Source organism: Melopsittacus undulatus, chromosome Z (genome assembly GCF_012275295.1).
Source record: "Melopsittacus undulatus isolate bMelUnd1 chromosome Z, bMelUnd1.mat.Z, whole genome shotgun sequence".
In the NCBI taxonomy this organism is placed as follows: Eukaryota; Metazoa; Chordata; class Aves; order Psittaciformes; family Psittaculidae; genus Melopsittacus; species Melopsittacus undulatus.
The window spans coordinates 95,939,790-96,011,878 of record NC_047557.1 but is presented as its reverse complement, the minus strand read 5'-3'; the positions used below and the strand labels follow the sequence as shown (position 1 = coordinate 96,011,878).

At 39.6% G+C, this 72,089-nt stretch overlaps 1 protein-coding gene across 1 annotated transcript; it reads right to left on the bottom strand.

The window, feature by feature from the left end:
- Window positions 1–13,426: 13,426 nt before the first annotated feature.
- On the bottom strand, window positions 13,427–70,991 carry VAT1L (vesicle amine transport 1 like). The gene is made up of 9 exons (XM_005152161.3): window positions 70,654–70,991; window positions 64,140–64,269; window positions 57,964–58,179; window positions 47,360–47,502; window positions 44,843–44,946; window positions 43,574–43,629; window positions 41,690–41,884; window positions 18,453–18,536; window positions 13,427–16,464 (listed from the first exon to the last, which is right to left on the bottom strand). Exons 1-9 carry the CDS (start codon window positions 70,881–70,883, stop codon window positions 16,366–16,368), a joined length of 1,257 nt encoding a protein of 418 aa, XP_005152218.1. The 5' UTR covers window positions 70,884–70,991; the 3' UTR covers window positions 13,427–16,365.
- Between the last annotated feature and the right edge of the window lie 1,098 nt (window positions 70,992–72,089).

Sequence of the window (72,089 nt, the reverse complement as noted above, 5' to 3'; positions counted from 1 at the left end):
AGCTTTCTGCATCCAGACTAGGAAGAGATTGCACTTTTTTTTATTTACACTAGTATAGTAGAAATTCTCCATACAGATGAAATCATAATCTCTCTTGAGATTCTTTGTTCACTTCAAAGCCATCTTGAAGTACTCTTTCTGTTAAGAAACATCTTGCAAAAGACACAGATGCTGTACTACACAAGCACCTGAGGTTTTGGCTTCTGTCTCCCCAGCTCATTCTGTTCACTTTCAGACAACTAAACCATTCAGAGCTTAAGCATCCTTTGGTAAAAGGTTTATTTCAGTTTCTCCACAGAGGTTCTTCAAGGTAAAAAGTCTGTTCCCCTCAGAGACAGTTATACCTTTATATGCTTCAGCAAACTGGCTCAGAAAAACTCTTCATACAGCTGTTTTTTCCTCTCCATTCTCAGCCATCACTAGGTTTGTGGAAAGAACATGCAATTGGGCACAGAATATGAGAAGTTGGTGTGAGATGAGGACTGGATGCTGGGCTAGGGTCCTGAAATAGGTCTGGCTGCAGAAGCCATTTCCTGTTGTGTGAAGTAAGATTCTATGTATAGGGATCTTGGTCCTTTACTTATGTCCTGAGTCAGTAGAGCTACAATTATAATGCTACTCATAAAATATAACTTTAAAGAAAATTCATGCTTCAAGATGTTGAAAAATGAAGTGCTCACATATTGCTGGTAAACTGGCTTTATTTTACTGAGATCTAAAGCCCCCTCCATGCTTCAGAGCTAATTATGTTGTGGCATGTTTGGGAAATTGATGTGCTGTATCTGTTGAAATCATAGCAAACTTTGTTTTTTTCAGCATTTCAGGTCCGGAAAATTCAGCTTAGCACAGGATGATGGAGCTAGGCTTTTTTCAGTGATATCCAGTGATAGGACAAGGGGTAATGGGTGTAAACTGGAGCATAGGAGGCTCCATGTTAATATCAGGAAGAACTTCTTTACTGTGAGTGACAGAGCACTGGAACAGGTTGCCCAGGGGGGTTGTGGAGTCTCCTACGTTGGAGATATTCAAGGCCTGCCTGGACAAGTTACTGTGTGATGTACTCTAGGTTACCCTGCTCTTGCAGGGAGGTTGGACTAGATGATCTTTTGAGGTCCCTTCCAACCCTTGGGATTCTGTGATTTGGGGGGTGGGTAAGAAGCTTGTACGGAGGCAATTATTTGCCCCTTCTACTCAGAGTATGAAGGGAAATTGAAAACTGACCAGGGTTGTTGCCAGGCTAAGGAATTTCAAGTAGGGCAATGCAAAGAGTCAGTATAGACAACAAAAATCACTGACAGGTTTATCACCTCCCATGGCAGTTTACGTCTGTCTCAGTGGTAAATGGGATCCACTGGTTGATTTTCATTTGTTTCAATTTAATGTAACAAATATTTCAAATACTGCTGGTCATGGATAATGTCGTGTTTCGAAAATTACTGTATGCTTGGTTCCTTTGGCCTTGCAAGCCCTTTCTTAAAGATTTGATCTCCATCCAGCCAGGAATGAGGCAGGATTATGGTTGACATCCCAAACCCAAGTTATTTTCAGGAGATCTGTACAGACACACTGTGCATTTAGAAAAGGGAAAGGCTAACTGTATGGTATGAAGTTTTGTGGAACTTTTTAATGATATTTTGGACTCTTGCAATCAGTTCAAGTTTTTTTCTTGTCACACTAATTTGCTGTTTTGAAAGGAAATGTTCTGGCTACAAGTGATCTGTTCTCTCTATTAGAATTAAATGAGGTTTCAGGCTTACTGCAAAGCCAGGACACCCACTAATGACCTGCACTGAATGTCAAGAAGTGTTCAGATGAGGACATTCACGTCCATTTTCTCCATGTGATGCTGCTATCATCATGCCTTACTTTGGCACTGTGACACTGCTAAGGGGATCAATAAATAGGCTTCTCGCTGTGGTATTTTCTAGTTCCAAAGCTAGCTGTTCCTACCTACAGGTCTGCTGCTTTTCAATTTCCTATGCTGCAAATGAAAGCTTCAAAAAATTAAGACACTTGAGATGTAAATAATGTGTGTATAATGAAAGGATGAATCAGGGCAGTATTTTGAGCTTCCAGAATGAGTGCATTTTGTATCCCTTATTTGGGGTCTTTGTCACAAAGCATCTCACAGCTGGGTCTTTGCAAGCAGAGAGGAGGGTAAACAACTTGCAAGAGGAAGCAGAAAGACTTGTTTTCCGTCTGTTTTTCATATTTAAGGCAAATATCATTATCTTGTCAATGTGACCAAACTATCTCACCTGCACTCCTTTCATTCTCTTGTAATGCAGTCAATATAGTTGATAGGTTGTAAAGCTGAGAAAATACTAATTATCAAAGTCAGAACAGGTTCAGAATTCAGAAGAGATTCACCAAATCTATAGGAAGCAATGTTTTCAAGGCCATTGCACCCTCTTCATGGTTATCTATCGGATGCTACTCTTCACTGATAACAGTTGCTTTCTTACAGTGTTCAGATATCAACAAAGGGTGGCAGTTGCCAAATCCTTTTTACTTTCGGGCCTTTAGATGCAAAAATAAGTAAGTGCTGAGTGTTTTGATAGCTGTCATTGCCTATTTCTTTAGGGAAAAAGGACCCCAAAGAAATGGCTGATTGTTTAGAGATGAATGTTTTGATGGCTATGTAAAATGTGCAAAGAGAGCAAACAATAATCGCCCTCAAAACAGAGACTTTTTACAGAGTGACAGATTCTGTGTCATCTCTGATAAGCAACTTCAGGAGAAAATCTAAAGCCAAGAAACTGCAAGGTTTCTGTGCAGTCTGGATGCAAATAGAGTTGAATGGGGTCTTTTAAAAGGCTACTCCTGTGTACTTGGCAAACATTCCATGTTGGGAATTACTGGCAGCAGCTCAGCTTGTTTAACCCTCGGGATGTGTGTGAGAATGTGTTTCTCTTTCTCTTTTGCAAACACAAATTACCTGTTGTGTTAATTTTTCTCCTGTCATGTGTGCTGCCTTTTTTCCTCCCTGGAAATGATCTGAAAACATCCTGAGCATTTAATTTCTCCTTTTAAATATTTTATTTTTTATCATCACGGTTTCCCTAATATGAGGTTTTCCATCTTCATATTAACATGAACTTAATAGGTTCTGCTCATCTTTATGTGTGTCAGACAAAACAATTTGGACAAAGCCTTGGTTTAGCTCTCCAGACAGCCTTAGACATTCACAGGTTCATAGCAGGTTACCAACAGAGCAGCTTTGCACACTGCCAGTAGGGCCAGTCAGAGTGAGGATTATGTTTTGGCTTGTGTAGATGTTTGTAGGATTTTCCTAGACCAGATGGAAAATCAAACCTTCTCAGGAGTGTGCTCATGTCTCTCTATGGTGTCTGCTTCACCGAGGACTTCAAGTTTCTGCTCAAGGGCTGAAGCCATCTGCTTTGACAACCCAGGAACTTGAGCTCCCACCTTATGTGGGGCCATATGACTTTTGAGGTCCCTAAATCCTATACCACTGCCCTTCTACAGACGTGCTCTCAGAGGCAGTCCATGTGCTGCTGCTCCCACTCATGCAGTGTGGCTGTCCATTGACAAAGGGATGTTTCAGTTGGGGGCTGCCAGCCTGGCTCGAGGCAAGAAGCCAAACCACAGCTCTGCAGTTCAAGGCTGTCACAGGATCTGTAAACAGCTGACCCTGCTTTACTGTGCCTTAGAAGCAGCACGACCCCATGCACAGGCATAATCAGCTCATGCACCAGGCCCTGGGGTTGGAAAACATGTGATGTACTCCAAATAAAACACCGTTCTTTAAAATGGAAGCTTTTAGCTGCCTGGTCAGGAAGGAAAAATAATACCTAAATATAAATGCTTGGGAGAGGTCTGTTCATCTCTGCAGGCACACTGCAGCAGGGAGGAGTGAGCCTTGATGGAGGCTGGGGAAGGGGCTGTAGGGGGCAAATATATGCTGCAATAAGCCTTACACTGTAAGGTATGGATGTCCCTGCCCCCATGATGGGATGGAAGTGCAAACCACCCATCACCAGCTGGGAGATCCTCACATAGGGATGCCGAGAGCAGAAAAGAAAACATAACCTATTTCAGTGCAATTTTCACTAACAGCCCAACATGTCGATTGAGAAACAACGTTAGTTTCCGGGCATGCTGCCCTCTTGTGAAGGGTCGGTGGTATAACATCCCCTCCCACCAGCTCTCCTACCCTTAAGGCTGTGCGTTGACGATACACAGGTGAGTTTAGTGCTGTTACTGTATTAGACGTTGCTTCAAAAGCTCTCCCCAGAATTTTCCCGATTACAACACAGGAATCTGAGAGGGCTTTTTGGAACTCTTGGTCCCTTTTCCCTGCTGAATTCTAGCTTTGGCAGAAGAGCCATGGAAGGTAGCAGAGCATCTGCCTTTCTGCATAGCTGCTATCTGTAAGGATTTGAAATCCTCCTACACATAATGGGTGAGTGCCGTAGCCAGACTAGTATGGCCTCCAGTGCAGAGCACCAAAATATACACTCACCTATGTTTTCTGATATGCTCTGTAGTTTGTTTGCTGTTAGCTCTCAAGCTATCTAGTATAAATACAACTTGTCATTGTCTATCACTGTCTACAGTGCAGAGAGACCCTGGCTGAGATCCTGGCAATATTTAATGAGCAGGATTAGTCCATTTCAGAAACTACAGATTGTTCCAGCTCCTGCTCTACATGTGTGAGAAAACCCCAGAAGTTTTAAATGAAAAACTGAAGGAGTGAGGTGGGCTGATGCCAACCTCATGAAGTTTAACCATGCCAAGTGCAAGGTCCTACACCTGGGTCAGAGCAATCCCAGGCACAGCTACAGGTTGGGCAAAAAGGAAATTCATGGTAGTCCTGCGGAGAAGGACTTGGGGGTGTTAGTCAATGAGAAAATGAACATGAGCCAGCTTCAGTGTGCACTCACAGCCCAAAAAGCAACCGTATCCTGGGCTGCATTAAGAGGAGCGTGACCAGCAGGTCAAAGGAGGTGATCCTGCCCCTCTACTCTGCTGTCGTGAGACCTCACTTGGAGCATTGTGTGCAGTTCTGGTGTCCTCAACATAAAAAGGACATGGAACTGTTGGAACAAGTCCAGAGGAGGCCACGAGGATGATCAGGGGACTGGAGCACCTCCCATATGAAGACAGGCTGAGAAAGTTGGTGCTGTTCAGCCTGGAGAAGAGAAGGCTGCATGGAGACCTCATAGCAGCCTTCCAGTATCTGAAGGGGGCCTACAGGGATGCTGGGGAGGGACTATTCATTAGGGACTGTAGTGACAGGACCAGGGGTAACGGGTTGAAACTTAAGCAGCAGAGGTTTAGACTGGATCTAAGGAAGAAATTCTTTACTGTGAGGGTGGTGAGGTACTGGAATGGGTTGCCCAGGGAGGTTGTGAATGCTCCATCCCTGGCAGTGTTCAAGACCAGGTTGGATGAAGCCTTGAGTGATATGGTTTAGTGTGAGGTGTCCCTACCCATGGCAGGGGGGTTGGAACTAGATGATCTTGAGGTCCTATCCAATCCTAACTATTCTATGATTCTATGATTCTATGAAAGTGGCTGAAGTTAAATCTGAGACAGTGGGCTTATCTGCGTTTTAGGGAGACTTCAGAAGTAGGGATTATGGGTCTGGACGTAGCAGCCTTCAGAACTGGAGGAATTCATGTTGTAACATTCTAATAGCTAAAAGTAGCTGTCTGTCATGAAAAGGGGGATATAAATCCCCAATTTACATCTTCTTTTCTTCCTGAAAGATTGGATTCCTCTGGTACAGTTAGGGGATATGCTTGTATGTTGCACCTCTCTGTGCAGTGCTTGGGCTATGTGTGAACCTAATGTCAAACTCTTTGATCACTGTCCATACGTTCCATGTGTTTCCAGCCCAGTGCAGCATCTTATCCCTGTGCCACAACCCCATTAACCAGGTGCAGTCAGAGAACCTGAGCCATGGGTTTATAGTGTGGGATTAAGCAGCTGGGGAATTGCAAGTGTCAGGGCCACATGCAGTGACAAAATACAGTGTTCTGGTAAGGTCTTTTTGGAGGACAGAGAGCCACAATGTGGTTTGTAAGCAAGACATTTGTAAACAAGATTTGTAAGGGAAGGAGGGAGAGGTTTGTGTGATCCCCTGTAGCCAGTTACAAAGGCAGCTGGTGCTTACATTCATGTAAACCCTGAAACCTGTCCCAGCATATGATGCTACATATTGTGCATGTATGTGTGTTGCGTGACATTACACACCGGGGGAAGAGAGTTCAAAGGCTGCATTCAGGCTTGAAGTGTTCTTGAGACTCAAATTTAATTCCTGGTGATTAGACCATCAGGAATAAACAGGCTATTTATTCAAATATTTTCAAATAATACTTTCAAATGGAAAATATTCTGGCATTTGCCAAGTAATTTAGACACTGTAAACATAAATTTCAGAGGGTCTTTATTTCATTATTCATTCTGTCATGTACGTTCTTACTGCAGTTTATTCTCATTTCCAGCAGATGTCTTAAGTGCCCTAGGAATGATTAGGAGAGCTTTGATTTTATATTGTTTATCCACCAAAGTAAAAGTGAAAAGACAAGGCTCTCTGCTTAATACTTGGAGTAAATTTTCTTGCATTCCCAGTTTCTATACTGGGCATGACGTGCTGTGGTATGGAATACCTCTTTGGCTAGTTTGGGTCAGGGGTCCTGTCTCTGCTTCCTCCCAGCTTCCCCTCCTCTGTGGCAGAGCATGAGGCTCAGAAAGTCCTTGATTGGGGTAAACATTACTTAGCAACAACTAAAAACATTGGTGTTATCAGTGTTATTCTCAGGCTGAAAGTCAAAACCACAGCACTGCACCAGCTACTAAGAAGCAGAAAAAGGACTTCTGCTGCTGAACCTAGCACAGTAAATGCACTCTACTGTATGGCCTTACATCAGTGTTACCCAGTAGAGTATCAGGTTCAGTCTGATTATGCATTTTCTAGATGCTTCATTACTGTAGGAAAAACAGTTGCAGATGGACATCCACCAGGTCAAACATTTTTGTACAAGTCAGGTTTCAAAAGAAATGGGAGATTATATTGTCCTGGTTTTGTCATTTTTGTGCCCTAAAACAATGCTACGGGCTCTGCCTGGATTACATCAGTTTCATATAACAAGCTGACATGTTTTCACAAGTTCAATGCGCATCTGACTAATTAGATTGGCTGATTAATCTTCCAAAGATCTTTAAATCTCATAAGCACATATGCTTGGTACCACCTTACTGAAGTTGGAGAATGACAGGTTTAGGTTTGCCTGGATTTGACATTTACTGCCTATGTTCATATTTGGTGTCTCTGCAGTCACAGGACAAATCTTGTTTGCAGCTGTCATACCCGTTACTGCAGGGCCAAGTTCCACACTGACGTGGAGGCTGGTAGCTAATGTGGACCTGCCAGGTCTTAGGCTTTACTTTGCTCCTTGCTCCGTGCTGCTCCTCCGTAGCTGCAGTGCAGCGCAGTACTGGCAAGCTCAGGCTGTTTGCAGCCATGTGCCATGGTTTCTGCCCTCTCACAAATGCTGAGCAATCAAATGGAGAGAGCTGCTTTTTTACAGCTTTATCAAACCCTGTGATCTCCTTTCCTCAACTGACTTGCATGTTTCTGAAGTCTCTCAGCCCACAAATGTGGGGAAGGGGAAGTTCCTGTGAGTTAAATCCTTGCCTAAAGGCAACAGACTTTTGCCTGCAGAAAGCAAAGAGCCTTTGTTCTTTCTTGGATAACTAATGACAAAACAGCCTGGGACTGTCTCCCCATGCAGAAGAAAACTGGTACCAGGTCACCAAAGCTGGGCATACTCAAGTGAGCCAGTAATACTTGTGCAGCAGTGGATCTGAGGTCAGCCTGATGAGGTGGCATGACTGCTTCCCAATAGGAGCTGTCAGGTTTGCACAGTGCCTCATGCTGTTAGAGAGACTTAACAGCATGGGTCTCCATTAGTTTGAGGAATTAGATGATGCACACTGATTCTTGAGATAGTTGCTCCCCAGGTTGCAAGCAATGAATAGGCAGTCCGTTTGCAAGGGATCTAATATGACCAGGAAACAAAGCAGCTGTTTTAAAGAAAAGCTGCCAAATTCATATGTCAATGCCAAACCTGTAAGACAAGTGCTTGTTTTGCAGATCCAAGGTTATACAATCTGTCACTCAGTGCAGGAGTTTGGCTGACCTTTGCGTGCTGCCACTGGCAGCATCCCCTGCAGCATCAGAAGCAGCACGGCTGCAAATGCAGAGGAGTAGGTGTATTCTTTGTGCAAGGATTTCCCATTTTGTACTTCATTTGCGTGCTCCAGTAGCTCCATAAAACCAGCACAATCCAATACTGCACCTGATAATTGTGTTTGGCAATGTATACAGTGCATCTTAACACTGAGAAATGAGTAAAGATGAAAAAAATAAGAATCCTGTGTGTTTTTCCCCACCAAATAAGTTACTCCATGGAAATAAATATTACTGTCTGAATTTTTAATACTGTAGCTGAGATTAGTTTCATTTAGAGGACCAATCAGTTTCATGCTGTCCCTATCAAAGCCAGTGGTAAACATCCTGTGAGATTCCAGTTTGAGTTGAGTTTTACCATCTTAATGGGAATCAGGAAGGAAGCTTGCAACAATTATCCTTTTATTATCCTGTTTTGCTTGATGATTAGCAAACAGAACACAGTGTAGTAACTTCAGACATCTCTGACGTGTTGAACAAAATGCAGATCAAAAATCTCATATGAATCATATTATGTATGCTTTATTAAATTAACCTACAATGCCAGGGAATGTGCTGCAAGAAAGTCAATACTGAAATGAGACTAACATGTAATATGTGAACAGTGAGAATCGGTTAGGCCAGGCACCTCACAGCACAGCCAGTTGTGTCTCATATGTTTAGGTGTGCTGTTGCAGACTTATCAGTCAAGTGAGACATTAAGTCCCTCTGCAAATCCCATCACATGCCTGTTCTGAGTCCCTGATACTGCCTCTCTCTCGTGACACACTGCATGAACACAGTGCTGATGTATGGATCTAACACCACTTGGCAATCAGACATTATCATGGCCTTTATTTTTACAGCCTAGTTTGCAAACTCTTTCCCATCTGATCCTCAGATAGAGCAACCCCACTTCCATCCATGAGGCGAGGATGCACCAGAGCAGCAGTCTCATTTGAATCCAGGCACTGCTTGCTGGAAAAGGCTGGGTTTGGGGATCCAGGTTGCTCCTGTTCCTGTGATGCCCTATGTCCTGGGCTCAGCAGTAGCAGTCATTTTTCCCCGTAGTAGCTGCTGCAGTGCTGTGCTTTTGACTTTCAGCCTGGGAATAGCTTTGAGTCAATTACTCAAATATGCATGGAGAGAGTAATCAAGAAAATGTAGAAAATGCTTATAATGGCCACATTCAATGTTGGTTCAGGCTCTGAGCTACCCTATCTGATGAGAAAGCAAGGAAAGCTCCAGACTGTTGTCTCTCAACTACATGTATTTCTATGGGGCTTTGCTGACAGGGTCTCTGCTGAGGCCATAAGGCTCTGTGCACCTCCTTTGCTTTAGAGCAGATTTGAGAGACAGAACTTCCAGCTCAGCTGCTGAGTTTAATCAGGATTCCTTCAGTAAGTGGAGAATTAAATGCCAGGGAACTGTTAGTCCTTAAACCAATTGGCAGTGTTATGGCAAGTCACTCAATTCCACTTTCCCTGTCTGCAATAGAAATGGTCCAGGAACTCAAAGGGATGTGTTTATGCAACCAATGAGATATTGTGTAGGTCACAGGAGACTTTGTTATTTTTTTTTTTATTTTTTAAATTTTTTTTTACTATGGGAAAATAATCGTAATCTGAAATGCAAACACAAGAAGGGAAAAAAACACAGCAGAGAAAGGGAAAAAGAATCTGCCAAGGAAAACCAACTTAGAGAAGAAAAACACTTTACTTGTCATCATCTTTCTTCTGTGCTGGCAACAAAATAAATGTTTTCTCCTAGAAGCATTGGGAAAGCATCACTTACCTGACACGTCCCTCAGGCCACATGATGCCTGTATCACACGCAGCTAACTTCAGCCACCGGCCTTTACAAGTATTGTTTGGGTATTAGCTTATCACTTGGCCAGCCCAAGGGCTAGCTGTTTCAGGGAAAGTACAGCAATCCTTATAAATAATGCATCTAACGTATTTGCTGTCTCACTCTGCTCTTTTAGGGCAGCTAAGGTGCTGCATCATTTACTGCTGCACTATATAGTGAAATACATCTCCCCCCATGTGGGAAATGCATTTACAAAGATTACCCAGCAGAAGAGCACAAAATGATTTGTAAAGGAACCTGCGGCTTATCAGGAAAATGATGTTTGGCAGGGACACAGCTAATGTCTGGCAGAACATAGCACATTTCCAGTTCTGGCACTTGGAGAGGCAGAGCTGCTTCCAGCATGGCTGCAGGTAGCAGGAGGCTGATTGATGACAGCCAGGGCTTGGACCCAGGACCAGCAGAGAGTCCCTGTGCCTGGTGGGCACAGCCGCTTGTGGGAGCTGTGGGTATGGATGGCACAAATACTTCACAGCTGCAGCTGTAAGAGCAAACCTGCCCCCAGAGAAGCACTCGACTCCTATTCCCCAGCCCCTCAGCAGAACAGGTTTTCCTTCACTGTTTTAACTAGATCTTTTGTGCTAATTCTAGTACTTCAGCATGGTCACTAAGCAAGCGGAGCTTTTCTGGACAGATCAAATCTGTTCTAATCAGAGAAGAAAAAACCCCTTCAGCACACCCTCAGTCACAGACCTCATCCACCCAAACCTCCACCCTCTTCCCCCTTTGGATAGTTGGCAGCTGCTATTCCTAAACTTTGAACTTTGCCTATGAAAGCATGCAAACACAATCTTTGTGTTAATTTATTTTTTAAAAGTGCAAGTTATATTAATAGTTTTATATGGAACTGACTTTAAGTATCATATAGCCTGTCTTGTGCCCTGGTTTCAGTTGGGGTGGAGTTAATTTTCTTGCTAGTAGCTGGTGCAGCTTGAGAACAATGCTGATAACACATCAATGTTTTAGTTGTTGCTAAGTAATGCTTACCTTGATCAAGGACTTTTCAGTCTCTCATACTCTGCCAGTGAGGAGGGGCACAAGAAGCCAGGAGGGAGCACAGCTGACCCAAACTAGCCAAAGGGGTATTCTATACCACAGCATGTCATGTCCTGTATAGAAACTGGGGGAAACTTGGCTTGGGGGGCGATGCTCACTCCTTGGGGGTGGGCATTGGTCAGTGGGTGTTGAGCAGTTGTACTGTGCATCACTTAGGTGATCTCTTTCCTATAATAATAAAAGGAGTTTGTTTCCTATTATAATATAGGAAAGGTATCTATTTCTAATAATAATAATAATTATAATAGTAATAATAATATATTTTACTTTTATTTCAATTATTGAAGTGTTCTTATCTCAACCCATGGGTTTTTGCCTTTTTTCTGAGTCTCCTCCTCATCCCCCTAGAGGACAATGAGTGAGGGGCTGTGTGGTACATAGCTGCCAGCTGGGCTCAGACTCTGACAGGCTGTCACACAAGAGTGCAACAGACTGGGCAGTGACTAAACCCCAAACCACCCCACACCTTCCCCTTCAAGCATAGAAATAAATCAACAGATAACATGCTGTGCATTCTACTCACTTGTTTCTCTTGGGCAGAGACACGAATCATTTCTTTTCATACATTCGTCCTCCAGCTGCTCATCATCTGCACTGTTCTCACACCAGTTTCTAGCTCCTGCACAGCATACTGGTGGTGCAGTGCCCAATACGGCACTGTTACAAACAGCAAAGACTAAGGCAATGTATAGAAAACCATGCCATTTGCTGTCAGGGTATCTGACAGACATAGGCCAGGTAAACATGAAAGGAATGGCTTAGTTAGGATCAATCGAGCATAATCAATCAGCACAACAACTCAGTCTGAGGAGATAAAGCTACATTTGCATTTATACTCTAACCTGTTCTCTTGAAGAAGAACATCAGGCTGTTTGCCTAGATGTTACAAATTACTTTGAGAAAAGGTGCTTTGATTCAGGCAGTAATTAGTGTGCTGATTGCTTTGGCTCTTTCTGCGGTGAAACAGAACACTAGCTCCCACTAAGGGACTTGGGTGCTGTCAGGGGGATAAACTCCTGCATGGTTCTCCAGGAGCTGGAGGTTTGAAGCATGCTGTGTGCTGGCAGTCATGGACATACTAGAAGAATCTTTCCTGACAAAAAACAACTAGGATTAATCACTAAGCTCATAGAAAGTGAGAGGGGAAGCACTAAATGGAGGGTGAGATGAAACTCGAGTTTACTTTCAATCCTAGGATGATTCTTGTATTTTGTCTGGTCAGGTGCCACACGAATGGATCCTGCAGCACCCCTGCTTGCCTGGTAGCAGTCTCTGTGTGTTAGATGGTATGACAGTAGAGTGTAAATGGCCCAGAGGGAAAGCTGGTAAAAAGGCAAAGCTTTACTTGTAATCACAGGGAGTTTGCAAAAGGCTATGGCTGTTTCCTTTCAGCCTTATCCTGACATTGTGATTAGCAATGCATTGATCGTTATTTGCTTATTAAGACTTGAAAACAGAGGGCAGAAATTTACTCTTCTCCTCTTCACAATCAGCCAAGTGTTCATATGAGCTTTTAGATTACAGAGCAGATGCTCTGACTACTGAAGTGACATTTTCCAGGGACATTACAGGCTTTAGCAGAAGTCCCGCTTAACTGGAATGAACCAAAACAAACATTTCCTCTTTGTTTAGATATTAAACTGAAGTGCCTTGAATCACTTCTTCCTTCATGCAGGGAGACCACTAAAGCCATGTACTCAAATACAGGCTTGAGATGAACTGTAAGGTTCGGTAGCTGTAAGCAGTTGTTTGACAGAAAAGGTGTAAGCCTCCTTGCATCCTTGAGTTAAGATCAAGGGCAAGGGAAAGTGGGATTTTATTCAGTCATGTCCTCCTGCTTTCCATTATTACCTAATTTGATGGTGGCTGTTTTGAATCCTATTTTAAGATTATTCCCTTAAAGTATCTTCATTTCTGCAAGGAACTGCCTCTCAGAGGGTAACTTATGAGTCAACTCATCTCCCAGCACAATCTGAGTGCTTGGATTCTGGAAAACCATTTCTATCTAAAAAAATGCATCTCCCTGAACACTTCATGAGTGGTGCTTATATAATGTTTTCAATTTCTTAGACTGTAACATCCAACATTTTATATCATTTTAGATCGATAATGTTCTGTAAAGTAGCACACTCAGCCATTTTATTAACCTTGATGTACTCTGCAACAAAAACAACTAAAAATGTGTATATTCCTCAATGACAAAAATGGGAAATAAGACCTCAAATTTTCCTCTCAATGAATTCCAAGTCAGTTCCCTAATGTGACCATAATATTAGAATAAAACATATAAGACAAGGGTAATCCTATGCTCCATATTTTATTTTATATTTTTATGTAAACATAATTTGCTTTGTAGGCACAATATAACAGAAGCTCTAAAGCAACAAATACAATTAAACAGTGTTTCAGTTCACTTCAATCAGGCTTAAGTTAAAGAAAAGCTTTCACAGTTCCTTTAAGGCAAATTGAGAAATAATTTGTTTCACTTGAAGAAACGATCCAATTGTCTTAAGAGTTGTTGAAAACCATTGTCAGTAGTAAGCACAAACCTTCATTTGCTCTCAGTAACAAGTCTCAGCATTGTCATTTTGGATAGTGTGCCCTCTATCACTTCAGATGCGATACTACTGTTTATGGTATTCTAAAATGTACTTAGGACTTGTGGGCCAAATTCTGCTAGCACAAATCCTGCTTCCAGAACAGATACCTGGAAAATTTCCATTCATTTCAGTAGTAACCTCCACATATGCCATGTTTATACCAGTAAAAGACAGAATAGAGTTTAGGTTGATGGTGGTAGTGCTTATCTGTGTTGCACTTGGGTAGATCCAGAAGTGTTCCTTTGTACTCACTGCAATTACCTGACATTCTACTGATCAGAAAATGGCCCTAACATTGGTCTGGAACAGCATGAAGAGTATTCTTGCCTTGCTAACAAAACCAGAAAGAACTAGCAAAAATGATTTCACTTGATTGTTGTCTCTATGGTGTCTGTGGCCATGTCCAAGATCACCCATCTTTATTTCTCTCAAAGGGTAATTTAAGTGTAGAGCCAACTATAACACAGTTTACAACAGAAGAATGGATTTGCTATTCTGCTTGCCCTACTAATTTAAGGCCTTGAGAATGCCACTTTACTGCCAGCTCTAAGGTCACCAGCAATATTGTTCACTTTGACATCAAATCAAAATTTCTAGTTATGTTAAGGTTTGTTGCAGGACATCATTACACTAGCTGCAAAACAAAATTGGCCATGTTTCCTACTGTTGTTAGCTTATGAGTCGTGAAAACTTAATGGTCTTTCTTAAAAGCCCAATTGTCAAGCCCAATACATGGAAACTCTCACTGAATATACATTTTTTTTCTGTGAATAAAGTCCTGTTTGGGCCTCATGTGGCACTGGAAGTGCAAGCAAATTCAAGTTGAAAAGAAATTAATTATACTGAAGTTCTGTATCAACATGTAGAGAAAACTAAAGTTCTGGTTCAGTTAATATTTCAAAAGCTCTTTTGGCATTTTTCTCCACAGTTATTTCTTCTCAATATTTCTGAGTTTAACCCAAGGGAAAATCCTTCTGGATGAACATTCTGCACAATTACCTGGTATTAGAACAGCAACTTCATGAGTACAGTGTAAGGAGGTGGACATTAATACTCAGGAAGATGAAACAAACAGAAAAATCAAGAGCCTTCTTAAACCACACATAAAAGTCATCCAGACCCACAAGTCTTTTCACTTTAAGAAAAGCCTCAGGTATCCACCCTGCTCCACGTTTCTCTATTAGTTTTTAGCTTCTATCACTGCAGGACACTTGTAGATTTAGGTGAACAACTAACTGTGCCAGGGAAAATACTTTCTTTTGAAAAAAGAAGAAGAAAACAAACAATTCAAAGAAAGATACATGGCATTAAATAAGATCTCTTACATTCCTGTTTCTACTGTAGGTGACTACAGTAATTTCAGAATAATTGTTTTAACAAAACAATTGAGGACCTAATTGAGGATCTGCTGCTTTGATAGGTGAAAGACATGGAAAAAAGATTTACTTTTATCATTATTAGATATAGTTTCCACTAGTGGGAGGTAGATAAGACTAGCTGGTCTTTGAATACTTGATCCTGCAAATAATTACAAACATAACTTACATATGGAGCAGAGCTTTTGATAGAACTACTTATATAGACAAGATTATCCCCGTGCATAATTTCTGATGGGATTAAGGCCTAAAACTCATTTTTAACAGCTCCTAATTCTGTAGGAGCTCAGCTCCAGCTTGATAGTTAATCAACACATTAGCAATTTCAGAGCAGTTCTTTCCCCATACTGATGAGTAATCCTTACCAATATGATTTAAAAATGAGATTTAAAATTGATTTATATTTTGGACACAGAAGAGTCAGCGTGCCCTTGGCAGAAGATGTTGATCTGTCAATAACAATACCAACTGCTACAAGCAATTAAGTTCTGGGTCTAAAGATAGTGCCTCACTGTCCTTTTTCTTTGCCTGTAACGTATGGGGTGATAGCTCAGATCAACAGGAAAGCATGACAAGTTGGCACTCAGAATGAAGTATTTAATTACTAGTGCTGATGACTAACGTGATTATACAATACAAATTAAAGTCTCCCAATTAATGGTTTCTTGCTCAATTTCAGATTCCACAATTCTAAATGAGATATTTCTGAAAATGAAGATAGGATTGCTTAAGAAATGATAAAGCACAGCTGAGGAAAATGAAACCTCTTTTTCGCAACTTTCATCTGTGGCTCATAAAAGGAAAACTATTTTAACACTGAAAATCCTCAAACATAAAATCCTCTCTTCAGTCACTATAATCTTCCAGACAGCAAGTGGGTAATTTCTTTTTGTTACTTTTTCCAACTTGCGGAAAAAAAAGCCCAAACTTCCCAAATAACCTTAAGCAAAACATTGGAATTTGCATGAGAAGGATGCCCATCTAAAATTACACATTAAGTTAATAAGACTTTTAAACCAGAACAGAAAAATCCATGGGACTCCTACAGGGAAATTGGTATTACACAGGAATGTCATAATACTGCACTGGATGAGAATGGCACTTGAGTTCAAAACAACAATGATCAACAGCTCATAGCTCAGCTGACTGCAGACAAATACAACACACACTGTACTACAGCATTTGTTCACTGATGCACAGAATAATTTCCCAGACTTGTTCCCTTCTACTTCCCCAATCTGTCTGCTTCCACCATCTCTGGCTGTTACTGGATGAATGGCATGCGCTCTTTGTTCTCATTATCCCCTTCATGGTCTTCTTCTTCTTCTCCAGCCTCGCTTGTCTCTGTGCTGTCATTGGCCATCTGTAGGATGAAAGATGAAGGACATCTGAGCACTTTTCACACTCTTATTTCAGTTGGATTAATTTGAAAGACTGACTTTAAAAATGAAAGAAGATATGGCTGCAACACGAAAATAAACATTCTGTCTGTGTAAAACTTCTGTTTGCCACTACACCACTTCCAGCTAAAATTGTAAGCTATTCCCTCACTGCTCACAGCTGAATTTACGTAACAGAAAGGTGCTCTGAAGGACAATTGCACAAGTAGATCTGTGCACTTGTACTGATATTGAGGCTCTGGCATAGAAAATACGACTGTGTAGGAATTTCACAGCATGTGTCAGACTTCTGGTTTCAATGCCTGTATCTGCTCTTCCAATAACAATGTTCTTTAATGCCAGCCAATGGATGGGATCTAGCCCCACATGAAGGTGCAGTGTCATGAAAACTCAGAGCAGTGGATCTGTAGATGCTGGCACAATATACCCATGGCAGTGTAAATTTTGGATTGTATGGGAGTGGGGAGAAACTGCATGTCTGTGGTTTTATTGAAGATGCCTGTAGAGGTACTAGGCAGTTGCAGAAATTCCTAGTTCCTGACAGTATTTAAGGAGAACGTTGCGTTTTTTCACATGTGAATATTTATTATAAGCTGTGTAAAGGTGCAAGATTCTCCTGTAACTTCATGCTCTCTCTGGAGGCACAACCAGAGTGTAAGCTGGACAGTTGGTAATGTTTAACAGCATAGATTAATTAGTATGACCGAATTCTCTTATACACCAACATTACCTCTTTTAGGACACAAGAAGATTCCTGTATTAGCTTATAACAGTTTCAAAACCAACTAAGCAAATGGCCCATTTACGTTTTAAAGAGAAATGCAGTGACATTGTATGTTTCCTGTTTGCTTACTAGGCCCTGATGGCAATAAACACAACCTGATTTTAATGGAGAAAAGCAATGGTCTGAAGTTACTCACATTTTTGAATCAACACACTTTCATGAAAGTGCATCAAATTTGTCCTCATCTTTTAACCAATGGCTATCGCGAATATACAGTATCAAGAAAACAGGTGGAACACATGTGTTAATGTTGTGTTATGGATTCTTGTTTACAGTTTCCGGATACAATTCAGCTGCAAAATAATGCCCAGTTTCCGCATGTGAGGTCCCAGAAACTTTCTTTTTCCTTGCAATGACTTTGTATGATTTCTGGGGTGAGTTTCAAAGCAAGCACAACTGAGAGCTTAACTGCAATTCCAGGCTCTTTTCTGTTCTTTTGAAACAGAAGCTATCTGAAGTCTGAAAGCAAACTTCAGACATCAGTATTGATCTGAAGTCAGATTTTCATTATCTTCTTTACTGTTCTTCCCTACATCATCAGTGAACATGTAGGCATGAGTGTGACTTCCTTTTACTACTGCTCTCCAATGATTCAGTGCCATGCCAAGTGCTCCAAATGCAGTGGATCAGAGATCCATCACAACTATCTTCCTTCAGAACATTTCTACAAGGGAGTATTTAGATATTGTCCTTCTTCATATATTATAAAAAATTACAAGACATTCCTACCAAAGCTAAACTCTGACTTATGTAAGGGAATCAGAAAGCACTTCTGCATTTGTACACTGCAGTAATATTGACTGTGTCCTTTTCTGTTCAATTCACTTATTAATACAGGAATTTTGCATTATGTGAAATGTCTATGTGTTTCCCATCAAGGGACAGAAATAGATGTAGCAGTTTTATCCTGATCTAACACTTGTTGACATGTTTCACAGAGGCAGATAACCATTCAGTATAGAAAATTGACTTCTGAGACTCTAGGAATTACAGTTGTATTTCACTTTGTGTTAAGTACATGAATTATTATTATTGGTTATATTTAGGTGCTGTGGATTTAGAAGAAAACAGTATACAACCAAAATCATATAAGACATGTCTCCAAACATCCCTACCATGTTTTAACCTCTGTGACTGTACACCATGTACATAGTGCTTTGCACTCACCAGAGGAGTGGGTGTTTTCTCCACATCCAGAATTAGTTTCCCTATGTTTCCTCGGTCATGGATTCTCTGCATGGCTTCCTTCACCTGAAAGACAGATAAGTTATTGATAATTTTCAGGCACAGACTAAGAGAATCCTGAACTCCTTCCTTCAAAAAACAGCAATATTTAAGGCATGTTATGTGCAAGGTCATCCCAACAGCTGCTTGAAACAAAATTAATAGTTACACATTTTTCAGACAATTTGTAAATCCTGATTTTTGCATTGTATTTGTCAAAATGGGATATGAGTCTTGATGACAGTTTCTGAATAGCATAATACGTATATAATGTTAATGGTGTACAAAAGTAATGGTTAGCTGAGGTGAAGAAAGAAATACAGATTCAGGGAGTTAATCCTTAGAGGTTGCTCATTAGATTTTCTCTTTGCAGAGTACTTATCCACAAACACTACTTTCACTGAAAGTATGAAATGTTTCTCTAATCGATCTTTCATATTTTCTCATTCATTACTTTCTCATTCCTATAGAGGGAATGCCATATTCAGGCAGTGGCTGTGATTAATGCAGTGCAAGGGTGTATTTCTTTCCTTCTTTTTTCCACCTTTTTTTTTTCATTTTAAATAAGTAGTGTCCTACAGATACCGCTAAAACTAGACGTTTAACAGCTGGCTGCAATTAACACATGTGAGAAAGAAACAAAAACTTCTTACTAGTGCACTGGAGAGGAGTTTATTTTGATGTACGACATTTCAAAACTCATGAGAGTTCAGTGTTGATGAATTGGAATAGTGTGAGCATTGCACTGAACGTTCAATGTGCAGCATGTAGACCACCATTAAATCACTGAAAACTGGAAGATGTCAAGAGTTCCCTCACTTTCATGGTGGGAAACTTCAGGAACTGAAAAAGTACTGTCTCATATCACTATTTTTTGCTGGCATAATAGGATATGTTGAGACAAGAAACAGTTTTATGTTAACAGGATCTACCATCTGTGACATAGTTTTATTGAATATTTTAAGAATAATGGTATAGAAGTTTGAAACGATAGGCTGACTTGGGAACAAGTGGGTCCCACAATATATTTAAAAGCCTGAATTGGGGTCCAGACACCTTAGACAATTACTGAATGTCTAACGCAGAAGGAGGTATGAGATTTTTAAAGATACTAAGTAAACACAGATTTCAACTTCCAATTAAATTTAATGGATGCTGTGCACAAAATGTCTTTACCATCTGTTAGCCTTATTTTGAAAGCTGACTGCAGTGAACTCAGTATTACAACCTTAATTTTGCAAAGTGGTTCTTTCAATTAGTAAACACCAGACTTGACTTCAAACAAAAAAACGTTAGAACAGAACCAAAAATGGATTGGAAACCACAGTGACTATCTAAGTTAGGGCATTACTGTAAATTACCTCAGAAAACACAGACACTGGATAGAGTGCTGACCTCTAATTTATGAAGTTCTCTTACAGTATAAACAACACCTAACTATTCTGTAAGACTTGCTCTGCACAATGGACAATATTCTTTTAAGAATATCCAAAAAAGACTCTGAAGAAGCAGTAGCTCTATTACTTTTTATTACTCTTATAAGCCAAAATCAAGGTTTTAGGAGTCCACAGCACAGCATAAATAACCAGCATGTATGTGACATAATTGGAGAAATCAGAGAACACTTGTCTGTCCACTGAAAGTTATTACCAGAACTTCATGTGGAAGGCAGGGGATGCAACTTTTATTTTAATTTGCATCATATCACATTAAGCAACGCACATTTGAAACAATGTGCTTTCCCTACATTTTTAGATGCACAGTATCAAATGTAAGACTCTAGAGAAAGGAGTTGTTTCCAAGACACTTGTAAGTAGCTTGTAAATGCAAACAGCAGGCAGAGGCAAAGGGAACAATAAAACTTGCAACAATAATAGTGGCTACGGAATCCAGAAGGAGCTATTAGAATATATTAAAATTCTGAAAAAAGGTTTGAAGAGCTGATAAAACATCTTGTCGTGGTTTAAGCCCAGCCGGTAACTCAGCACAATGCAGCTGCTCACCCACTCCCCCAACCCCTTCCTTCTCCCCCTCCCAGAGGGATGGGGAGGAGAGTAGAAAGAATCTAGCTCCCATGGGTTGAGATAAGAACAGTCCAGTAACTAAGGTATAACACAAACCACTACTGCTACCACCAATAATAATAATGATAAGGGAAATAACAAGGGAATAGAATAAAAGCTCTCACCACCCGCCGACCGATACCCAGCCCAACTGAGCCGTGATCTAGCCCTTCCAGGTAACTGCCCCCAGTTTATATAGTGGGCATGACGTGCTGTGGTATGGAATACCTCTTCGGCTAGTTTGGGTCAGGGGTCCTGTCTCTGCCTCTTCCCCGGTTTCCCCTCCTCCCTGGCAGAGCATGAGACTCCGAAAGTCCTTGGTCGGACTAAACATGACTGAGCAACATCTAAAAACATCGGTGTTATCAGTGCTATTCCCAGGCTGAAAGTCAAAACCACAGCACTGCACCAGCTACTAAGAAGGAGAAAAATGACTGCTACTGCTGAACCCAGGACACAGCTGTATGTTTTAGTGTTATCTGAAATGTACCTAACCAGTTTGTCAAATTCTGTACTAGTGGAATGCCATTCTGAGTTAAGAGACCATTTCATAAATGAGTAATTTTTATGTTTATGTCTATGCCTGCTAACAGTCCACTTATTCAACCAAGACTGCAGCTACTTGTTTTCCAAGGTACCTGAATATTAAAAACATTTCCTCTTCTTCTATAGAGAGCAGAGAGCACTAAAAACCTTCTTTGCTATGCAAGTATGGTTAAGGCTTAAGTTGTCCTATGCAGATTACATAAAATTATTTCCTTTTCATGTGAACATTTAAGTGCTGCATATGTTCTGCTCTCAGTGAGTGTGGTATGGAGCTTCTGCTAAGTCTGTGCCCAAGTGTTTGCACGTTATCAATGAAGACAGTGAATCACTGTGCACTTGGTTAAAATCAGAACCAGGCTTAACTGGTAGTACAGTGAGATTTGGGGGTTCTCATAACTAGTTGAAGTTTGGTTCAAAATAAATATCCTTTCCAGTAGCAAGGATCAAAAGGGTTTCCCTCTTATTACAGAATAGTGCTTTTCCCCAATTATTCTATATTGGTTGCTTTTTGCATTTGTCAGCTCAAATCCAAGAAAATGGACTCTATGTACTTTTGTTTATATGAACGAGTTAACTGAATTTCATATTCAGCAGTATCACAGCAGAAAGTTCTTGCACTGTAAATAGTGTTTACTTATATAGTTTCCACTGGAATAAAGTGCAAAAAATTTGTTGGCCTTTGCTTGCTTTTAGTATAGCTTAGCCCTTAGAGGGTTTGTGTCTAAATTAACACTGAACTGCAGATTTTAGCCTTGAGAGGCCCAGAATTAGCACAATTATGTACCACAGAGCCCTGCACTGGAGTCAGATTTTTATACATCAGTGAACAATTGGAAAATTCTTCCACTTTCCATGTTATTCCATGTTATTTATGCAAGGAAATTTGGCAGACCAGTTACGGAAAAACAAGATTGACCCAGAATGCTGTCTGATGAATCCAACATAGGCACTCCTAGGCAGCAGTTGAGGAAAACAATTGATAGTAAAGGAGAAAGAAAAGGAATCCCAAGCTTGCCCTTTCCCTCAAGCCCACTTACATTAATTTCTATTTTAGTGTGACATATTGCTTTTAATTGTACTCTAGAGCAGAATCATCTTCCCTATCTGCTCAGCCTAGCGGAAAATGTTAACAAACACAGACAAAGGACCTTTCTAACTCAGTTTGAAAGAATTTGTGTTTACTCTAGGGAATATGCTTTTATAACTGAAGATTTTGAACAAGTATATTTCTCCCATCCCTTTCAGCTCTGCAAACTGTATAGTCAAGGATATTTTATCACATATCCTCATTCAAATGTTTTTCGGCAGTTGACAGTGAAATCTGGAAATTAAGATGACCTATGCAATAATGAGGTCATCTGTAAAACAAAACCATATGATCTTAGAAAAAGCAATGAATCTCTAGGTCCTTTATGCGTCATGTTTACCTTGTCAGAAATAGTCAAATACTTATTTTTCATCATAACTTCCCAAGTACTGCAGGTTTTCTGAGCCTCCAATGAGCTCTTTCCTCACACCACTCTGCTGGACCCAAGCAGAGAAGCAAGGAACATAAAATACACAGAGCTCATTTGGGAATGAAAAGAACCATCGCACTGTGTTAGTATTATAAGCATAATTTAGCAGCTTTAGCCTTTCTAGGAAAATTTTAGTCTATTAACACACATTTGCATGTTTAGAAAGGTGTTATGCTACCAATGCTACCAACAGAATTCTTTGCAGAAGCCTTATTACAAACACAGGATAAAAAAAAAAAATCACAAAGCTGGCCTGTTGTAAAAAGACCTATTTAAGCGTATTTTCCTAAGGGGATGTTATGGTTGAGATTTCGGAGCTTCCCTTGGATCCAAGCCATTTCTGTCCATCTGTATCGTGTATCACACTGGGAAGAGCAACAATTACTGTCAATAGACCTTGGTAGGAGTGTAAGGGCAAAAATGCCTCATGTTACCAGTCAGAGAATGTTCTAAAAGAGGTTTCACAACAGCTGTGTTCTCTGAACGTATAAATTTTGACAGCTGTACCGAATCCTCTCCAACACTGCCATAGTGTCTCTCTTGAGGTACTCCCCAAAAGCATCAGGAAGTTTGGCTATTTTACCCGCTTTTAAGATTCATTAAAATTGCAAGTGCAAGCTTGTATAAAAGAAAAAAAGAGAGAAGCAAAAATTATTTTGTTTTCTTACTAGCATTTCTAAAATAGTAAAGAACCAATAATAGCAAAGTAGCATTAGTAATGTACTAATGCCGCAACTAAGAAACGGCCTTTTAGGAATTACATTATATTATATTAAATTACTTAATAAATTTAACAAAGTGCTCTGTCAGCACTCCCGACTAATTTGCAATATATTTCTATATGAGAAAACTATGTAAAAAGGCTCAAAATTAAGCATGCTATTACCTGTAACCACTCAGACCAGGAAAATTATCTTCATACTGAAATTAAAAATTGCAGCCACAACACATTTTTTTACTCAAATGGTTTCTGCAAATCTAAAATTATGAAAGCCAGCTATATTCCAAACACAGCAAGTAACATAATATGCTATCAGATTATGCCATTATATTTGAATTATCTGTAGCTAGTTTATGATTACATTGGTTTTCCACAGCTTTTGATGGAAGCGTGTAAAACCAAACCAGACCATTTTAAATTGACTAAAACACTTCTTTTTTTTCCCCTGAAATGCACCTTGTACTCATGCCTTAGTACTAGGGTTTTTCCTCCATTCTTTGATTTTTCTTGTTTGTTTTTAGCCCTCTCTTTTCCCCAGGTGAAATGAGTAACTGGGACAGATTTCTTGTCTGGCTTTTCATCTGAAGTAATTAATTTCAGGTCCCCACCTCTAGTGTCCTACTAGTGCTGGCACGGATCCTTCAATTGGAGACAAAGGTGGAGAACAGTGCCTTAAAGAAGATACCTTACGATTTAACCTTGGATTGCCATTACAGAACAATCCTGAACAGGAACAAGGAAGGCCTCTGAACAGAGATGTTTTTCTGGACAGAAGTCTGACCCTTTATAAATAATGTATGCCTGAAACAATTACGCTCCAACTTTGTATTAATATAGTCAAGCTTCCAATTGTTTTACTCATTTTGCTTCAAACTAATTTGTTGGCTGTTCTGCATTTGAAACCAAGAGTCAAGAGTAATCTCTACTGAGGCATTCCTAAATGCTTGCTGACATTCAGTTGTTTCTGGAAGTTCATTCTGTTGTTAGAATACAGCAAAAGCAGTCTACTGCTTCATAAATACAGTAAAATTTAAATGCAAAATTATCTCTTGCACCATTCCACAGTGTGAAAGATAAACACAGCCTGCCTAAGAAATGGATGCTATTTTCAAGCCTTTGGATATTATTTTAAACATAATGATCCATTTCTGTATTTGGCTCTTATAAGGAGCCCACCTCAGGAGGAAAATAAAGAGACTGTGAAGTTGGAACACTAAACCGCTTGCTAAGCCAATATAACACATTAGGGGTTTTAGGCCCATGTTAGCAATATGAATGTTTAGTAGAGGGAAACAATGAAGGCAACATGCCATGGAAAAACATCCTAGTAGAAATGTCAAATCCTAATGCTTTCATCATCGTACATGAAGCTGTTCAGCTCAGTAATGCAATGAATTTTATCTTTTGGTTTTAGTAAAATCATACATTTATTTCAGAAAAAAAATAATTAAAAGACACTGGTGCACTAGAAGAGTAGCTGTTCTTTTAATTTCATGACATTGAATGCAGCTTATTGCACAAAGTGCCATCTACAGAGTAGAGGTTCATTTTTGTAGATGACTTCTTTACTCCCCCACTGTCAGCTAAGGCAGGTTTATTGAACAGTGGCAGAGGACTTTGTACTTTCTTTTCTTGGGTCCTTCTGGTGATAATGAGGTTTATCTTCAGTTCCCTGAGGTATATGAAAAGTTTTGTCTCTACAATAAAGGTATCTCATTCTCCTGTCTGGTGAATTAGGCTGTAGTATGAGAGGCTGAAGAATCTTATGACAAGTTACAAATTTATTCCAAGCCAGAAGCGAAATTAGTTCAATTATCTCGGTGTAATATGTCAAACTCACCCATTGTTCTAATGATGTATCATCATGCGTTGTCAAAAAGGTGATCAGTACCCAAACAAAGCAGGCATTCCTCACCTCCAGATGGTCACAGTGAAACAGAGCACCAATTTAGTTTATGATCTACAATCATAATTTCCCCCCCCCACATTAGTTCTACACTTTCAAGTTCAATATTGCTGTTTATTTTTACACCTCATCTCAAAGAATCCCCTTTTGTCCCGTTTACACACTGAGAATGTCCAAGTCCACCAACATGTCACGACTGTTCCCCTCTAGCCATGAAATGATCCCCTCATCCATCATAACCTGCACTGCAAAGATCACCCCAAAGTCTTACTTTTACAGCTATGTCCCTTCTAGTATGTGCTAGAACTTAAAGTTAGAAGCCTTGGTTCACAAATAGGTTGGAAAAGAAAAAAAAGAATAAATAAGATTATCTCATGGGATCTAACAGCGTCATATTTTGTTTGTGCTGTGCAAAACAGATCCAAACTCTATGTCATAGTGCTATTGTGAGGTTCAGTAGAGGCTGGAAAGGAAAGCACACTGCATGACAGCTACTTATGGAGGAGAATCTGAAATATTCTGTGTATACGAACAAATGTCACTCTCTGTTCCACGGCTGTAACTTCCCTGACATCACTAGGTTGCATGTGAATGACAGAAACAGGTACTGGGAAAGGATAAAAATCTCAGTGATAAAGGAATAATGATAGTGCTCAACAGGCTTCAATTACTTGAATACATGTTCTGTAATGGAATATTATTCTTCAAACATGGTTTTCAGGCAGGTCAGCACTTTGAGTACTCCTCCAGTCTTGGCAGAGCATGAACTTTCCATTAGCAGAACTCAGTATTTTACTTCTGAAAGCCGAGAGAGCTTCCTTCTATTACCCCGGTGCTAGTCCTCTATATTCAGGTATAAAAAAGAACTTCAGCTCTGGCATTACTTCCAGAGGCTCTCTCTGACATAAAGAAGAGCTATCTGCAAAAGAATTCCTTACCAATAATTAATTCTTCTCTTGCTCACTGTCGTGTGTCTGAGAAGCCTGCAACTGCATCATGTCTGCAAAATCACATGGACAGGATCTCCATGGTGATAATGTCATGCGGTATGCAAACATCAGCTGGCTAGTCAATGTTACTTTGGCAACCCAAGTGCCACAGGTAATGATCCAAATCTTGTTCAGGTTTATGAAGGAATACTATGATTGAAAATCTTGACCATTTTCCATTGTAGGGCTGGTTCTGTTCTGTTGCTGCTCATACCAGACGCTATTTCAGTGAGCCCAAAGCCATCCCTATTAGGATTACAAACACTAATATAAATCATATTTAAGCATCATTTGTATGCAGTAATGAAGAAAAAGATGCATACTGCAGTCTATTCTAGCTGACATACTGCATAAGCAAAGCTTTAATACTAAAGCTGTCATTAGCACTAAAAGGCAACATGATTTTTACTATCAGACTCACTGCTGTGGTCTATTACAAAGCTATGTAATAGGACTTGTGAGCTGCATTGTAATTCTCAGACCACAAGAAGAGTTTTCTTTCATGTCATTGGCATATGCAGCTTTTAAAACTGAAGACAGAATGCTATACAAAGGAAAATCACGTAGTCTGTCTTCTGGATTCTGTCTATTTAGCTTTGGTCTGTGGAAGGGGGGAAACTCAAGAAACCAAGGATAACAGTTTCTTAACTTGCTGGCAGTTCTGAGGGAAGTTGGCTGGTGAACGATTCTGTGCGGATTTTGCCAAGGCTTTAGGGCACGAGAAGTACAGAGTATGTAGCAGACTTGCCTGTGATCAACAACATAAGGGGTCATGGAGTCCCCTTGCTGGGAAGCTAACCTGTCATGTCATCCTGCTCGTACCCATCTGAAATCAAACCAGTTTAATCCAGCTCACCTGTTTAATGCTCTCTTACACAACTTTTGCACCAACTGTTTTGCCTGCATACATGTAAATATAAAGTACTTTCAAATCCCTTTCATTCCTCCAGTGCTATTCACAGCTGCAAACAGCAGCTCTGGCCTCTATTCCCTTCTGCTGCCTGTCAGTGAAGAGAGACCTTTTCTCTGGAATACCTTTTAGCCTCACTGTATGTTGCCATAGCAGCAAGACTAAAACCAGACCCTGGATGAGAAAAATGTCAAAGGAATAAAAACTGACGCCAAAAGCGAATTCTGACTCCGAGTCCCCCCTCGGCTACTGAAGACATCTATTAAGTTATACATCTTCTAGATGGAGAGCTACAGCTGCAGCACTGTGCTGTTTTCACTCTTTCCTTATTCCTATAAGCTCCTGCTGACGTCAATGTGTACTTGTTTTGCCTCAACAAATTCAAAGAAAAAAAAGAGATTTAAAGCCTTGTAATTACAGAGTAACTGAGGCAAATCTTGGCAGCTTTTACTTGAGAAGTCAACATGGGTAAAGCAGAAAAAGGGCAGAACCAACATCAAATTAAATATTTAGAAGCACTAAACAGCAGTGCCTTGATTACCAGTTTGGTGGGAGCTTTCCAACACGGTAAAAGAGAAGAGGCCTTCAAAACTGATCCATCAACCCAGAGAATTCCAGCAAGTTAGGACAGCTCAGGGGGATTCAGCACTTTCACAGTTAAAGACTAGTGTTTTGGGTGCAAAGAAGTGCTATAGAAAGAACATCTCTATAAAGACTATGTGTATTATCTCAGAAAAAACCTTCACGGGGTGAGAGGCAAAGCTATTTTTGATCTTCACTGGTACAGCACAGCTTTTCCCATTATCATTTGTTATTAACATAAGCTTAAAGAAAAAGGGGAAGTTTTTCTTCTGTATTAAAGCCATGAGTAGAGGAGGTCAGAACATTCACAGCACTTTTCTCCATTCTAAGCAATAATGCATCTTATAGTGAGTTGCAGCCCACTGCACACACAGGGATACCCAAACACTCCAGAACCTTAGGGTATTCAAAAGTGTAGTGGTTCAGTCACTCTAGTGAGTCTGGTTTAATCCACACCAGCAGCGCATACACTGGTCAAAATTCCTTTGGTTGCAAAGGAGTTTTGGTAGTCACAGGCAAAAGAAACAGGCCCTCTGTATTTGGTTAAGATGCAGCAATCTCCTGCCTAAATTGAATTCATATATAATGTTCAGTTTGGTGTATTCCTGTATTCCATCACAATCTGTTGTAACAATTTATGTCAGGAAATAAAGTTTATTGCATTCAACACTGTGCAATTAAAAAGAAAAAAGAGATCTTATGTTGTTACTGACTATCGAGCTCCATGACATCAATTTTTTTAAACTCTTGCCTCAGCAATGTTGCCTTGTGATCTCCTTGAAAAGAAACGTTTGGAGAAAAACTGCACCAACCCACAAGTATGCCTCATTTGTTCTCTTTCATATGAGCACGCTCTAATAGTTTAGTGTCATTAAACTTTCCCCCTCTTACACCCCCAGAACATGCAGATTTAATTATAAGCATACTGCTTTGCATAGTATTGTATTGTTGTCTTTTGAATTATAATGCCTAGGCTGTAGAAGGTGAATGTTGCTGATCTACTCTGCAGCAGCAGTCCTGTCTGGTTACTTCTCTGGAGAAATATGGCAAACAGAGATCCCTCTTCACACACAAGTGAAAGATCAGACAGCCCTTCTGGAACTATGATGTTTCACAGCCACACAAGAACTCAAATCTGAAATACTTCCAGGACCATGGCTTTTCATACAGACTGTTCAGATACTTGCAGGACACTACGTAAAGACACAAGAATTTCTGCTTTGACACCATGTTCTGAATTGCCTCTGAGCTAACTAGCTTCAAGGTGTTCCAAGTCAATCCATGCCTATGGGCAAATGGCACAAACATTGTCACTTGGGGGTCAGGGGGAACCCAACGAATCAGCTTGCAAAACATTAGGGGATTCCTGAACATGCATTTACCAAGAACCAGTGCCAACTCCACCACATTTTGTACATGTGTGCAGTTGCACCACAATATAAATGAAATACCAAAGACTGCTCTTTTCTGCAGGGACTCTGCTTCATGTGAGCAACACTTGGGACTATGGGGTCCTGATGACCGAGGTTCCAGACACAGCAGATTTTACATTAATGACAGTGTTGAACCTTTGCACTGATAGCACCTGTGAATACTACTTGTGGATTTAACACTGCTTCACTGTATGGCTGCATGCAAAACATTTGAATTACATGCTTTGGTTTCTTTGTCTTTATGACATAATACTTACACAGTTAAATGGCAGTATTTCTCACCAACACTTTTAAACCTAGACTTAAAGCTCTGCTACCTGCATGACAGTAGTTTCCTTCCACCTCACCTCCATCCCTAATCAGCAAGCCAATTATGTAAATTTTTGAAACTCATCAAGGTAAATCCCAAAGGTATCTAAAGATCCAAATGAGAAAATATTTCTCCTTCAGTTTCTGGCATATTTTGTTTTGTTTGTTTCAGAAAGTGGTCCCGCGAGGATTGCAAATCAAATTATTCGTAAGTCATCACTGTGGTTTTAGATTATTCCAAAAGCTCTATAAGTCAGAGTCTACCGCTGGGTTCCACTCCATAACTTCATTAAAGCTATATTAAAACAAAACCAAATTCCACTGATATATTAAATTGTAATACAATTGTAATGTTAGAGAGGATTCATGCTTATCCTCAGTTTGAGCTACATCAGTTTGCATCAGTAGGATTGAAATAATTTATCTAGGTGAGAGAAAAGATATCTGAATTTATCTTGTTTGCCAGTGGACATTTTTACAATATATTTTGCAGTTGATTTGCTTTATTACTTAGTATTTCTCCTGGCACTGTTAAAAAAAGTCTCATTCTAAGCCTATATTAAAGATCTTAACTCCACATAAATATTGTACCGACGTGATTGCTATAAAAATTGGTTTAGTTTACAAGAAGTTTAATGCTCATGTATGAATTCTCATTCAGCTCAGCATTACACTGTATCGACTGAAATCAAATTGCTCTATAATTGGTAGCAGGGAGCCAAAGCAGAAGTGTTCATGTGGTAGAATGTCACCACATGACAGTTTCTATCTAATTCAATTAAACTTGCATGTGTAGATGCACCAAAAAAAAAAAAAAAGGAAACGGCACATATACCAGCTACAATAATTGAGGAAAATAGGCAAGAATTTTAATAACACATTTTGCTAGCTCTATGCTAACACAGGCTTAACTGTAGGGACTCGTAGAATTACGCTGGATGTTTCTTTTAAATTGAAGGAAAAAATACAGCATTGTGTTATTCTTGCTAGAGAATTAAAACGTTTTTTTCTCAGGAATGTTTCAGATCTTAAAGGTATTTTACCCATGTCCTAACAATAACATAGAATAAAAAAGAACTTAGGTTCTTCTCAAGGTTGTTGGTATTTGGTGGTGGTAAGGAATTCACTTCTATATAGCCTTTATTCTACTAAACTGAACACATATTTGGAGCTGTCTGATGTGCGAGCCTTTATTTCTTAGAGATACTGTCCACATTTTCAGATGTGTGCACTTCAATACCACATTCAAAGCCTGAACTTTGATATTCAAACCAGCACAGTCAGTAAAATCAAAACACTGAAAAATCAGTTGCTCACTTGAAAATCTTAAAATTATGTTGCTTCCTTTTGGTATTGTTTTCTCTAAATCAGTGATCATAACAAAAAATTGCCCTACAAAATATCTTCGTGTTCAATCATTCACAGCAGGCTAGTACATGTAAGAACCTTTTAGTATTGACAATTTATCTGCTCTGCTGCCCTGGTGTTAATTTATATTATCTGTAATGAGTAATACTATTATTATCGAACTGCAATACTACCTAAAATTCCATTATCACATTACATTTGGATTATATTATGCTAAGATATGTCTTTATGCCCAAGAGTAATTTTGCTTTAAAAACTCATCTGTGTTTAAAACGATTGGAAGGAATATATGAGCCATTTTCATTAGATGAGAACACTTACCTTGATTGATCATTGTTATGCACTAATATAAAGTGTAATTTGGGATACAATCATTGCATTTTGTTCGGGGTAAAATTATATAAACCAGGAAAGTAAGCTTGTTTCCAACTAAAGTTCCTCACTATCATTAGAAAAGGAAAATTTAAACAGTGCACATCAATGCTATGTTACAAAATCTTAAAGCTTTAAGACTTTAAAAATCACGCAACAGGGAATTCTGCATAATAATTAGAAAAACCAACCAAATCAGAACAATCTAATAACTAGATGGCATTAGAATTTTATATAGTCTGTGCTGCTGCTACTACTGCTGAGTAAGTGCCCATGACCAACTTTCACAGCCTTTTCGGAACCTGCATAAGGCTCCTGATGAACCCCAAGGGTGGGCTGAAAGCACAAGCTGGAAGATGCTTGTTTCCACTGACTGGGATATTCATTCTCTTGCTCTCTAGGGCATAATGAATTCATCTATTCATGATGAATCTCAAGGTAAGGACTCAAGAACTGGAATATACTGACTCATTAAGTTGAATATTAAGTTTAATATTCAACTGTCTTTCCTAATTACAATCAATATTAGCAATGGATCACATGTTTAATATGTTGAAGATTATCTACATACTACATGTACAAGATTATCTTCTTGACAAATCTTGCAGGTAAGACAGTAATAAGTCCTTTTTTGGGGGATATAAGCAAAGCTGGTTGAAATAGAATGCAAAACACATGCCTTCTTCACAATAAAGAGAATCTAATAAACTAATCAGACTATTACTATGAAAATGAAAAGAAAAATTATGAAAACAACAACCCAAGAGATGAATTTTGTGCTACTGCTCATGAGATTTCAAAAATTGTATTAATCTGCCAAAACTAGCCATCAAGACGATTAGTTGCTGAGACACAAACTTGGTTTTGCTGCTGGAACTAATAATTCACTTTTTCTTTGGCTACTGTTACACAGGTACACTGATAAGCACATCCCAGGAGAAGAACTAGAATGTTCATTATAAAAAGAGATTTCTAAAACCAAAAAGACCCAATTAATTTCATTTACCAGAGTTTTGTGTCAGATGCTACTTGTTACTAACAACTGAACATCTTTCTAATATAGCTAAAAGTTTATGTCAACATTATCTCTTTATAGACCAAGAACATAAAATCCCCAGAAGCAGAAAAATGGGATCTAGAATATACAGCAGAAATGCTGAAGGCAAAACATCTACTGATATTTCTCACTTTTCAGTCTCTGAAAAATGCATCTCATTCCCTTCCGCTCTCTGAACCTCTCTGTTCATTGTCAGTCATGGAAGACAACCACAGGTACGAATGCTGCTAATGCAGCATCACTTAGACAAAATAGACTTACCACATTTAACTAGGGAGAGATATTTTCCTTATTCTCATCTTCCACTCTTTTTTTGATTCTTTTTACTTAGATGGCTTTCTAGGCATTCATTGATTAATGAAGTCATAAATTATACCCAGCCAAAATAACTAGTCGGATTTTTTGCAAATCAGAGGCCAAAATGTCATCCAAAATCATTAGGGATCTCTTCCCAGTCTGAAAATGAGAAGGTTTCAAAGGCAGCATGAAGCAATTATTTGTATTCTGTATTGTTCCACACATATAAGGATGACACCTCAGCTCTCTCAGCATCACCTGCTAGACTTCATTAATTCTGTCTCAGGTATTTTGTAGATGTTTAGCACCTGTGAAAATAGGTCTTTTTAAATTGGAGCTGAGACTAAAACATTTCTGAGAAAATGAAAATCCCTAAAAACTGTTTTAATACAAACCTCAGAATTCCCCTTCATGATATCCTGTGAGAAAAGCTGAATTTGTCACATTTGCAGCCCCTGACAATTCAACTTGAACTATTGAAAATTTTCTTCCCAAACCAGTCAACTAATTAACAAAGAAGCCTGAGTGGAATATTCTGACAGAGAGGAAAATCCTAGGCTCCATTCACAGGCTCTGTGACTTGAAACACACACACTAACAGCTCGCGGGACAACAATCAAATAGCATTTAAATGTGTCTTTGAAAACCTTCGTTTCTAATGTTTTTCCCTTCAGTACCTGCTATGTATCTAGTTGTTTTCATTTATGGCATTCAATAGTTACTTCTCTGAGTGACAGAAAACACTCACTGTTCCAAATCTTAAAAGAGTTCCTTGCCACTCAGTGGTATTAACAACTCTGTGAAACAGGAGATGGAAGTAATCTTTCTGCTAGAATCCATTTAAAAGTATTTCTGCTGGTTGATGTAGTGTATTGGCACATATTTAATCAACTTCCATGCAAAACTGGGAGAAGAAAAGGCAGATGTTTGATGGCATTAGCAGCTAGAAATAAAAAGGAACAGATTGACAAGTTTGGATCTAGAGTATAAAAGCAAGAATCTTTTGTTCTCTAATACTTCATGAAGAATTTATAAATTGTTTTTGAATAGGCAAATGACTCCCTGAAATCTTATTTTCCTGACTCTTGAGAACAGCTTAAATTCTATGACACAAACTGTGAAAATGAAGTGTAATGCAAATGTGTTGAGTCAAACATTCAAGATAAACATAGAACAAATATACTCCTGGACTTATGTAGACACATTGGTGTTTTTGAAGGTGTCCTTGATGTCGAAAGTATATCCCTTCTGCTTTAGTAAAGCTTTCCCTAACTGATTATTTTATTGCATGGATACAGTATCACCATATTGATTCAATATATAAGGAATGTGTGACAATCCATTACTTAAAATCTAACTAATACATTTCACTTAGCAGAGTACTCCTGTAAAAGACGCTTTCTTCATAGTAATTAATCACCATCTTGCTCCATATGATAGATTTTTTCTTATTTTTTCTAAAAAGTGACAAACCAGTTTTTCCCATCTCCAATCTCTTGTCCTTAATTTAATTAACTGGAAGCATGTGACTAGCTTATCTTTAATAGTGCACATTTGAGTGGAATCTACCAGTGCTTCCTGTATTATTTTTCTGCCTACTTTCCCCCCACCCTCATCACCTGGAACCAAGTCTACATGTTATTTTCCCTTGGCCTGCAGTTACAGAAAGCTATTATCTCTGTGGCACGCAAGGGCAAATAGAAATGACAGTCTGTCCTGACCCAGAAACATGTATCATGACTCACCACTGCACTTTCAACTTCCAATGTCTCATGTCTTCTAAAAAAGTATTTTCTGCCTGTGTATCACCATAACTAATTAATTCTTAGCAGAGTGCTTACTAAGTAGATCAGAAAAGTGCTGCAGCTGCGGGCTGTATTTATGTTAATTGAGAGGTTTAGTTTCACACTAGTCAGCCTCTAACCTTTGTAACAGCAACATTTGAACAGAGAATCAATGTTCATCAGATATATTGCCAAAATACTTCCCCACGTCTGATACTTGATTCAAAAACATTAAGATACCATTCTCCTGAAATGCAACAGCTTATTGAAATTTGACAAACACATACCATTCTGAGATTAGAGCCAGTAAATGGACCGAGTCACAAAAGCTCACAAAGATGCTGAGATACAGCCCAGGGGCTTGGCTGTTAGAGGCCAGAACTCAAAATTGAGAGGTTTTTAGGCTGAAACACCATCTTTTCACTAAGATGCTGCATGGCAGTGAGCGAGTGAAGATATCCGTTGTCTCCTTTGTTATTCATCTATTAAATGAGAGTTGTTGCATGAATATTCTCAGCATGCACAAAGAAACATTCTGAAGACTCTAGATGGCAAAATTGCTTAAACACGTATTCAACTGGCAGGCTAGACAAAACAAGCTACATTTCAGAAGCTGTAAAGAAAATAAAAGAAAGCACAGAACTGAAATAAATTACTTGTTTAATTAAATTCGATTTGTGTAGCTTGAATTTCATGCAGTGTTAATGAATAATATATAACAATTGAAAATAATTGAGTTTTGCTCACATACTAAACAGACTTAACAAACGAAGTCTGAGTTCCCTAAAAAAGGAGACAACTGGGTTATGCCATCACTTGCTGATACAGGTAGGAAGGGTAGAATGAATTATGAAGTAATATGAAGTCATGTCAAGCAGCCTTAAATGGAGAAGAAATGTACAATTACATAGGCATTTGGTAGGAAATTAATTCATATAAGAGCAGGGAGGATCACATAATCAGGTATACACAATTTTTAGAGAGAAAAAAAATTGCAATACTTAATTAATCTCTTGTACTTTCAAGGTATGTTTTATTCCTCTAAGCACATAGCATTAAAATAATTTGGAGTTTTAATTAATATTTACTTCAGCTAAGCATCTTGGGAAAACTCCATTGCAAAGTCTTTATTTAAAGTCTCCTAACTCACTGCTCAATTTTCATCCATTTAGAACTTGTATTCATTACATCTAATGTGAGTGAAGTAGAACACAAGTGGAATAGCTTCCTCCTTATTTTCCCCAAGTTTTGAAAGACATTTTGGCCTTCAAGTGCATATCATCTGACCGTGATTGCAGAAACAAGCTCCCCTGAGTTACATGGGTTTTGCTTCTCAGTCTGCTTTCCCTGTATCTCTGCTTTGAAACCTGTTATCGTCAGTAAGCCGTAAGTCCTTCCATTTTCATATGCTTTGATATCTGCATGAATCTTGTAATAAACTTGTGTTAGAATTGGCTGTATGCAAAGAAACAACGGTGAGGAACAGATAAAACATTTAAATTTACTTTGACTGTATAAAATAAGCAGTTCAAAGGCAACAGAATCTCACACACAGGAAGAGCAAAGAGTTCTAAAGGCAGTATCGCGGTTCTGTATATATGCAGAGCTATGACCTGTGAATCAGGAAAGCAGTTTATGAACAACTGCAAATGAAGTACTGTCAGAGAAATATTCACAGCATCAAAACAAGAAGGCTCTGCACCACAGTGCTGGATGAGCAACCACAGCAAAGGAAACACCAATATGCCCGTGGGAGCTTTCACAGAATGAGTTACATTTCTCTCTTCATACAATATAATGCTGTAAATTGTTTTATGCTAATGAGAATAAAGTAATTATCTTCTGTATTTCAGGGTGGGTTATTACTTTGGTTATAAATGAACTTCCACTTTCACCATTTTACTCTAGATAATTCTGCACACCTTGAAGAACAAATACAGATGCTACAAAATGCTACAAAAGTCCTTGACTTCAAAAAACCAGGTGGTTTGCTCAGCTGAAGAATCCGTTTTCATCAAGCAGCAGATGAAAACCTGCACGTGTCATTATTCAATTATCAGCAAAAAAGCAACCCCCAAACACCCAGACAAGCACAAAATGGCATTTAGTATTCATAACAAGGTACCATCCTTATCTGATATTATTAGATTGCCCTCTTACTATGTTAAAAGTAACTAATGGGTCAATTTTCTCTGTGTCTCACTATAGTGATACATGAAAAACCTTTTGCCCTAAAGCTAAAATCAGTGATAGGCATAAACAGCTTCTGAAGAAATTAAACCCCCTCTGCTTTAGGAGGTTCACTTATTATTCTGCTATCATGAGTTTCAGATTTCCCATCCCCCTGTCCTGAATAATGTTCCTATCACTGATATCTAAAAGCATGCATTGAGATGGTAATTTATACGAGAGGATGAGTTTGGTGGTTTACAGTACCTGTACCCTTTGCAGCCATAAAGCAGTGCTAAAAACACACATTATTGTGGAGACAGTGTTCTCACAGGAAAATGGATATTTGGTACATGACTTCCGAATAACTCCGAGGGATACAGCAAGGCCGTGGGAGGCCCGAGGAAGCTTAAGCAAGCAAGGTAAGAAGCTGGAATTCACTGAGTGATGAGAACTGTGGATTGTTGGCAAGTGTTCGAAGTCAAGTTCTCACACCTGTGCTTAACCAATTACATGTTAGTCACTAAGGGTCTTCAGGACAAGTATCCAATCAAGATATGCCAGATTGCTGTAGGTGTGTGTAAGCAATAGTATATAAGGAGTTAACGCTTTGCAATAAATGGCTTTTTGTCTGATCACATTGATCTCTGAGTCCATTCCGTGGCAAATTATGATGGCTTTGCTCTCCCCAAAACATGGTATAAATTCTGTATGGAGGGTGTTCTTTTGTTCAGTTTTCATCACTGAACTGCTGTTTGATAAGGCTGTGATGTTTCTACTGTTTTCCTTCGTAACTATTAACACTGAAAGCTAAGGCAGAGAACAGAAAGCTTGGGAGAACAGCAACATAGGGGAAAATATTTTTTTTAAAGACATTACTGTGTCAGCAGGTATTCTATAATGTTACTATAATGTGATGACTTGCACTGCATTCCTTTAGGTTAAGATTCTTGGGGTTTCCTCAGCAACTTACTATGGAGAAAAGGCTCTGGCTTCAATCCAAGGAAATCTCATATACAAAAACTGTACTTACAACTACACCTGCAGCATCTCTCAAAACTATTCAGAAAAAAAAAAAAGAGCAACTGATAGTTAATAAACCAAATTAAGGGGCATGGCTCTTTCCAGTCAGAAATATTCTATGCATTGCCCAAGACATACCGTTGTTAAGAGTCCTCTGATACTCATATCAAGATCCACAGGGCTTGATTCATAAGTGCATTTATTGTCTTGATTCCAATGATTTCAATCACAGCTGAGTGCCACTGTATATTCCTGGATTTGGGCTACATACAGTTCTTGCATTGCTATTTCCTAAGTAAGGAGTTACTAAAGACATTATTGCATTATCAGCACAAAACAATGACATGGGGTGACATTCAGTGCTTGCTATAACGTCTGATCTTTTAACGTTATGAGATAATCCTTTCACTTTTTAAGAGTTAAATAGCAATTCTATTCCACAGGTGTCAGTATCTTCATCATTCTTACCAGCCCTAGGGCAGTACAGGTCTTTAATACCATTATTACTATCTAACAGTGCACTCCTTTAAATCATTTGAGAGACAAGAATGCAACAACTCTCTTGGTACACAAAACAGATCTGTAGTCAGGATGTTTTTTCCCTAATGTTTCCCAACATAGCCCAAATCTGAAAACTCTGACACACTGAGGCATGGCTTTGGAACAGGTAGAGCCTGAATGAAAAGGGCCTTCAGATAGTTCGATGATGTGAACCATATTTTGCACTCTCATTTTACTGACTGGCAATTCATGGGCAAGTATTTCCGAGTTTTGGTTTACATGCCATCAATATTACTTTCAACTGCTGTAAATCACCAAAGAAGGTACATATGACTTCCATGTCAATAACCCTTCCTACCTGGAGTGTGCATTTTCTTTTGCAATTATAATAAGCTTAAGAAAGCTGAATTTTAACTGAAAAGTGCAACACGTACATTTTTATTCAACACACTAACTTCTGAAAACCTTCAGTTTTCATCCTGTTTAATAATCTAGAATTGTCTACTATGTAAAGCCAGTTTCATAGACCCTCAGGAGAATGCTAATGCATAAATGCAAACTACAAATTAATCAGAATGAAGAGTAACTGCAAATTAAGAATTAGACAAGTAGTAACAAAGAAACAACCAGAAAGCTCAATAAATATTCACTGAATACTAATTCTATTTTAAACTTTTATCATTTGTAATGAAATGCCATCTTACCAATCAGCTTTTTATTACAGAACAGTTTTTTAAGCATGCACCACCTACAAATTATCTCGTCTTCTAAACACTTGCATGCATAAACAAATAGCTGCAAAATAGTGAGATATCTCAACAGCAGCTAATTCATTGTATGACTTCACTCATCTCATGATGAGTAATTCCCCAGTTAGAGTTCCATTTTAAAGGATCTATGGATTTTGTTAGTCTCTCTTAGTTAATCTTTCTTACATTAATATCATAAAACGGCTCTAATGGCCTACTTGAGAATAGTTTTGACTTTACGAGGATTTATGAAGGTAAATTTGAGATAAAAATTACCCTTTCCAAGCCAACACCAACAGATAATACAGCAATGAAAGCTGTTTTGCTCCATAGCAGTAGTCAGTACTCTAGATCCTGATCTCCCTTATGTCAGCAATAATTCAATGCACTGAAGAAAATGAAGTCACTTCTAAGTTTCCATACAGATGACACACTCAGGTATTTAACACTCAACATTTGTCCCATGGTTAAGGCTCCTCCAATATTTTTCCTTATAATATTTTCATCTTGAATGTAACTTACTAAAGTCATACTCAACTCTATAGCAGAATAACTTGTCAGAGGACAGATTCTCCCACAGACCTCTGAAGAGGGTGATATTCTTCCATGGAAACATATTCAATCATTCATTTTCAAATGCCATGCATGGAGTCAACCTTTCTGCCACCATCTAGTTACAACATTCGCAGTTAAAACATGCTGTTATGGGTCAGGCAATATCCTCCTCAAGAAACATCAGGGGAATAAACTGATCATAATTGGTCTATCCTTTCATGAAGACTACTGAGAATGGTGAAATGAAAATGGACCTTGAGAGAAAAATTAAGATTAAAAGGAAATGAAAAGAAATAAAAAGTCATACTCTGAAGAGGGAAGACATTAGAGCTATGGAGTTAAAAAAAGAAACCTCCCAGAACAGAACAAAACCACATAGCAACCTTTCTTCAGTATGGTTCCATTTAGTCCTCAGCTGTGACACATTTTTCTATGTATCATATTAACTTGAGAGTCAGCCATAAGTTATTTTTATATGCACAAAAATATATCCCAAAAATGATATGAATAATATTTCAGTAATACTTTGCAATCAACTAAGGACACCTCTAGCACTATAACATCCCTGAAAATACTAGCCAGACATTTCCTTTGTAAATTACCAGATCGCTGGTGGAAAGTGAGCAGGCGTGATAAATGAGCTGTAGTTTTCTAGATCGTGCTTTATAACAGATGTATTTACACATTTCACAATCTACCGGTAGGGATGGTGTGTGTGACTGCCAAATGTTAGATGAAATGTTATCAAACAGAAGTCTTCCAACAAATTCCCATCGTGTTGACTATTACAATCCTGCCACGTGTAATTTTTCATGTTCTCGATCAAGGTTTTTTAAGCTATCGTTACTATTTTAATCCTTCTCTTACTCACCAATACATGAGAAGTACATGAACACACAAATTACAGAATGCCTAAACACTTGTGCCACGTACATTTTTTAAATACTTCATAGGCTTATTTAGTAATTAAACTAAAAACCCACATCAAAGACCAGAATCTCATCCCACTTCTATTTTCCACTTCTCTTCAAAGGGCTCTCTTTTCCTTTCAGACAATAGCAGAGGATTTTGTCTTGCCTGAGCCAGCAGCTCTTTATCACAACATCTGATTTTCCTTAATCCATTCCACAGTGAGAACTAGCCACTCCCATGCTGCTGGCTGGTAAAACCCCCAGTCCTTCTGAGGGTCAGTGTGGCACAAGGTAGACATTTTAGAAGAACAGGAAAACATTCCTGGGGAAGCTGCCATTCCTCTCTGTTTTGCTGAAGACGAGCAGAGCCCACATCCTGCCAGACCATTTGTATCTGCTCTACCACAAAAGTAGCATACTGGTGTACATTGGGGCAGATGTAGTGATGGCATGAAGAGACATACAGTTCCAACATTAGCACGACCTGAAAGCAGTACATGCCTTGCCATATAACCTGGCTCCAGCACATACCAGCCCCAACAAGCATTCAGTGCATCCTGCTCCAAGAACTGAAATAGGCAGGACACAACTCAAAGTATCTTACCTGTGTCCATGACAATGGTGGTGCTGTAATGCCACTGGAATAATGAACATGCTGGCTCAAAACCCTGCCCATAAGGCATTCAAATTCTTAGTAAGATACAACAGTATTTATTTATTAAGTCTCATTATTCTCTCATGGACGTACGGTAATATCAGCTGATATGTCCAGACACAGAGTTTTGTTTTAGTACCTTCCGAATAGCAACCACACAGACACAACCACAACCAACATTCAGCAGAACTCTTACAGATCATGCATCTTAAGCAATATGCCAGACTCAGTGGCTTCACAAACATATAAACCACAAATACTAATGTGGCAGTACTACTATAATGATGCTCTTTCTTTCCATGTTAATGTGTGTGCACACCTCCAAAAATAATTATGTTCATTTATCAGCATCTCAAGTATAAAGGTCTCACTGAAACCAAAGCTTATATGTTAGATCTTTTCCTCAGAATAGATTTAAGAGATTTAAGTTGGTTTTAATTATGTTTGCATTTGACATCAGACTTGTTAGCTTCATGCTTCATGCACTTAGAAGACAATTTTCTGAGACTGTAAAACCACATTTCTTCATTGTAGCTTCAACTTTCCCCAGAGAATTTGAAACTGAAGAAATATTTATTATAGAAATGTGTGGACAACTCTGGATCATGAAGTTCTGAATAATGGGGGCTTTGGAGACAACTTGTGCACAAACTAAAATAGAAGAATATATTAATAACTTGAAAACACATTTAAAATTTATTTTACATCTAAAAATGCATATATTTGAGAAATACCAAAATGAGGAAATAAATTTTGCTCCTACCTCTTCCAAAGCCCATAAAGAATCAACCACAGGCTTGATCTTCTTACTGTTATACAGATCTAGGAGCTTGTCCATCACACCCTTGATGAGACCACCTCGATTCTGTTTGAAAAGCAGATTCAACAGGGAAAATCCAGCAATGACTTTGTTCTCCTCATACAGCTTGATAGGATTTACTTTCTCAACCTGCCACCACTGGAAAGCAATAAACAACAGCATGGTTAGAAAACCAGTTTCCAAGAAATGCACGGGGAAGTTCACAAGAAATCTGTCTGGGCAGATGTGATACACGACTCATCTCTCAGATCTGAAGAAGCAGCCAAGAGAAGCCATAAGGATTTTATTTAAGGAAAAGGCACAAAAGCTGACTGACAATGAGGAAATAAAACAGACTTGTGTGGCATGAGATTAGGGTGTTTGAACAGTGAACAGATCTGGCTTTAGGAAGTGGATCTAAAAGTAAGGAATCTGGACCTCCCTTACTACTTCTTTTATCCTTCTGTTATCTCAAAAGAGCCATGCCAGCTTCCCAAATGTTTGCAAGTATCTCTTGACTATTACTCTTCTCTCAAATAGAGGAAACCATGCACTGCTTATCAGCCTCCATTTACTTGTCACCCATTATTATGTTCATGATATTTGAGCAAGCATCATAATAACTTAGGTCATTTAGCACAAAAGCATCCTTGAGACTGAGATCCCACTTCCTAGCAAGTTTTATCTGAACGGGTCAATATCTAATTAAAATTTTCAGATCACTTTGATGAGTTAATTTTGCAGTATAATTACAACAAGAATAGTTACACTTTTATATAGAATTTGATATGGTTTTTATTAACTTAATTTATTCATATTTACCCAGTCAATAAATACCAATACTATCTGGAAAATATTTCAGTTGAAATTAATTTCATTGGGCCAACCTACCCTACAAATTCTTTGCAACTGCAGTTGTTTTATTAACAGTAAAAAGGCTGCATAGTAAGGATGATCTTGTTTAGTTCATAAGTGTATAACAAAGATCATGCCACTGCATCCACTTAAAAAATGCAGGAGGCAAGGAAAAGCTATGGTCTTTTGAGTTACCTTGTTTTCAACTACATGAAGACTTTTGAAGCCACTTTCTCCTGGCAAGGGGTTGTTACTGGAAGCTGTAAATCAGCTCTTGGCAGAAATAACATATAATAGATCTTCAGTCAAGATTTCTCCTGTTTTTCTTGTCTCAAGAAAGCACTCTGGGTTAACTCATTTCTCACTACCAGTTTATTTGATATATTTGTCCCTTCTCCAATCTCAGTGATTTCTGAGCATATTTTTGTTGTTGTAGCAAGATGAAGAAAAACATTTAACATCTGAATTTTGGATTTATTGACATAATTAATAAGGAAACAAATGCAACATCTCTCTGATGTCACTTGACACTAACATGGAGAACTGCATTTCTGTATGTATGGAACTAACTTGTGAAAAGCTGGAAATACCTAGACACTTAAGTCCCATCTTAAGGGATACACCTCCTTCAGCACCTCCTTTAATTAACTGCACTGTCCTGACAGTGTTTTCAAATATGAGGAACCTATAGGGTACACTTATCCATAACCATGGATATTTTGCCTGAACCAAATAAATAATGAAGTGGAACTACATACTTTGTTGCATAAGAAATACATGTCTGATAGCTAACAATCTAAATATGCATTGTACACAGATCCAGTTCCTGTCCAGGTGTCTCATCAGAAGAAAGCATGTCAGATCACACCACAGACAGCAGTCTTTTTAGCAACATCAGATGTAGTAACTTAGTAGAGGTAAGCGAGAATGATAAACATGAAAATGCTACAGAAAACACTACAGTAAAAAGAATCACAGCAGTGGCACACTTACCGATTTTGCAAAACTGAAGAAGCTTTTGGTCTCCCCAGTAACCATGTTAGATGAACCTGTAAAAGATATCTACATTCATACACAACTTACTACATGCTGGCAAGCAGGCCATTTATGTAAAATCGTTTCTATGGTTTGTATATAAGTAAAAAATCCCCAAACGTTTTCCCAGGCTTAATAGGGATTAGTAGACATCCTTATACTTTGGGAATTAATAACAAAGAGGCCAAGGTGACTGAACCCTACAAGTTTGTAGGCATTCTGAGATGACAAAAATAACCTGTCATCCAAAACCACGAACAAGTTAAATGTGACTACGTCTCTTGACACCAAAGTTCTTCTGTCTCTCTGCTCCTCTGCAGCTAAATGCCATTTGTCTCTGGCAGACTATTATTTAGCAGCAATCATCGCACACTTGTCCTTTGTCTGTATCTGTAGATACATTTATCTGACCACTACATGTGTGAACATACATACGTTGTACACTACAACATGTCAGCAAATGTAATGACAATTCACTGTCAGGGACTTCATTACAGACACGCAGACAGGTTGGCTTGTACAGCCCAAGCAGATACCTGAGTGGCAATGTGTTTGTTATTGCCACCTGCCAGCTAGATGAAAGCCCAAGGAAGTAGGCACACTCATCCATAATGCCTCTGCACCTTCCACTTCCATACAGATGTATTCTTCATTTCAAAAGTTTACCAAGCCCTTCAGCTGTCCTTCTACAGAAGCTTGGCCTGTTTTACCAACACACAACATGGCAACCCGGCAGAACTGCAGGGAAGACATGTGTAGAGCAGTCCATGGACATGGATGGATATTTGTGAACAGAAGCCTAAGCTTCAATTGCTCAAAGTTATGTCAAGTAAATCTGACAGCATTCCTCCTGAAATCTTCTTCCAATTGTCCCTCCCACAAGAACAATATTACAGTTTCCTTGGCCACACTATGATTCCTGTGGTGTGTAGAATGAGAGATCCCAGCTTTCTCCTATACTTCTCTCATATTACCCAATGGTGTTTAACAATCTGAAACACATATTCAGTTTTACTTTGGGTTTTTTTATTAATTTAAAAGTTTCTCTGTATTACCTATTTTTTTTTCTGAATAATTTAGACCACACTCCACTAAATTCCTTGATCAGAAATGGTCAAACTGAGAAAGCATAACATGGTGGCCTCAGTTCTGGAAGGAGTGGCATGGATGATTTTAAGCTTTGCAAAGCTTTAGGTTTGAAATACGTACTTGGCTTTTTCCACTCACCATATAAAATGTAAGTCCCAAGCGGTTTGAGAAGACTGAGGCCTTTCCCAGTGTTTTCTCCACAAAGACAGTCCAAAACAATATCTACTCCATCAGCTGAGATTCTAGAAAGCAAGGATGAAATCTCACTTGGCAATTAGATCCACAGGAGTGGTCAGCCAGCATGACGCAGGCTGATTACTAAGATAATACTAACATTTTCAAGGTACTTTAGAAAGAACTCTATGGCTGAGGCTTTGACTACATGAAAACTATTGTCCTGTTGTCAAAAGATAAATTAATGCAGTGCTGGAATGAAGTGAGTTTGTTGGGCTAGCCAACCCACACCTTTCAGGCTTAGAAAAGTGGAAAACCATCTTATTTCCCCTTTTTGAGGGCTTCCAGTGAAATTATGTTATCAAAAAATAGGTGATAGATGAAAAGTTCTTCAGCGAAGGTAAATGTCAGAAAATGTCTTTTTTTTTCAATGAATGTCATAATGAAAAAGGACATTCCTGTTATTCACATCTTATAATCTTTTTTTGAATTCATAACAAAACAGATCTTCTTATCTTAGCTCTTCTCTGATAAACTGAGGTCATTGTATAATTATTTAAAAAGCCTTCTGCTTTCAACTTTGTATCAACTAGACATCAGAAAAGAGTTAAATCAAGCATAAAGAGAAGTCACCAAGAGCCAGAAACCCAGCTCTAAAGATGCAATCACGCCATATTATAGAAAGAAGAAAGTGTTTACACCATTTCAGTAGATTGAACATTTATAATTTTCCAGTAAATAGCTTTTTGAATGCTTTCTGCCATGGTATAACTGAATTAGAAGTCAGGAAACAGAGAAAGCTTTATGGCTTGTAATCTTTCCATTTCCTGACAAAACAAAGGTGATGCTCAGGCATCCACTGGTTACAAACATGAACAAAATCAGACAACTTTACTTTTTGGTACTGCTGCCATATGTGGGGTTATAAATTGCTTATATTCATGCCACTGGATGAGCTTTCACTGTAAATAAATAACAACTTTGCGACCAAACAGCTTTCAGTAGCTTCTGTGGTTGACCTGATTACTCATTGCCTGCGAATGTGGAAATGTTCCTATCACCTCTGGGTGGTTTTTTGTTTGTTCATTTTGCATGGAGTTTTGTGGGGGATTGCTCTGCTGCCCCACCAGGAGTTAGGACTAAGGTTGGTGCTGAAAGCTGATGAATTTTGCCAAATGTTGTTTCTTGCTGAATTAATGCTTCAAAATAGGGATTGCCATAATTCAGTCTTCATCTCACTACAGCAACTTTCCAGGGGCAGCAAAACACTTAGTTATGTGCACTTCCCTAAGAGAAAGGCTGAAGAAATGTCCTGCAATTGTGAGGTGTAAGGAAGTGGTAGGAGTGTCATCTGCTAGACGAGTTCTACCTTTTTTTGGTGAAACTTCCCATATGGAAAAAAAATTCTTTTGATATAAAACATCTTTTGTTATGGACCATTTCAAATGTTTTCATAAGCCCTTGGGAGTGGTCCAGAAACAGTTGCAAGACATCCTTTTTCCTCCAAAACCAGTCTGGATTGCCAACAACCCAGGCAAAAGTCTGCTATGCACTGAAAGCTCTCTAATGGTTAATGACCCTTGTACTTCTGAGACTTCTGAGACCTTCTGAGACTTCACATGTCACTCTGAGGAATGCGTAAGTTTGACAGGAAGCCTGTCAACTGTACTATTTTGGCGTGCCCCTTTGAGAAATTTCTTGCTTTAAGCCCAGCTACATAATCCAGTATTTTGACAGATAAAAGATGAAGAGAAAACATTACTCTTATCTGACAAATAAAATAAAAAAGACATTTCTTGCTAAGATTTTCTTATAAATTCTAAGGTTTTGCCACCTGTGTCAACATCCATATCCAAAACCAGCTAGAAAAATTGTAAAACAAAGTATTTGAAAGCATACAAATAGAAACATGTGATGACTTCAATAGAAACACGTGACGACTTCAATAGAAACACATGATAGCTTCAATAGAAACACATGATGGATTCAAAAGGCAACAGGATGATTCTAATCTGAATGCAAACAAACAAAAATCTAAGGATTTGAAGTTAAAACAGGCATCATGTGCTCTGATATCAATCCCTGGCAGAGGATAAAAAGCCAGACAGATAGAAACATGCCAGAGAACTCCAAAACCTGGATAACTTACAGATCCACTGAAAATATCTAACTCTGTGCATTACAGTGGGCTACAACATACACAGATAATTGTAAAGAACCTCCTTCTCTTAAGACCTTTATTCTTTTTCCCTTAATTTACTTTGCTTGCAACAGCTGTGCAAGAATGAACATGGACTAACAAAGCTTACATTGTTTATAAAAATATAGTGAGATGCTTGCTTTCTTGGCCCGTATAGCGGACAGAAGGAATATATGGGATATATTCCCAAATTCCCAAATGTAATCCTTTCCCACAAGTATGACCAGCCTTGTGTCCTTCACAGTACTATACAACCCTTAGTCAGGAAAATAAGAGATTACCTTTTTACTTCTTGAACATAATCCGCATTTCTGTCAAACAGGTGAGTTACCGAATCTTTGATTGCTTCATGTTTGAAAGATGAAGCTGTTCCAAAAACAGTGACATTGGGAACAGTTGAACATAGCTGAGCAACAGCTTGACCCTGCAAACACATCTTTATGTTAATTCACTGACATGGAAACTGGTTGACAGACTTTGTAGCAGCCAATGCACTTATGACACAGCAAAATCCAAGACATGTGCAAGGACTTCTCAAACCAATTTCTTGAAAGCGCAATGCAGTTCAGCCACAAGAAAAATACATTTTTAAACCAAAAGGTTATGCTGAAGACAAAGCAACTGCCAGGACAAAAGTAATTTAACGTATCAAAAAATGCAGTGGAGAAGAGTTCTTGATCTTTCAACAAAGGCAGTGTAATTTAAGCAAAATGGCATTAATTTACAAGGACAACCAAAAATTACTCAAAGAGTGCTAGAGAAATGTTTCTCATTTGCTGCTTGTACCCTGTGTGCATCTCCCCTTGAGTCCCTTAGGTAATGTCAGCTCTGAGGGAAATGAATACAGAATGCAAGTAGCAAATGAGACAAAATGGCCTAGAGCATTTATAGGAAAATCATTTTCCTAGTGCAACCCTCTCGCATGTGGGCAGAAATCCTGTGAAGTCAATCAGATTCTATGTCAGTGTTTAGGCAGGACTTGGAGCATTAGCGAATTTCTGCCTTCAAATGTCTGTACTTCTACTTTCCCGTATCAATCCCTGGCAAACGATAAAAGCCCAGAGAGGTTTACTTCCCGGCTTTAGGTCCCAGAAGGCTTTAACTTCTCTAAGTTTTAACCTCTAATTTCATGAAGCTGAGAGAAGAGAAAGACTGCATAAATGTTGAGCCATCCAGATTTCAAAAAGATAAAACAGGTTATCCTTTTAGAACCCAGGGTTTTGTTTTACTCTTTACACACTAAGAACTGGAAGACAGCCATTTGGTAGTCACATTCTGCCTCTTGTTCTAACCACGTTATTCCACTGGAGCTAGCACAGTTACATGGATATGCCCAGAAGCCAGATATGGCACTATCATTCTAAAAATGTCTGACATTCAGCAGATTCTTACATTTACAGCCAAAAGATTGCCATTTGTAAACTGTATGCCTGACCAGTATGATCATCCATGAATAAACACATTTCTGTTCATGCCAACCAGAAATCCCTATTATCAGTATGCAAATACCAGCAATAAGTGCTTGGGGTTTATTTACATAATAATTACATAACCCTGCATACCCTGGGGGCTGTGGCATCCTCACATGTAATGCTGAATATAATTGGTAGTGACAATCCTCTGAGCTGAACATGGCAAGAGAGGACATTACATTATTATTTATATACGGTGGCATCCAGGATTGTCAGATTGGTTTCCTACTGGATTAGTCAGTAAACAACTACACAGCAAGCATGTGACCCTTTGGACAGGTATCAACAGACATGGAAAGGACAGCAGGAGAAGGAATGCATTCTCATTCTTACTTTACAGATAAGGAATGGACTAGTACAGCAAATTGAACAACCTGGCCAACAGCTCAGGGAAGCTTATAGCAGGACCCAGGTATGAAACCTGATTCGTAGCATGGCAATCCAATACCAACCACAAGTGATCTTTTCTGTTTAAAATCCTTCACCATCTTCTTGCGTTGGCATCCCTAATCTCTTAGAAATCACAAGAAACTCTATTCCTGAAGGGCCTCATCTCCCAAGATGTAATGTCTTCAGGGAGCAGCAAGCATTTTGCTCTTCTCACACTTCATTTCTCTATCACTTACAATCTTATTCTGAAGCCCAGGTTTCAGCCTCCACAAATATTGTAACATAAAATCACAATAAAAAAAGTAATCTGGATTTTGTATCTCTCCTTTTCTCAGTCAGTGAAAACACTAACAATCCTCTTTTCTCGCTTTCTGTGTTTCCCAGAAAGCCATCACCAGCAGTGATATAGATAAGTCAGTATAATGTATGCTAGTTGAGTGGAATTCTGACATTATTGATCTATTCTCTAATTAATTTTTTGCATTTTTAATCTAACTTGGGAAGATGAGAATGGGAACACTGAATATTTAAAAGGTCAAATATTGGAGTAGAAAACACGTTGATTTTTATCCTGCAGAAGACGATTAACATTTAACAAACTGACAGTCAGGTGAATAGGAGAAATGCACAAAAACCCCAGGATGCATGTAACCTATTTTCCTCCTAACTCGAACTCATTAATACACCCCTTGCTCCCACCACAGAGATAAGATTATCTAAAATCCCAGATTAGAATACTTCCCAGCTTTCCATAGATATTTAAAGCCTAAAACTGACTCATATGACCAGTACTTTTATAATTGGATGAAAAACATCGCTGAAGTACTTTGAAGCTATTCCACAAAACATTCTTCAACAGCTTTCTGAAGATCTTAATTTGACATTGATTTGTACTTATTTTTGTGCAAAGTATTCTTAGGATTTGTATCTCAGAAATTTAGGAATAAAGGCTGATATTGGACATTTCATGCTTTCCGCATTAAAACAGGGGAACTGAACACAACCTATGAACCCAAACATTTCACTAATTTCTGTGGAATTCGGCTAAGCTCCAAAAGAGTACTGTGGCTACACAAGTCACACTTAAGTCTATTTTGTAATCCTTCAAATCATCTAGCTACCTCTGGATTAGCAGCTACTGTTTAGAGGGCTATACATTCTAATTGCAAGTATGTGAGGCCCCAGTGTTCAGAATGGCCATAGTTCACAAATGAAGTATGCACAAAGGGGGTTGCAGCTGGAAGGAAGAATGTCCTTTTCCCAGGGTGGTGCAGGAGCAGGCGAGGCATCCATGCTAGTTCCTGTCCCCAGCACACTCATTTGGCAGCACCCTTTGGTCACAGGGGCACACAAGCCTTGTTCTGTCTTTCAGTTTCCAAAGCCATTCCCTTCCTAAAACCTACGTTGTGGCAAACACAGAAGAGAGGGCTTTTGTCTTCTCCCTGCCCAGAGAAAACCACATCATCTCTGCTACCAGCTTTCACTCTGGAGACCACAAAGATATAGAAGCAACCACCACGTTATTGGAAATAGCGTCCGAAATCTGAAATCAGAAACACTGTACAAACTCTGAAAACATTCTTTATGCTTTGAAAAATGAATACGCTTCACCCATCCAATTTTAATATAGGATGCAAATTTCTACATATAAGTACTGACTGGATTCTTGCTTTGTGAACCTCAGAAAATCAGTAAGTGGCAAAAAATAATTCTCACTTGGACGATTAATTTTACCTTTAGAAGCATTGAGCAGTCTTTGAAAAAAAAATATTAATTGCTTCACTGAAGGCACAGATATGGTTACAAAATATTCCCTTAAAATTGAATTAATTTCTTTTAAAATATGCATAATTTATATACTACTTATAATGCAGAACTCTACATGGTGAGTCTTCAAAGAAATTAACAACTTGGATTTAAGTGTTCTGTGGAAATGAAGCACATCTCCTAATACTGGATTTGGCATAGAAGTCTTGTGTCTCTTCAGCTTCAAAGTCTGTTTGATGGATTCCTTTTCAAGGTGTCCTGGCAATTTATAAAACCAGTATGACGAACCTAATCTACACATATTATTATTACAGAATTTATTATAAATGGATATCCTTATGGTAGTTTTAGATCCAGTAAAACAACTGAGATTCCTTTACAGTCTTTTGCTTTAACACCAAACTTAAAACCTGCAGGACTGGGAACTTCTCCTACTGAGATAATCACATAAAAGAACAAAAAGGTAGATTCTTAAGAAGTAAAAATATAATAGCTGTCCTGTACATTTAACAATTTCAAAATATTAAAAGAATGTCACTGACATTTAGAAGTCAATGTAAAAAGCACGAACAGAAGAAAACTTCCTAATCTAATTAGCTTAATAATACTGAATTAATGCAGGATGAAATAGAAATAAAGGAGTTGGATCTCTGACAGGTACCTGACCTAATGGCACCAGCCAGACCTCATCCTGATGTGCAAGCTGCGCACTGAATTACAGCAGTTAAACATCAGTATACTTTCAGGAAAGAGAGAACAAACCATCTAAAAGACATCACCCTGTGAAAATACATCTATCAGAACCAGCCAGAAATTATCACTTCTATGATGTATTTTGCAGCCCGAAGATGCTACAGCATTTTAAAAACAAATTATGCAGACTTAATCTTGCACAAGAAACTGGTCTGGAACTGAATATGAGGAGAATTCACATTTCCAGAATGCCTGGATGCAACATAACCATATCTGAGGGTGGTACAAAATACACAAATAAGAAAATTGCAAGAGACGAAATCTACTGATCTCCTGGCATCAAGGAAAACTTTCGTCTGGTGTCAGAAGTCAGATTTACAACATTCCATCTCCTGAAGGTGTCGTTTTTCCAATTACAGCCAAGGAAATTGGAAACCAAACACTAAGGCAAACACTGCAGAGTGAACAAACTGAAACGTGACTCTTGAACAAGTCTAAGGTAGCACTTGCTACACTCAGTGCACCACAAGTTTTGGAGTAGAAGGAGGGGAAGAGAGTCACCATCAGATAATGACCCCTTTTACTCTCGGAATCTCTTATGTTCTACAACAATTAGCAGGGTGTGGGCTGCTTCCTACTCCCTTATACAAAACCATGCAGCTGAGGTGCATCCCAAACCCAGTGCTGAACCTCCACCTGGTGTAAATCCTCTTCGGTTTAGTGGAGATACAACACATCCCAGACATGATCCTTGCCCAGAAGGTATAAACTCTGTCTGAAAAGGCAAAACAGACAAGGAAGAGTTAAGCGCTGCCTGTCTGTGACCTGGCCCAGCCAGTGATTCAGGGAAAGGACACGTGTCCTCTGGGGACCACTGGGCTTCAGAAGCAACAAGAAAGGCCTTCAGAGACTGCAGCCTGCTTTGGTCAGGGAAACTGGTTTTTGTGTATGACTGCCAGGCTTTTGTGTTTGATTAACACATCATGCTCTGCGGTAGTGTCTGGAAATAGACTCAGGCATAGCACTGGGACTCTCACACTGTTGGGGAAGCACATCCATTGCTTCAGAGGCATTCAGCAGTACAGGGCAGCCCACTGCTGAGATACCCCGTCTGGCTTTAAGTGAGATAGCTTGGTTACTTAAAGCAGCCTAGACATGGTTACACAGAGCTCTGTGTGAGCTGATTTATTCCCTTCCTTGTGGCTGGAGGTGAAATAAGAGGAAAGCACTTCATCAAATGCTATGAACTGCAAATATGAAAATAGCAGGCGCAGTCCTAAGAGGCATTGGGTAAAGACTGCAGCAAAGCAGAAAGCACTAATGCCAGTGTACAGTGTACTGGTAGTGCCATCAGAAGAGAGGACTATATTCTAACTGTTCACATTTAGGAAGGACTGACTCAAACACCAGAGTGCTATTTAATGTGCTCCTACCTGCTAGGTGCAGACAGACCTAAATTCAGTCTGCTCGTACAATGTTTAAAAGCATCAGGGATGCTGTGAGGCCTGTATTAAACAGCTCTGGCTTTCATGCTAGCTTACTTCTGCTTTATTCCCAGCCATTAGATATCTGCCTGGACCAGTGTCTGTAGGATGACCAAGGAAACAGACATCTGACCTTTCAAAAGAGGAGTATGAACAAACAAATTTACTTTCAGCCTGAAAAATGCAGGCTAATAAAAGAGATCTGATTCCGAGCTTGTCCTAGCCATAAACACATACACAGCCTTACCAGAAATGCCTGAAAGAAGTGCCACAAGAGCAAAGAATAGCTGATTTTAACTAATAGACAGCACCATAAAGACACATTAACTGCCCACAAATAAAGTCTGGACATTGAGAAAGAGCTCTCACTGAGCAAGAAAGAGCAGAGAGGATTTGAAGGGATAAACATATGGGTTATTTTTTTAAGAATAAATTTGATAATTCTCTTGAAAGGGTTCCTATATGCTGCCTGTGACAGCGGGTAACTAGATTTATTCAGAAGTGCCAGACTTTTGTCAGATAAAATATCACCACTTCAGAGATTCAGTTTGGAACGTGTCCTCAAATATTTGCAATTTATGCAGGGAAAACACAATAAAAAAGAAGGTTCCTGCCAAGTAGTAACCAATCCTGCCAGGATGACCTAAATCTGTTGCCAAGTCAGATTTACCCTTCAAATTCACACCTGAGAACTGCATCTGTAACTTACTCTGCTTGCACTTCCTTGGCTGCTAAGCTTGAAAGGGAAGGTCAAATCACAGCTTCAGCAGAGTAATTGATGCTTCTGTGTTAAAGCAGCTTAATTTTAGCATCTGTGAGATCAAAATGCTAAAGAACTGGCTAATAATTCTGCCTTCCATCAGAGGGATTATGTGATGGAATTGAAGCATTTACACAACCTTGGTAAATGACCAGTTTTGTGCTCTAAATATTCAGAATAGGAAGTACATAAAGAGCACACAAATAAGAAAATGAGCATAATGGCTGTCTTTCACAAATCAAAATCCCTGAAATGATTAATTTTCCAGGTAGATATCAGAGATAGAGACTAGATTTGTTAAGTCCAGAAGAGAAGAGCCTAAAGATTCTTTTTGCTTTGGTTTTTTTTTTGTTGTTGTTTGGGGTTTTGGGGGTTTTGGTTGTTTGGGTTGTTTTGATACCACAATCCTATATTTATACTAATTCAATATGTAATCCAGGATACAGTTTACAAGTTACATTAAAAACTTTAAGAACAACTTTATAATCTCAAAAAGCCTCTGCTGTGACCTTCACTGAATGTACTGATTTAAAACTGTTTTCATTTTAAAGAACTAATTGCTTCATACAGATGGCAGATCAGTGCCAGCGGGGTGCATGCTACTGCTCAGTCTTCTCAGTGTATTTTCTTCAGTTGCCACTTTGCTTCACTTGAAAAGAAAGACCTAGAAGTATATTTGTGAAGTGAGTTACTCTACAATTGTGTTGCAGTCATTTCAAACACTAATTGCAGGGTTGTACAGTGAAGATAGGCCAATGTATGTGCTACAGTAAGTCATATGTTCTTGCAAAAATCATATTTCTAAGCATTAATTTCTACATATGTATAATAGGAAGTGTTTGAAGTTCAGCTTTAGCTGACTTTCTCCATATTTTAGGTACCAGTTCAGAAGAACACTTCTGTAGCGTTAAGTATTTAAACTCTATTTGTATTACACAATTATACCTTTTGTTAATTATTGAGCTGCCCTGCATTTTCATGTAATAGATTAAAGAGACACGTTAAGCACCCTGCGAAGTAGAAGCTTGAAAGGAGCATATGACAACTACCATCCTTGTATGATCCTGGTCAGCAGCAGCTCAAGAAATAACAACAGAATGCTTTGGAAGGTATTAACATCTTGTCAAAATCTGACTGAACCATGCAATGCAACTGTGAGCCTGAACCTTGCTTTCCTAGAAGGCCCCTAGAATTTCTTTAGCCTACTTCACAAGTCAGTCTTTATTAACTGCCCCTGTCTCAAGAGGCAAAGAGAGACATGAAAACCAAACCATCCCCCAAAGCAGCCCCCTTTCCAAACAATCCAAATCAACAAAGAAGCCCTAAGAAACAAAAGCAAATACAATCTCTCTTTCCAAACCCACTTCTAAGCATTGCAGCTAGTCCCCCTCTTCAAATGGAAGGCTACAATATACCAACAGTGCTAGAAAGAAAAGTCTGTGAGCATCCACCTCCTGGTTCAGAGAAACAAGGTGCTTCCCTACATCCATCCACATTTCCTACCATGAAGAGGGAAGACTACATGCCCTGACCTTTCAGCTGAGTAGTTCTCATTTGGTTTATGGAGCCAGATTCAAGTTTCTGTAAGAGAGACAGATACATAAGACTTTTATCAAGATAAGTTATTTTGGTACATTTCCTTCTTCTCTGCATCATTTTCTGATGTCCCCTGGAACTTCTGTAAGTAAGCAGACTGATTTATCTAAAGCAACCTGTCAGACATTAAAGATTACCACCACATGCTAATACCCAGGCACAGATGGGAAGACAATTGCTATAGTTACTTCACTACTAAAAATATTTAAAAGAAAAAATGAAGCCACAAAAATAAACCAAGGCAAGACATAAGTAAAGGTCCTAGAAAATTTTCCCTGACCTATACTGAAAAAGCCACAGGATCCTCCTGAAGAGGAGAACGAGCCAGGACAAAGAACCTCACAAACACTTCTGAAGCAACAAGTTCTTTTTCATAAACTGCCTGAAGCAGCTAAAATAATGATCTTGCATAATGAGAAAGGAACAATTACAAACTTCTAGTCCCACAGTGAGCCTATTGTCTCTTTAAAGTGTTCTGGAATTTCTATGACATTTAGAAACAAACTGGACAGGTTTCTCACTTGCTCAAAGTAGGAATGAGCCTTCAATCTACTAAAAGCAATAGCACAAAAACTACCTCTTCCCATAGAAATTTCAGTACCAGTTTTCTGTTTTACTGACTAAGAACTTTGTGAGAGTGAATTGTTCAACTGAGGCTGTTAGATTTTTCAAAGGATTAGCAGACAGATTATTAGAGAGGTTTAAAGAGCAACAGAGACCCCTCTGAAATCTTTATGTCTCGTTAGCAGAAAGGAAAGCATTCCATGCATCTCCGGAGTGATATTTTACATGGAAGATCTGTCAAGCAATGAATGGGCAAAGTTTTTCCTTCCAGTTCTAGCTATATATGCTCTTCCCTTAAAAGGAACAACAGCCTGCATGAGGCATCCAACAGCCTGCACCATGGCATCCTGCAGGCTAGCTAGCCCTGTCTCCCTCTGATGGATCGTACACAGACCTTTATCAGATATTGGCCAACTTGGCTGTTCTTCCTGTACTTTTCCCTTGGAAACTCTGTTTTATTTAACTATTTAGCATGTGATGGATCTGGTTTCTCCTTGTTCTCCTGGCAGCCACACAGGATCCATCCTTCATCCTTCTGCATCTTCTTTCAGAGAATATCCACAAGCAGTCACAGCAGAGGACCAGTCAAAAACTGCTCATTAAGCATCTGTGATAGAAGAGAGGAAGCCAGCTGCTCCTTACAGACACAGCCCAGCACAGAGGCTGAGCACTAGTGAAGACACCTACATGAGAGCTGGTAGAGCATTAACAGCTCTCAGGGAAGAGAAGGAAGAAATAATAGAGGTGATTATGTTAGAAAGAGGAAGAGAGAAAGAAATAAAGACATTTAGCATGGGCACTTTATCTCAATAAGGAGGAGTTCATTTTCTGTAGATACAAGCATATATATATCTACAAAACAGCCAAAAGCAAGGATTGTGTGGTCTCTTGTTTCAACAGTCCTAAATTCCACATAAGAAGATTTAATATTAAAGAACGATAGTCAGCCATAATGCTCTAGGTTGTACTGTGCCAAAACATAATACGATTATAAATTCCATTCATTTACAGAAGTATTCCGAGAGGACCATTTACTGCAAGTAGGATTACTGTTAGCTAAAAATACTTTGTACAGGGAACTCATGAATTTATTCCTTTGATTACAGCCTTCTTTTACATGAGAACCTGAAAAAAGGTCCAAGGGCATACAAGTAGGGATAAGGTGTTTGGGCTGCTCACCAGACCTCAACAGACAGCAGAATATTAATGTAGCATAAATAAGGCATAACGGGAAAAGAGAAGAGGTACTGCAGTTTGGAAGGCTGAGATCTGTTAATGTTCTCAGGTTGTGAAAGCTGCTTTATGGAAAAGCACTGCATAATTTCAAACATAAACGAACTCCCCTGACAGTATCGTGATAGTCTGCACAACCTTAAGTACTTTCCAAAGGAGGAAGATTTTAGTAAAAGATAGTTCAATGAACTGGTAACACAAAAGGCTAACTTCTTATTTCATTGCACGGCCAGGTATTCCATCAAACTGATCCTACTATTTTCTTGCCCATGTAACACAGCAATCCCTTACTAATGATCCAAACTACGACATATAGCACCCACCACTGAGTGAGATTCAGCGTCTGTATATTTTCTGTATATTGATTGGCACAATACTGCTTCTCACTGCTTTCCATCCTTCTACAACAAAGGGGAAGAAGAATTTCACACAAAAACCTTCTCTCTCACACACATAGCATTTGCAGGAGTATTCCAAGAGGGTCATTTACTGCAAGGAGGATAATGGTTACCTACAAATACTGTGTTCAGGGCATTGATTTACTTACTCCTTTCATTATTGCATTCATTACTTCTTCATTCCTTTCAGCCTTCTTTTACACAGGAGTATAAGGTGCTTCTTAGAAGTTCAGGAATCAGATGTTTGGGACAGCACTTGCTCCTTGATCTCTGACAACCAGTCAGGGGGGTTGGGAGGGGTTTTGGGGTAGAGTTTATTGTCATAACATTATTATTTCACCCACAGCTCCCACCAACCATTTGCATCAGTGTTTTGAAGGGAAAACAGATGCAGTTTCACTGCAACCCCTCCCATAGGGAAGTCTGATCTCGAATCGAACTGTAGGGCCTGGCTCATTTCAGAAATTGAGATGAATCAGACTGTTCCATTTACTTGGTGACAGGAAAGTAAGAAAAGTTCCAACTTACCACCCCACCTCCTGCAGAGTGGACCAGCACAGACATGCCTTCTCTTAGGTTAGCAACTTCAAAGAGCATCATGTAGGCAGTTACAAAGTTCATGGGAAACGCAGCAGCTTCAGAAAAGCTCATATCATCTGGGATCTTGTAGACAAATTCAACTGGGGTACAAACCACTTCAGCCCATGCACTGTAGTTTATGAAAGCCATGACTCGGTCTCCAATCTACAAACAAGGAAGACAAGGTTGAGGATATGGCTACGAGTGAGACTGTAGAGAGCAACTAGTGAGATCTGCAACTCTCCTGCTCAAGCTGTGGGTCACTGACTGTGAAGTTAATAGTGCTGCCCATCTTTGGAAAATAGTAGTTAAGCTCAGCTCTGCATTTTTACCAAGTTTTAACTGTATTTATTTAAAAGGTCAGATTTAACAAAAATATCCAAATAAAGCCACCTCTTTTCCTACACTGCTTCTCTGATGGAGCAGACTTTCATCATCACCAACACAGATTATCTTTTTCTAGCAGAGTCCCTAAATAACAAATGGGGCAGTAAGCAGTGAAAAGAGCATTCTTACTAATAACCATGAATTTTGCTTACAGAAAAAAAGATCACCAAAACCAGGAAAAAAGGGCTATAAATTATCTATAAGATGCATGGAATAAATAAAATTACACCAAAGGTAATTTTCACTCTGCTTTCTCAGTCTTCACAGTAATTTAGACCTACTTTTGCTCTCTGTGGATCGAAAAGGGGAGGCCTTGCACTCAGGTACCAGAGTACATTAAAGGGTTCAGACACCACTCATTTAGAAGATAACACCATCTGTAGCCACTCTCTACTTTTATTACCTTAATAACTGATTCTAGCAATACATTTCCAAGACTGTAATTTCTCTAGTCACATGTCAGAGCAGGATTTGATCCTGCAACTTCAAATAAGCCACCTTAAATGTCAAAAAATATACCTCTGGATTCCAAGGCACTACTAAGCCTACAAAATTAATCTGACAGGATTTAAAGGAGCAATGAAATACTTCCTTTGAAACATTACTCAGTTTCTTTGGAAAACATATAGTAGTGAAAGGGTATTTCGCTATGGAGAAATAAAGATTTAATGTTAATATTAGATACAGTTGGTTGCTCCTAGGAACCTCTCAGAACCTCCAGGCACATCAAATCTATACATTTGTATAATGGCCTTCATTGCAGCTCCAGGTTTTTAAACTGGAGATAGTGACTCCCCACAGATGGGCAAGAATAATAACAAAGCAATTGGAACTGTGAGGCTCCTGCAGAGGCACAATCAGACTTGGAAAGCAACTCATGTAAAAGCAGAAATTAGCCTGCTGGCACTACTAGAGAGAGCCACAGTGTGCAAATCTTCACAGAAAAAGCTCTCAATAACTGCATGTCCCCAGCAGCCCCTGCACATCTTTTACCTTATTTTAGTCTTCTTTGCCTTTCTATAACACACCAACAAAAATAGTATCCTTAACCACAAAAGAAGCTCTTCAGTGGGGCCACAGTGTAAGTAATAAAGCAGAAATAGCATCATACATAATAGTATTTAACATTTTAATTAAAACTAACCGCAGCTATCCCTCTAAAATACCTTATCTGCCTGATATTCTGCATCTTACATTCTACTAATACCCACTAATGTTTTAGAAATACTATAGGTTGTTCTTGTACTATTTCAGCTATATTCCACAGCAGTGGATTAAAGCTCAACACTTTTACCTTCAGGGATGCATTTACAGCACAAGCTCATTTCAGTCTCCCAAGTACTTGTCATTAGTTTGGGTTATTGCAGGTTTACTAAAAGCTAAGGTGCTGCTGACAGTTCTGAAAGGTTTGTGTCTTTCAGAATGAGGATGCCGAAACAGAGCTGACATTACAATTTCCACCAAAATGCCTCCTCCCTTTGAAAAAGACAATCAAATTAGCAGTGCCTCACTGGTAACCACTCTGTGGTTGACTTCTGCTCTTAGAGAAGCATCTAAAATCTAAAGCCCACTAGGATTTATTAGTGAAGATGTTAATACAATCTATATCCTTGAAAACAAATATAAATGATTACCAAAAAGAATGCAGAGAAATCCCTCTTGGTGATTCCTGAGGGATTTCTTAGTAACAACAAATACTTTACCACAAACACTATACAGAGCCTAGTCATCATCTGCGATTAGGCCTTAGCTCCTGAGAATCATCCCCACAACTAGAGATACAAGGCCTGATACAGTTGAGCACAGCAGAAATCAGCTTTTCCTTTTAATAGGAGAAGGAACAGGCATTACACCATTATTCCACAAAAAAAAGACTTTATTTCATTATAAGGTATGTTTTCACTGTCAAAACGGACTGCCATTCAATGCTGACATTTCTCATACAGTAACACAATCACAGCAAACGAAGACAAGAAATGGCTGGCAGTCTTTAAGGTAATATCTCAGGTATTACGTTCTATTTTGGGTAATACAGGCTAAGGGCCTGCAAGGCACATTTTTCCAGAGCATGAAATGTCCACTTTAACATGGCTTCAACTGAAAGAGATCTTCAAAGGGAAAAGAAGACAGAAGATGTAGGGCACAATTTTGTCATTCCTGCCACTGCTCTGGACAGTGAAAACAGTTTATGTCAAGGAGACAACAAGCATCTGGCATGCTCCTATTCCATGCAACAAATCCCTAATGAAATTGACAGAACGTTTTTGCATCTTCTTTGTGGCACTTCCTCCTGCTTACAGGCTTATATCACTGCAGAATTATTCTGAGTGTTGATCCCTCTTCTAGGTCACTCAAACACTGCCACAGGTATGCAGGTTACATGCAAAAAAACTAAATACCACTCTTGTTTCCACTTCAGGGAGTACTCCATAGCGCAAATGCATTCTGCAGTCAGAACAAAGACCTAACTTGAAGAGAGATCCACTATATTCCGTCAGGTGCAATGTTATTCATAAAAGCACCATATGCTATAGCCTCACAATGCCCTTTAAAAATAGATGGGACTTTAAAACTGAGGCTGCTGATCTAGAGCAGAGTCTGTGCTCCTTTCATAGAAAATTCTTTGATATGGAATGTAACTATAAAGCACAGATACTAGAGTGGAAAAACTGAAGCAGTAGAGTTTTTAAAGCAGGAAGCTTATTGTTTAGTTATTGTTTGTCACAAAAAACATTGGAAGATTACGACTTGTTTAGAGACAGAATGAGGCAAGAGGGGGAAGGTAGAGAAATGTCCTAAGAAGAGCTCATCACTGAGCTCCTACTAGAAACAAAACTGGCCATTATCTTCACTCAACTGAGAAACTTCACATCTTTTCCAGAGGAGCAAAAATGTTACCATTAAATAAAAATATTTTAGGCAACTGCCTTACTTAAGATGCAGTAAGAACTGAGAAAATGCAATTTCTGGATGACATGACTAAGATAATCTAGTTTGATGAATCTGGAGAAGGCTGAGGTTCTTAATGACTTCTTTGCCTCAGTCTTCACCACACCACCCACATCTTGGAAGGCAGATGCAAGGACTGTGAGATGAAGACTTTGGGTCCACTGTAGGAGAGGATCTGGTTCGAGACCATCTTAAAAACCTGAATGTACACAAGTCCATGGGACTTGATGAAATCCATCCACGGGGCCTGAAGGAGCTGGCAAATGAAGTTGCTAAGTCACTGTCCATCATATTTGAAAAATCATGGCAGACAGGTGAAGTTCCTGACGATTGGAAAAAGGGAAATATAACCCCCATTTTCAAGAAGGGGAAAATGGATGAGCTGGGGAACTACAGACCAGTCAGTCTCATCTCTGTGCCTGGCAAAATCTGGGAGCAGATTCTCCTGGAAGGCATGCTAGAGCACATGAAAAACAACAAGGTGCTCGGTGACAGCAGTAGGGCTTCACTAGGGGAAATCCTGACTGATCAATTTGGTGGCCTTCTATGATGGGGCTACAAAAGTGATGGACAGGGGTGGAGCAGTTGATGTCATCTACCTGGACTTGTGCAAAGCATTCAACACTGTCCCACATGACATCCTTGTCTCTAAATTGGAGAGACATCAATTTGATAGGTGGAGCACTTGGTGCATAAAGAACTGGCTGGATGGCCGCATGCAAAGAGTTGTGGTCAATGGTTCAATGTCCAGCTGGAGACAAGTAATGAGTGGTGTCCCTCAGGGATTGGTGTTGGGACCGGTCTTGTTCAACATCTTTGTTGCTGACATGGACACTGGGATTGTGTGCATCCTCAGCAAGTTTGCCGATGACACCAAGGTGTGTGGTTCTGTTGATACGCTGGAGGGAAGGAATGCCATCCAGAGGGACCCTGACACACTTGTGAGGTAGGCTGATGCCAGCCTCATGAAGTTTAACCATGACAAGTGCAAGGTCCTGCATCTGGGTGGGAGCAATCCCAGGCACAGCTACAGGTTGGGCAGAGGAGAGATTCAGAGCAGCCCTGTGGAGAAGGACTTGGGGGTGTTGGTAGATGAGAAAATTAACATGAACCGGCTTCAGTGTGTGCTTGTAGCCCAGAAAGCAACCGTATCCTGGGCTGCATCAAAAGGAGCGCGACCAGCAGGTCAAAGGAGGTGATCCTGCCCCTCTACTCTGCTCTCATGAGACCTCACTTGGAGAATTGTGTGCAATTCTGGTGTCCTCAACATAAAAGGAGATGGAACTGTTGGAACAAGCCCAGAGGAGGCCACGAGGATGATCAGGGGACTGGAGCACCTCCCATATGAAGACAGGCTGAGAAAGTTGGTGCTGTTCAGCCTGGAGAAGAGAAGGCTGCATGGAGCCTTCATAGCAGCCTCCCAGTATCTGAAGGGGGCCTACAGGGATGCTGGAGAGGGACTATTCATTAGGTACTGTAGTGACAGGACAAGGGGCAATGGGGCAAGTTTAGACTGGATATAAGGAAGAAATTCTTTACTGTAAGAGTGGTGAGGTACTGGAATGGGTTGTCCAGGGAGGCTGTGAATCATAGAATCATAGAATAGTTAGGGTTGGCAGGGACCCCTCATACTAAACCACATTACCCAAGGCTTCACCTCATACTAAACCGTATCACCCAAGGCTTCATCCAACCTGGTCTTGAACACCACCATGGATGGAGCATTCACTACCTCCCTGGGCAACCCATTCCAGTACCTCACCACCCTAACAGTAAAGAATTTCTTCCTTATATCAAATCTAAACCTTTGCTGTTTAAGTTTCAACCCGTTCCCCCTTGTCCTGTCACTACAGTCCCTAATGAATAGTCCCTCACCAGCATCCCTGTGCTCCATCCCTGGCAGTGTTCAAGGCCAGGTTAAACAGAGCCTTGGGTGGCATGCTTTAGTGGGAGGTGTCCGTGCCCATGGAAGGGGGGGTGGAACTTGATGATCTTAAGGTCCTTTCCAACCCTACCTATTCTATGATTCCATAAATAAGATTAGGTTGACATGCAGTTTCTATTTCAATATTTTCTCTATCTACTTAGGAAATTAAATGCTAGACTGGGGGGGGGGGGAAATATAGATGTTTAACATCAGTGACATAATAGCAGATAGGACAGAATGCTGTTTATATGTAATAAGAGATACAAACGAGTACATAATGCCAACCAGTTATGAAAGCTTTATTATATAAATTAACTCTTTGTCATTTATCACTATCCTGTTAGGTGAAATAGATCTTTTTGCTGAATGATTGTAAGTCATACACCCAAAATCAGGCTCCCAGTTCTACCTGTATTTCATGAATACACATGGTTTTAAGAACACATGCTTATGGTAAATGGTGGTCTTGGTAACTCAAGATCAAAAGCTGGAACTAGAATCAGCAGCACATGGGCTTTGAGGGCCAGAGCAATAGTGACAGCAAACATGGCCAAGAAAACAAGTTAACTCAATTTCTTTTACTTTTTCAAAGCATTTAAGTAATGCTTTCCAGTTCCATCAAGATATGCACATGGCAGAAGTGATTTTTCAGGAACTGTTTGATGGAAATGACAGTGGTAGCTTTAGAAACAAAAGAGGCAATTGTCATGCTTGGGAAGCAGCAAGGAAAAATTGCCCTTTCAAATCTCAACAGGGTGGTGAAGGTTGCTGTTGCTGGCAGACCAGAAGGGATTAGGGACAACATACACAGTGAACCAGTCATTATTTAGTCTTCTTGTGCTGAAAAGAAAGAAATTATTACCTCAAATCCTTTCACGCTATCTCCAAGAGCTTCTACAATTCCAGAACATTCAAACCCAGGAATAAGTGGTGTCTTCGGAGGGTTATCAATATTCCCCTGTCTCACCATCAAATCAATAAAGTTCAAACCACTGTAAAACATAAGAAAAAAATAAAATCAGCACTATTATTATAGATAATGTAAGGAGGAAAACTTGACCTGAGTGATGGGAAAGGCAGAAGACTTAAGCTCATTACTAAAAAGCTGGGCTTCACCGCATAAGCGGGACTCAGCAGACATTCACATTCTTCATGTGTGGAACAGTCTGACTTTACACTGTGCTGTACGGACCTTGGAAAGAAAAACGCACATACATTAGCCCCAGAGCTTACAAGACTGTTCAGAAGTCACCTGAAGAGATTCACAGAGGGCATTTCAAAAGTCAATACAGTGAAACATTATGATTTCTATGAATGCATTACTATGGCAAGTAAACATAGTGCAATTTAAGAAAACCCCAAACATCATGCATTATAGATGTTTTGAGCCAAGAGCAACCTGAAGCAACTCTTCTAACCTCTGGTATGACTCCAGGAATGAATCTTGTGTTCATTCCAGGCAGCAGCCCACACCTCGACATGAACTTATTAAGTATTAGATAGGCTGTTGTTTAAAAACTGCTCCTCCTGGACCATTTTTACAAAGTCCACCAAAACTGGACCACAGTTTTGCAAAGGTTATTTAGGTCTTTGGAGCCTCAGAGTTCCTGCTCAGAAAAAAACACAGGTCTTCCCCTGTAGCCTCCATTTTGCAAAAATCTTGAAGCATCTTTGCTTTGTCTTAAGCATACTTTATTGAGCAAAATTTTGTTGTTTTCTAGGCAGCCACAAAAAACACAACCAAAAAAGGTACCATTATCTACTCTATATATACATATATATGTACTGACTACTGGCACAAATGCCATACGTAGCTAAAACTCCTCAAACTCCTAACTAGACAATGCTTCAGTATGAATCCATTGTTCCAAAACACAGCCCTGTATTTATTGTTAGCCAAAACTGCCGCATACTAACTCCCCCGACTCTCTAAAGCTATTCACACAGCTAGTCCTACTCACGCATATGATACCGGCAACTGCTTGGATGCATAAAATTACTGATGTTCACAGAGCTTTAGTCAGATACTAATGAAGCAAACAGACTGAACAGACCCAACAAACAAAAAGACAGAGTAGACAGAGGACGTAAGCCCAGAGACAAGACAGCATTCATAACATGTAGGTCACTGAGGGGGGAAGGAAATTCCACCAAATGTAAATATTTGTAATTGTGGTGGAGGGTTTAGGAGCAACCTGAGCTCACAACTCTTAAGCTCTGTAAAAGCAAGATTATGGATTATATTTGAAAAAGATGATTTTCACAGTCTAGCTTGACAAACTCAGGAAAAAAAAAATAAAACAAATGAACAAAAAAAGCCCCAACATGCTCATGCACAGAGCTCATAACATTAACCACATGAGAGGTTAGGTCTTTGGCACAATTAAGTTGGGAACTCTGGAATGATTTTAGGAAGCTCAGTTCTTATCCAGTGGCTAAGACCACCTCCTACATCACCACTGTAATGTCCATAATGAAAGAGAAACCCCAAATAACAAAATGCCTGCTAGGCAGTCATCATTTGGGAAGTAAACAAAACAAAAACACAGCACAAAACTGACCCCCCCACACCACACATGGTGCAACCATTGTCTGTGTACATTAATTCCAGTGATGATCTTTTTAATACATCTCTTCACACCGTGCACATTTTAAAGATAACTTTTCCTACACTCCTGCAAAAAAAGGCAGCCAAAGGCAGAACTGTGACGTGAAAACCTGCGTAGGAACACGAACCATGACGTTGTAACAAGCAGACAGCAAGCAGACAGATGGATATGGAAAAGACTAGCCATTTGATAATGACATTTGATTACAAATGCATTAGTGATGCTCCTCCTAGAAATATTCATTCTTGCAAAATAACATGTCAGACAATTTTTGAAAGGGCACATACTCAGTTTTCCACCTAACAATGTAATACTAGCAATTCTACTGTATTCTAGTTCCATTTCTCTTTCATCTGTCTTTATCCTCAATAAGAGGCAGCAGTGTTAAACAAACTAGAGAGCTCATCTCTATTAGAATGAACCTACAAGACTAGATACTAGAACAGGTGCGATAAGGGAAGAAAAGACACTGCACAAGGTATGTACCTAATCACATCTTTTTATCATTTTAATTACCAGCTGGAACATAGTGTTGATCAGCATTTCAAATCATTTCTAGTAACTTCTGAGGGAGTTTCTTCCTCATTTGCTTAATCTTTTATCTCCTATATGTTTACATGTTGTCATATACCTATTTCTCTCATAGATGCATTTATTTCCATTCTTCTCCCCTCTCAAATAAGGGCAGAATTAAGTTGTTTAATTTTACCTTCCAGATTTGAACAAGCCTTATCAACACCAACAGACCTGAAAGCACAATTACATTGCACAGTAAAACCAGCATTTTATTTTTTTTCCTTTGAATAATCTGGAGGTTATTCCAAGATGGATGGCTACTTCAGTAATTATCTCCAAGACATGTAACCTTATCCAAGTCCCCCACTGAGATTTAACCTGCAGCTGACACAGGAAAAGGGAAGTTTAGATGGACAGAACATCACAAGAAAATACAACACCTCACGAAGAGTGATGGTTTTAGAGAATAAGCAGAATTTATTTCTTGTATCAGTACAAAACAGAGTAGCCTGCTCTGGCATGTAGCCAAAGAAACTGGCTGAACTTTAAGTAAGGGCATATGTAGAAGGAGGAGTGTAAATGCAAAGAGATACAGTGACAAAAAGTGCACAATTTATTGCAGTCGTGTTTTTAATCCGAATTCAAGAGCTAGATGCAGATGAAGATAGGGAAGGATATGAATTACCAAGATTAATACACTGACACAGGGGTTCTGCAAAAACCTCTCTGCGAAAGAGCACAAATATTAGTGTGAACTGCACAGACTGAATTATCTGCACATCTCTGGAGGCTGGGTTTATCAAGCATGGAAGTATCTTAAATCTGCCAAAATCTGCAATGTTCCACCCTAACACCAATTTTGAGGATCTTGAGTATCATTTTTCTATATTTGTGGTTTAGCTTTGCTGTATTTTTATTTTCTTTAAATGTGGAAACTCCTATGGATAGAAAGCTATATTCTAGGCTTGTTTCGTCATCAGACCAGCAACAGTCAGCATGGTCCAACTTGCTCTGTTCCACACACTCAAGGATGCCAAGTATCTTCCACTGCAAACTACCAAATCAGGCTGACCATTCCCCACACTTTGTTTTGGAAAGGTGCTGCTTTTGATCAGTCTCTCCCATTTCAGTGTAAGAGTCCACTGAAATTAGTTACTGAAGTTAATGAAATACAACAGGGCAAGTAAGAGGACCACTGAATTTACAATCTTAGAATCTTTCCTCTTACCCCTGGCCAGCAAATTGCCCACCAATCTTTTGATGATAGATAGATAGATAGATAGATAGATAGATAATAGATAGATAATAGATAGAAAGATAGATAATAGATAGACGGATAGATTAGATAGATCGATAAATGGAAAGGTTTAGAATTATCAGATCTCATGCTTTTTATCCAGAAACACCCACAGTATATGAACAAGATTGATTGCTTTTAAGAACAAAATCGATACACTATCTGTCCACTACTCTAGTATACCTAGGATTTCTTTTATTTACTACCAGTTTTTTAAAGTGCTGTTATCTCACAGCCAGCAGGGTCATTTCTGCCTCATTCCTCATGATGTGCACATACAGTATCACAAGTAAAAAACTATTAGAAAAGTGAAAAGAAAAATATAGAGAGTTAATTACAGAACACCATTCCTTACTCACAGGACACCATTCCTTACTCACACACCCTACCTGAAATATACTGTGGTTTCTTCTAGCTACTTGTTTAATATTTTAAACTATGTGTTTTGCACAATGTTCTGCAGATTGCAAATTACCACACAAACAAATACAGCAATTTTGACTACTTCATCATTATCAATCAAAAATTATTCCAGGAGATATGCAGAAGCTGTGACTCAGCTTGGACATCGATGGCTGTTCCATTTCTTAGTCACTGAATGAGGCTAACACATGACTCATCTCAGCTGACACATTTTCAGATGGATCATTGATATTCCAGACCTTCAAAAGAATTATTCATCGCATGTCTTAGCGTGAATAGCAACATACCCTCCCTCTCCTCCATCTACAGTGCCATACTACAAAATGTATACATATGATTCAACCCCCTAGTGAATGCAGAGACCACAAAGAACTTGGGTTTTAGTCATTCATATATACTATTTATCACAGATGAACATAATTTACTTATAATTAGGATTATTCTTCCCCACATGTTGATGGAGAAAAATAATCATTATCTATAATGATTGTCAACTACATAACTGATTCAACTAAAACATTATTTGTCATCAATATGGCTTACCAGAGCCCATCTCTGCATGTTCAGCATGTGCACACATGTGAACTACATGTGTACTGCATATTACACTGGGCAGAGACAATTGTTGTTTTTCTCGCTCAGTCTCCCAGACCAGACTGCAAGTCCATCATCATCCTGATCAATCTTCTGTATTTACAGACTCATGTCAAGAAGATCGGCAAATTGATTTTGCCTTGTTTGGAAGCACACTTTGGTGACCTGATCACATTTCAGCCCTATGGCCATTTCCAGCCCAGAGTGCCAAGCAGATAGAACGGCACACAGATGCTATACAGCCTACGGGCTCTTCTTGCACAAAGGGGAGCTTCCAAAACACACATGGCATCTTGCAACCTGGCAGTAACTATAAAGCAGTCAAGCGGGTCTGCTGGCATTAAACAGAAGTGTGCAACTCGCGCAGTTCACTAGTGATAATGCAACCTGGGAAAGCAACTGTATTTGTACCAGAGCTAACTGTTTGTGTTTTACAGCCAAGTGTTCCTTTGCAGGTAACTTGCCATTTGTGATACAAACGTTACCTACTGCTTTGATGAAACTGTAATTCATAGTGGTATTGGAGACTTAGAGAATGTGAACCCCCGCGTGTGTAAAGGAATATGTCCATGTGCTCAGAACATTTTAATTTTGCATGTTAACTTTAACTCAATAGCTGGGGGGAAAAAAAAATCATTGAAAACAACATAGCATATTCTCAAACATAACTACAGTCCTGCTTGAAAGAAAAATTAACTACCCAGCAGCTACTGCGTTACCATTATTGCTTATATTCACTTAGCATGGAATTTCTTGCATTTCCCATTCAGAATTAGTAAATAAAAAAATAATCAAATGAGAATGAAAACACCTCAGCTCTATTAGTCTTCATTTAGAGTCATGGATATCACCATTTTTTATAGACAACACCTAAGGGTAGGGGGAAATAAATACTTGCACAGCTCATTTGTGACTTGTGTAAGTATTATGATTCCTGTTAAGTACAGGATGGAAAGTGCAGTGTCTGAACAGGCCAAGATATTTGGCTACATTAACCTACCAGGACATTCCAAGATCCACTAGATATGTATCTCAAAATAAGCTCACTGCCCTATACCAGTATCATTTTTAACTAAAGTTACTTCCAAAATAAACAACTTGGTCTTCACCTTGAAATTTATCTTCCAGAAGCACCACATTTTCACACAGCAGAAAAAGGACAACAAAAGGCAAATCCCTGCCTAGGCTAAATTAAGTTGGGTTTTGGTACACATCAAGTTGTGAAAACAACCCTATTTTCATGAGAAACAAGTGTAGTGAGAACCAGCTATCGAGGAAGAACAGTCTGCTCCAATTGTCTGGGGAAAACATAAATAAGCCTTCTAGGAAAGCTTATTGCAAGATGCTACCAGATCGCTAACCACTTGTCAGCCAGGCACAGGCATCCAACACTGGAGAGTTACCCCCAGCTCCGCTGCTCCATCACACCAGCGCTGAAGAAAAATTATGGTAAGTGAAGTGAGTGATCCCCAGGAGAAAAATAACAGCCCGTATGAGAAGGGGAAGGGACTGGTGCTGAGCACCACATGCAAGCTGGCTTCCACCTTTCTCAGAGAGAAAATAACCCCCTAAGCGCAGTTAAACAGGTTTTCCCCATTTACCCCTGTCAATTACATTTCTTTCCCTCCCCAGCCGCTACTGACAGTACTCAAACCCCGGTTTCACCCCATGCCCAAGCGGCTCGGAGCCCATCGCCGAGCATCAGTCGCTGCCCAGGCATCAGTCGGTACCCGGGCGCTCGGCGGCCCGGGGCAGGAGCCGCGGCCGCAGCTCGGAGCGGGGCTCCCCGCCGAGAGGAAGCAACCAGTGAGGGAAGTTGGTGTTAGCGCAGCAGCGATCACCCCGCACCCGGCCCCTCCGAACCCCAGCACGGGGAGAGCAGCCCCCGGCCCCGCCCGTCCCCAGCGCCAAGGAGAGGGTAACGGGTGATACTGGACCAGGCTTTGACTCGGATCTTCAGCTCCCCGTCCTGCGGCTCCGGCATGGCTTTCTTGGACACGCGGAGCTTGTTGAGCCCCCCGAAGGCGGACAGCACTACGGCTCTCATCTCCTTCGTGTCCGCAGCCCGCAAGCTGCCGGCGGCGCTGCCTTCACCCGCTTCCTTGCCGCCTTCCTTCTCGATCATCTGCTCCGTCTCCTCCGCACGCTGCGCTCCCTCCTTGGCCATGGCGAGCTGTGCCGCTGACTCCCGGCGCGCTGTGCAATGGCCGCGGGCGCGGAGCGGTACAGCGGTCCCCTCCCGCCGCCGCAATGCACCGACTAGCTGCGCAGCACCATCCGCCGCGGCCGCACCGGCACCGCGCCGCCCCTCGCGGAGGGAGCCGTGGGGGCCACTGCTGTGCTGAAACGCGGACGTAGTGCCAGGGCACAGCCAGGCAACCCACGCGCACTGTCACCATAGGCATGGGCACAGCTCGGAGCCCTCGAGGACAGCATGAAAGGCTGTCACGTCGGGCTGGCCTCCCTCACACACCCTGGTCCCCTCCATGTCCCACACCTGATGCCATCGTGATTGAAATCATTATATTAAGGTGCCATCAGGGCTTGATCGTTCCTGGTCCTGAAGCTGTTCTTAGGGCCAACTAAGTGAACGCTTTCAGCATCAGGATGACCACACCAGGAACGAGTTGTGAGCGAGAGACTCAGGTTTGAAACTCTGCTATAATGCACACCTAAGGCTTTATGCACTAGTTCTCTTCCTAGTGATAGGAGCCAGGCAGCTGAGCATGCACTTTGGGGCATAGCTGGTTGTGGTTCTAAGGGTGTTTAAACTTTCTCCGTTGAGTTCAGCACTAGGTGCCTGCATCAGTTTATTGATGGCCCCTTGGTCTAAATAAATCCCCTTCCTGCAAGCCTATGCACCTATATATGGAGTTTCAAAACTTGTTGCAGCATCCCATGGACATCTAGTGAGCATTCCTGCAGACCTCTTTGTGAATGCAGTTCCTCCACCAACCCCCATGAAGCAGCTTCAGAAGTTCCAGGACCTTTCTGACTTATGGTAGGGATTATCACCACCACCTCTTTGGGCTGTGGATTTGTTGCGGTCTAAGTTCATCGATAGTCCTCAATTTCACAATATGTGTTTATTTCATGTACAGTATGTGTTTATTTCATGTTGGGCATTGTATTTAGAGGAAGCAAAGAACCTTGGAAATGTCTTAGCTTTGATAAGTAATGGAGTAGAACATTTTCTTTCACACTAACAAAGAAAGTGAGATAGAGGACTGAGCAGAGCTTTCCTGTTTCTTTCTACTTTGTAGGTAATACTTCGGGGGATTTTCTGTCTAGGCTGTAAGACATGTGCAGAGAAAGTATTTTTTAAAGCCTGTTTCTGAGAATTTTTCATCTAAGCCTGTCATAAATGAAGCAG

Bases quoted from the DNA above. Each gene is read 5' to 3' on its own strand.
- VAT1L (XM_005152161.3), bottom strand. From the start codon at position 70,883: ATGGCCAAGGAGGGAGCGCAGCGTGCGGAGGAGACGGAGCAGATGATC. The intron at 47,503-57,963 runs GTAAGTTGGAAC...ATGTGTTTGCAG, and splicing joins ACTCTGCAGGAGGTGGGGTG to GGTCAAGCTGTTGCTCAGCT. The intron at 43,630-44,842 runs GTGAGTGGAAAA...TATCTTTTACAG, and splicing joins TGGGACTTACATTTTATATG to GTTCATCTAACATGGTTACT.